The sequence below is a fragment of the Periplaneta americana genome, chromosome 1 (assembly GCF_040183065.1).
Source record: "Periplaneta americana isolate PAMFEO1 chromosome 1, P.americana_PAMFEO1_priV1, whole genome shotgun sequence".
Classification (NCBI taxonomy): Eukaryota; Metazoa; Arthropoda; class Insecta; order Blattodea; family Blattidae; genus Periplaneta; species Periplaneta americana.
Window position 1 is genome coordinate 229,069,314 of NC_091117.1, and position 60,948 is coordinate 229,130,261.

Sequence of the window (60,948 nt, forward strand, 5' to 3'; positions counted from 1 at the left end):
AACAATTTTGAAACGTGTAACTTATGAGTTAAGTCGAGAGAAAATTAGTGAAAAAAAGTGTATTCTTTCAAAAAATGCAATATCCTTCAAAATGTGTAAAATATGTAGGCCTAATATATACCAAAATATTTATTATACACCAAAATATACAAAAATATGTAAACACTGTTATTTTGTCTTAGGAATGACATTGAATCTGAAAGGGCCGTAAAGTTGCTATGTTTTAGGATGGATGGAAAACTGACGTGGAAATACCATACGCAGAAACTATGTGAAAAGTTATCTAAGGTTACATTTTTATTACGAAGGTTGAAACAGCTCATTCCTGCCGGTTCTCTTGTAAGTGCATATATTTTAGTCTGCTTCATACACATTTGAATTATAGTGTTTTTACTTTGGGGTAATAGTGCAGGTGCTCAAAAACTGTTATTCGAACTGTGAAAGGAAGTGGTCAACGTGAACATTGTAAACCATTTTTACAGAATTTAATGTAGTAACAGTGACATCACTTGATGTTTCAACAACTATTTTATTTATATATCAAAATAATTTTAAGCAGGTAAGTTATCTTTTACTGGTGTGCAATTACACAACACTAGAGGAGAACATAATTACGTTGTTCAGAGATGCAGGTTAGAAAAAAGTTTAAATAGTCATCATGTTAAGGAAATCAAGTTTTATAATAAATTACCTCTAGAATCCACCTTTGAATCTTGCGTACACTACTTTGAACACTTAAATATAAATGACTGGTTGATTGGCAAACTTACTGGTGTTAAATTACATAAGCAACTGTGGCTTACAGCTGTTTCAGTGCTTCTTCACACCATCCTCAGAGCCTACTAGATCTCGGCGTCATCTCAAACTTCGCTGCCTGTTGTGGAGGTGCGTTTGCGTGTTGAAAAGCGTTGTGTTCACACAAACATACGAAAACAAAAGCACACATAAGATCGCATCTTCATTCAGAAAGCAGAAATACAACATAGCATACAGAACAGAAAACACACTACAAAGACATCTCAACACACAAAGAAATAAATACAACCACACAGGCGTATACAAACTCACATGTAATAGTTGCGACAAGTTCTACATTGCACAGACAGGCAGATCATTCCAAACTCGATACAAAGAACACATTAAAGCAATAACCAGAGGACACAATACATCTACATATGCCGAACACATAACTAATGCTAACCACACATACAATAACATAAATACAGACATGGAAATCCTACACATAAAACCTAAAAACCAAAAACTCAACACACTAGGACAATATGAAACACACACACACACACACACACACACACACACACACACACACACACACACACACACACACACACACACACACACACTAAAATACACCCCGATTAATACACAGATCAATTTCAGAACACACACACTATTTGACTCCACTTTTCAACACGCAAACGCATCCCCACAACAGGCAGCGAAGTTTGAGATGACGCCGAGATCTAGTAGGCTCTGAGGATGGTGTGAAGAAGCACCGAAACAGCTGTAAGCCACAGTTGCTTATGTAATTTAACACGAGTAAGTTTGCCAATCAACCAGTCATTTATACCTCTAGAAATTATAAATATCAATAATAGGCCTTATAAGACATTTTAGACACAGGCTTGAGCAGTTATTATTGAAAAATAACTTTTACGATGTTCGTGACTACATGGAAAACAAGTTAATGTACCGTAGTGACAAATCCCATAGCATGTATAAGCTCGCTGGTGTAAATAAATGAACTAAGATAATGTTCTTCCGAATGTTTTTATTGCAGAGTACGATACTCCGGCGTTCATGGCAACCCTTTCCGATTATGTCTCGTGACCAGAATATTGTACGAAATGAAACTATAAAAATTGGAGATTTATCCTTCGAAGAGGTGGAAAAATTCAAATATCTTGGAGCAACAGTGACAAATATAAATGACACTCGACAGGAAATTAAACTCATGATAAATATGGGAAATGCCTGTTATTATTCGGTTGAGAAGCTTTGTCATTCAGTCTGCTGTCAAAAAATCTGAAAGTTAGAATTTATAAAACAGTTATATTACTAGTTGTTCTGGAGGGTTGTGAAACTTGGACTCTCACTTTGAGAGAGGAACAGAGATTAAGGGTGTTTGAGAATAAGGTTCTTAGGAAAATATTTGGGGCTAAGAGAGATGAAGTTACAGGAGAATGGAGGAAGTTACACAAGACAGAACTGCACGCATTGTATTCTTCACCTGACATAATTAGGAACATTAAATCCAGACGTTTGAGATGGGCAGGGCATGTAGCTCGTATGGGCGAATCCAGAATGCATATAGTGTTAGTTGGGAGGCCGGAGGGAAAAAGATCTTTGGGGAGGTCGAGATGTAGATGGGAGGATAATATTAAAATGGATTTGAGGGAGGTAGGATATGATGGTAGGGACTGGATTAATCTTGCTCAGGATAGGGACCCATGGCGGGCTTATGTGAGGGCGGAAATGAACCTCCGGGTTGCTTAAAAGCCATTTGTACTGTACGACCACACTAACAAAAATTACGGAAAGTATGCGAACTAACACAGACGACGGGAGGGAGGGTAAGAGGCCACTCCGCGTACGTTCAGTTGATACTCTCTTGATCCCAGATAAGCTAGTGGGTAAACGTAGTCTGTGCAGTGCGCTACTTACGTGATTGTGTAAGCGATGTCTTCGAAAGTGAAACCAACTATTCCCAGCGAGGGCCATGAGATCACCAGAAAAGTGATAGAGTATTGTGATGCAGGAAAGTCTTTCGGAACACTTCAACACCCACCGAAAATGCGACTAAACGCGCTGCTGCTCTTACTGGGAAATCCAAGCCCACCACAATATGTGAAATCAGAAGAGTCGAAATTAGCGGATATTGCTGGTCACAAACGACAATCCCCGGGTAAGAAACGAAAATGCAGTTCCAAGAAAATAGATTTCGATGACTTCGATTTGTGTGGAATCCGAGAAACAGTTCACAATTATTATGCGATAAAGGAGGAGGTTCCAACTTTAAAAAATGTGTTAGCCACTCTAAAAAGTGAACGTAACTTCCTTGGAGGACGAGAATTCTTGTGCAAATTGCTTCGAGATATTGGATTTAAATTTAAGAAATTCAAGAATAGAAGATTATTTCTAATGGAAAGGAATGATATTGTTGAATGGAGGGCAAAATATCTTAGAAGAATAAAGAACAATGATAATGCGGATGACAACAAGAAAACAATGATATTTCTGGATTGACCCTACTTACGCCGTGAGCAAATGTTGCAAGACAATACAACGGATGGTGTGAAGGGTTTGTTCCTGGAGCTCTTCAAATCGAAGACCAAGAGTGGCGATTACCACGATGAAATGAATTTTGAGAATTTTTCAAAGTGGATCCGAGAAATGCTCATCCCCAATCTCCCGCCAAACTGTCTCATTTGGATAATGCCCCACATCACTCCGTGCAGCAAGATAAACCTCCAACAATGGCGTCGAGAAAGCAGAAATTAAGCTTGGCTGGACAGACATAATGTTGCTTACGAAGCAGACGTGATGGAGGTAGCATTAGTGGACCTTGTGCGGGTTCGACGTCCACCACCGAAGTACCGCGTAGACTCTATTTTCCAAATGTACGGGCATGAAACTACAAGATTACTACCGTATCATTGCGACCTAAACGCCATTGAGTACATCTGGAGTATTATAAAACGGAGAATTGCGAATCGTAACGTGGATCAGAGTGTAGCTGAAATACGTAATCGCACAATACAAGCCATGTCAAGTGTAACAGCAGACGAGTAACTCATGTAAAACGTCTCGAAAGTGCTTATTGGGAACGTGATCACTTGATGGACGACGAAATCGAGCAACTTGTCATTAATCTTGGTGGGCTGGATTCTGATAGCGAATCAGCTGCTTCCAGTCCAGACGTACATTAACCTTAGTAGGGTATAAAATTATTATTACTGACATAAACAGCATTATTCATCACTCATGAGCAGCAGACGTAGTAGTAACTTGAAGGTAACTGTTTAGTTTTAGTAAATGCGTTGCGCTATTGCTACTCTACAGTACTGTACAGTCTCCTCTTCTTCATTCCTTGCCAACCACTCTGCTCGTGGCGCTCTTACCTCCCCTCCCGCGATTGAAAGTTAACGTGGTCGTGGTCATAATCGCTGTTTTTCTTCTGGAGAAAAAAGTGGTGGAACTTTATGTAGAATATATTATAAAGGCTGGAAGATTATTACTATCCAGTGCGCAGGAATTCTAGCATTTTTAACCTCCTTTTCACTAAACTTAAAGACTTTCAATGCCTAAGAAATACAACAAAAAGGTGCCAGAACACCATTCCAGCACGTTTCACAAAAAAAGCACTGATTATCATCATTATCATCAGGGCACAAAATTTCCTGTCGCCACTCTTAATCAGACACTGGAGAAGATTCACACAAACTTTTGCAGCAAGATTCCCGAATTTATTGCAGATCCTCATATTTTGTGCTGTTCTACCAGTAAACACAGATCATGTGAGAGGCTTCAGCTGTCAAAATAGACTCAAGACAGCTTACAGGAACTCGCTGGAAATGGAGACACTGCATGATCTATCAAGAGTTTCCCTCCGAGTTCGAACCAGCTGCCACGATTTGACTTCAGTGCAGAAAGACAGCGCTACACTAACCTGAAATGATTAGTTTTAAATCCCTTTTGTTTCCATTACAAACGCGTTTTCTTCAGCTCAAACTAAACCAGGGGGAGGAAGGTTTTTCATAATCGTGAATATTAAATTATTCGTGAAAATAGTGGCAACCAAAGTTCTTAGAGTGGCTACTGCTTGAATTCCAGCTCTGCTATTATTAGGTATCTACTGTAATGAATACACTACGATTATGATAATTCTTATTAAGATCATTATCTTGATGGCACTTAGCCATGCACCGTTTGCTTCGCTACCGTTACTGACACAGAGTGGACAATGCTATGCAGCAATTTTAAAACAAGTTGTATGCTGCTGCACACTGGTTAGAGACTACTCGGCATTGGAACGTAAACTGATCTTAAAAAAATCAGCACCCAAATTACACAAAGAGATGATGAAACTTCGTCTTCATTTTCCTAACTCTTTTGTTACCTAACTATGAAATATCAGTTTCCTCCTCCATCCCCACTATAGCACAGAGAATTTTTATTTTACAATATTTAGTGAGAAAGAAATGTTACAAGAAATTGAAATTATGTTTTAGAAGAGTTTTCTTTTAGGGGTGAGGGGAACGGGTAATTTATTTCCTTTGAAAAATGGAGGCAATATGTTGGGAGACCTTTAGTTCTTTTCTTCAAGGTATTTGAATATGTTTCGTACACTTCACCTTAATTTTCTTGGTTTAATATCAATAATTTTGTACTGTTCTGCTCAAAACTATAAGACATATTTCCTAGCAACGATGAAGTAGTATGTCTGGGTAATTTTTTTGGCTATAAGAAATGTCATACAAATTTTCTTTGATGAAGACTCAAAGCTGTTATCCAAAGTTCTCATCTTTTGCACTTCCTTTCTTCCAGGAAATTCATTTAGTAGATCAGAAATCATTTTGCAATTAGAAAAATTAACACCAAAGAATTATTCCTGAAGCCACTTTGAACTTTACAGGCCAACGGTGTGAACACACAGCTTCTACATTTAGTACAAGATGGTGGAGTTTGCTCATGCAGTGTAAGTATAGTATATCACTGTGAAACAATAAAGGCCATGTTACAGTCATTACAAAATGCTTTATTCAACAGAATGGATTGAATCTGTAGTCATAGGATCCTACAGTCAAATAACCAAACCAGAAACCCCATTTTTAAACATGAAATTTCAAAAGATATTGTTACAACACATTCACATACAAATGTACATTAGGTCACTGAATACAAGAATGCCTCAATATTATTAGTAATAATAATAATAATAATAATAATAATAATAATAAATCATACGGAGATGAACGTAACACAAACAAACAAAAAATCAATTATTATGTAATTGGATGCTTACAAAATGGAAAGTTAAAATAAATTATTAGGGAACTATGATACTAATATGAAATGAAAAATAAATATTTTACCATAAAAATTATATTTCACTGAAAATTTTCATAAAGCTAAAGTACAATATTCTACAACCAGACAATTAAAAGTACGAGTGAAAAAATAATGAATTCGAAACTTGTTGCTGCCTTCATGTAATGAACTTATTCATGAGAATGCACACCAACTACTACAGCCTACTCAAATGCACTCTTTAACAGTAACAAAATTATGTAACAAATTCTTTCTCCAGAAATGAAATGTTACTATCCATAAATATAATTATTATTACAATGTTTATTTATAAACAAAATAATTATATAATTTAAACTTATAAAACTTTAATTCATGCAAATGAACTTCATCTTGCCTAATTGTGCCATAAAAATAGTGATCATTAGGTAAGTGTCAAAATTCTGACAAAAAAAAAAAAACAGGAAAAGAAAAAGAAATTTTAGTAAGCGACGAAGATTTATTATGCATATAAACATTTTCAAATGTGAGATGTTACATCGAAAAATAAATATTTTGTAGTTCAGAAAGAGATTTGATGCATCAAAATCACAAAACTACTACTCCAGCTCCAGAACTTTTCCTCAGGGAAAGAGATTTCATTTCATGGAATTCTGCAATTATTACAGGAGAATTCTATGCAACCATGACGTTTTTCTAATACTTTCATTCATTGCAAAAAAAAAAATTTTTTTGCCACTGGTGGTGTTTAGATGCAAGGCATGGGGACATTAGAAGAACTGTTATGAACAGTATACCGATGAGATTTATATGCTAACAAAATGCCAGTCATTCACTCCTGGATCATAAATGGAATTCAGATAATGTCCAACAAATTTTATAATTAATTCAGAACTGAATACTAAATTGGAAAGCATATTCACAGTAATCAGTAACATGTCAAATAAAAAGAAAAATTTGGAATGATTCAAGAAATTATAACATAAAAAGAGTAATCATAATCTGGAAGTGTAATATTTAGGATGTGGAAAGTAACTTGCAGTCACCCCTTGGTTGGCAATTAACTGTGAATGTGCGCTAAGAGTAACAGCATTATCATGTACCGTACTGATTGTAATCCCTGTCACTCACTTTGTTATTGTTTAAGAACAGTTTTATTATTATTATTACTACAATGCACTTTTCTTACATTTAACGTAAGCTTTAATTCCGAGATATAATACTAATCCTTTAAACATGGTGGTTATTGTAGTGCCATGAACAGAATTAACTTTGGCTGTAACACGAGTACCTTGTTAATCTCCTTCACTCTTCTAAATTGCACGAATGTATGGCCAACCCACTCTTTCAAGTCGATGTTCCTTTACAAGAAAGTCAGCTTGTGAAATGTTCATTTTTGGCTTCTGACAGCTTTATCAGACAACATAATTTGCACTAACAATTTTCATAAACACATCTTTTCTCTATTTATTTACTGTATTATATATTTAGCCACTTTTGTTGAAATCCCTATCTATTGAATGTAAACATGCGTAAATGGAAATTATATAATGTTCATTTTGTTCACAAACAATGCAATACATCTCCTCCCTCTATGTTGTTAGTCTTTTGTGTGAAGAAGTACATCTGAATAGACTGAAGCAGAGCAAACAAACTTTCACATGATTACACTGAACGGTGTGTTCTGAACAAAGTTAATGCAGCACATAATAAATTCACTTCTCTGAACATAAAAACTCTGGGTAGAGAAAATGTAACATCACTCTTTCATGTTACGAAGTCCTGGTAACTTTGGCAGTACGGATCATCACGCTATGCAACAATCAAAACTATGTAACTAAATTATGAAATGAGCATTATGTTAAAACTTAAGAAGACTTTTTACCCTGGAGAATGGTTGGCACTGCCACCTGAATTGTTCTGTTTAAATAAATTGGTGCTTTTTTTATTTCGTTCACGGAACTGCTGAGATTTTCCAGAATTTGTCACAGCAAATGTATATCATCAATAGTTATGTTCACACATTATCTGCATTGAACCTTTTATGGTTCCAGTTGGTCCTGAAAAAAATTCAACACAAAATTTCCTTTTAAATAATTTTAAGCAACATGAACTCTAAGTGGGTCAAGGAGAAGAAAAGGTCTTAAAATGTCAGCATCAAATATAAAGAAATATTTTTTTAGTTGTCACATATATTATATTGTATATTCATACAGCTCTACTGCGTTCGAGTCTTCTGCATTCCACAAGCCACACGTCTCTTGGGTGGTGCTAAATGAACAACACTTAAAATGCAATGGAATTCATCAACTGGAAGTCAAAGAGATACTGAAAGACAAAGATATAGACTTTTAGTTATATTAATGAAGCAAGTACAACTGCAGACAATATCAAGTACTGCAGTGTACCGGGACAAACTTCAGGTATGATGGAGGAACCAAAACAAGTATTTTTTCTTAAATAAACCCAGGTACCAGAGGAGACCAAAACATGTGAAGAGTTCGCGGGAAAAATTATGAATGTCACATTTCTGTTAAGGATTAGATAATGATCTAATTTCGTAGTGATCCATGAATTAATGACATCAACCTTAACAAAACTGTGACATTCATCATTTTTCCTGTGATTCTGTTCAGAAAGCATGACACACGGCTTGTGCACTGTGCTCAGCTTCATCCTTTCAATCCCATGGACCAGCTACCACTTGGTACACCTTCTGTGCCGTTTACAGACGAGATCCACATGCTACAGTTATACGCAGTAAACATGTGGTCCACTAACTACTGAAGCTTTCCTGGTGACGTGATAATTCGAAATTTTCTCGGGCTTCCAGCCAGGTCATAAGTTGGTGATCCACCGACGTTTCGAGGATGTTCATCTTCCTCATCTTCAGGGTTAAGTGATATCTGAGGGTACCTAGCTCCTTAATTTATAGTGCCAGAGGGAGTCAGCCGAGGAGCTGTGCGCCGATTGGCTGTTATTAGTGCGGACCGCGGTGAGAACGTTGCCGACATATCATCTTGCTTTGTGCTTTCCGGCTGAATGACCTTGGGTCTCAAGGTGGGCTCGGCGGACGAGTTCTCCGCTGATGACGGCCCGTCGTCCGGGCGGTGAGAAATTTAATAGCCGGTGACCATGCCGCGCTTAGTTGGAGACCCGAGTCCCGGTTCAGGTTACCGCGATCCGCCGCTATGGCCAGGGTTTCTTTTACTCTTCTATCCCAATAGCCCGCACACTTTACCAGGACCTCGGTGTTATTGAAATTAGCCCTATGGCTTTTTTCAATGCAATGTTCAGCCAATCCGGATTTTTCGGGCTGCATTAATCTGATGCTTCTTTGATGTTCCGAAAGACGCGTCGCTATTGTGCGTCCAGTCTGTCCAATGTAAGCCGCATCACATTCACACGGGATGCGGTAGATCCCTGGTACTCTGAGGCCTAGATCGTCTTTTACTGATCTGACCTTGTTCCTGATTTTTGGCGGAGGTTTGTGGATTGTTTTTATTCCATGCTTGTGGAGCAGTTTGCTTATCTTTCCCGACAACTTCCCTGTGAATGGTAGACAGGCTGTGGCTGGTTTTTCCGCTTCTAGTGAGTCCGTGATGGGCTGCTGCTGCTCCTTCTTGTGTCTTGCTCTATTCAAAGAGGCCGCGATGTCTTTAGCCAAATATCCATTCTGCTGGAGGGTGAGCTTCAGGTGTTGAAATTCAGTGTCGGCTCACCCTCCAGCAGAATGGATATTTGGCTAAAGACATCGCGGCCTCTTTGAATAGAGCAAGACACAAGAAGGAGCAGCAGCAGCCCATCACGGACTCACTAGAAGCGGAAAAACCAGCCACAACCTGTCTACCATTCACAGGGAAGTTGTCGGGAAAGATAAGCAGACTGCTCCACAAGCATGGAATAAAAACAATCCACAAACCTCCGCCAAAAATCAGGAACAAGGTCAGATCAGTAAAAGATGATCTAGGCCTCAGAGTACCAGGGATCTTCCGTATCCCGTGTGAATGTGATGCGGCTTACATTGGACAGACTGGACGCACAATAGCGACGCGTCTTTCGGAACATCAAAGAAGCATCAGATTAATGCAGCCCGAAAAATCCGGATTGGCTGAACATTGCATTGAAAAAAGCCATAGGGCTAATTTCAATAACACCGAGGTCCTGGTAAAGTGTGCGGGCTATTGGGATAGAAGAGTAAAAGAAACCCTGGCCATAGCGGCGGAACGCGGTAACCTGAACTGGGACTCGGGTCTCGAACTAAGCGCGGCATGGTCACCGGCTATTAAATTTCTCACCGCCCGGACGACGGGCTGTCATCAGCAGAGAACTCGTCCGCCGAGCCCACCATGAGACCCAAAGTCATTCAGCCGGAAAGCACAAAGCAAGACGACACGTCGGCAACGTTCTCGCCACGGTCCGCACTAATAACAGCCAATCGGCGCACAGCTCCTCGGCTGACTCCCTCTGACACTATAAATTAAGGAGCTAGGTACCCTCAGATATCACTTAACCCTGAAGATGAGGAAGATGAACATCCTCGAAACGTCGGTGGATCACCAACTTATGACCTGGCTGGAAGCCCGAGAAAATTTCGAATTATGTGGTCCACTACTTCACAGGGCCTTGCCACCATTCTCTACATATCAGGGACAAGATGATGATGATGATGATGATGGACTCCAGCTCACTTTGCATAGCCAGTCACACACTATGGGCAAGGAGGACCTGTAAACTGGTCTGCCTCTCCCCACAGATAATCAGTCTAGCCAGAACACTTGTTATGTAGACAACTTACCTAACAAAAGAACAAAAAAAAAAAAAAATGAAAGCAGCTATATTATGCACAAAGAAATTCAAAGGTCTATGTAGACAGCTATAAAAATTTTTTATTACACAGGTATTGAAATTATTAGATATTAAATACAAAATAAAGTATAGTAACTTCATAAAACACAAATTATTAGAAACCTAAAGCATCTGCAATGTTTTTGGAAGCATTGTATTCACTTGAGCCTGGTCTTATGGTTGGGATTCAGGAATGCCGAGAACTGAAGTGGGCAAATACAATTTCCTTATACTATAATATGTCACATTTGTTTGCAATTATTGATCTAACTTGTGTCTCCACAATCTTTGTATCACTTTTTGAGCATCCTCAGACAATATTTCTTTTCACGAGATGGTGGACTCTACCATTTGTTGTTTAATTAGTTTTCTACAATAAAATATACCTCTTCACCAGGTAGGAATAGGTGCTGGATGGAGATATATGCCTCTTCACCTGGTAGGAACAGGTGCTGGATGGAGATATATGCCTCTTCACCTGGTAGGAACAGGTGCTGGATGGAGATATATGCCTCTTCACCTGGTAGGAACAGGTGCTGGATGGAGATATATGCCTCTTCACCTGGTAGGAACAGGTGCTGGATGGAGATATATGCCTCTTCACCTAGTAGGAACAGGTGCTGGATGGAGTTATATGCCTCTTCACCTGGTAGGGACAGGTGCTGGATGGAGATATATGCCTCTTCACCTGAAAGGAACAGGTGCTGGATGGAGATATATGCCTCTTCACCTGGTAGGAACAGGTGCTGGATGGAGATATATGCCTCTTCGCCTTGTAGGAACAGGTGTTGGATGGAGATATATGCCTCTTCACCTAGTAGGAACAGGTCCTGGATGGAGATATATGCCTCTTCACCTGGTAGGAACAGGTGCTGGATGGAGATATATGCCTCTTCACCTGGTAGGAACAGGTGCTGGATGGAGATATATGCCTCTTCACCTGTTAGGAACAGGTGCTGGATGGAGATATATGCCTCTTCACCTGGTAGGAACAGGTGCTGGATGGGGATATATGCCTCTTCACCTAGTAGGAACAGGTCCTGGATGGAGATATATGCCTCTTCACCTGGTAGGAACAGGTGCTGGATGGAGATATATGCCTCTTCACCTGGTAGGAACAGGTGCTGGATGAAGATATATGCCTCTTCACCTGGTAGGAACAGGTGCTGGATGGAGATATATGCCTCTTCGCCTTGTAGGAACAGGTGCTGGATGGAGATATATGCCTCTTCACCTAGTAGGAACAGGTCCTGGATGGAGATATATGCCTCTTCACCTAGTAGGAACAGGTGCTGGATGGAGATATATGTCTCTTCACCTAGTAGGAACAGGTTCTGGATGGAGATATATGCCTCTTCACCTTGTAGGAACAGGTGCTGGATGGAGATATATGCCTCTTCACCTAGTAGGAACAGGTCCTGGATGGAGATATATGCCTCTTCACCTGGTAGGAACAGGTGCTGGATGGAGATATATGCCTCTTCACCTAGTAGGAACAGGTCCTGGATGGAGATATATGCCTCTTCGCCTGGTAGGAACAGGTGCTGGATGGAGATATATGCCTCTTCACCTGAAAGGAACAGGTGCTGGATGGAGATATATGCTTCTTGGCCTGGTAGGAACAGGTGCTGGATGGAGATATATGCTTCTTGGCCTGGTAGGAACAGGTGCTGGATGGAGATATATGCCTCTTCGCCTTGTAGGAACAGGTGCTGGATGGAGATATATGCCTCTTTGCCTTGTAGGAACAGGTGCTGGATGGAGATATATGCCTCTTCAGCTAGTAGGAACAGGTCCTGGATGGAGATATATGCCTCTTCGCCTGGTAGGAACAGGTGCTGGATGGAGATATATGCCTCTTCACCTGAAAGGAACAGGTGCTGGATGGAGATATATGCCTCTTCACCTGGTAGGAACAGGTCCTGGATGGACATTTATGCCTCTTCGCCTGGTAGGAACAGGTGCTGGATGGAGATATATGCCTCTTCACCTGGTAGGAACAGGTGCTGGATAGAGATATATGCCTCTTCGCCTGGTAGGAACAGGTGCTGGATGGAGATATATGCCTCTTCACCTGGTAGGAACAGGTCCTGGATGGAGATATATGCCTCTTCGCCTGTAGGAACAGGTCCTGATGGAGATATATGCTTCTTCACCTGGTAGGAACAGGTCCTGATGGAGATATATGCCTCTTCACCTGGTAGGAACAGGTGCTGGATGGAGATATATGCCTCTTCACCTGGTAGGAACAGGTCCTGATGGAGATATATGCCTCTTCACCTGGTAGGAACAGGTGCTGGATGGAGATATATGCCTCTTCACCTGGTAGGAACAGGTCCTGGATGGAGATATATGCCTCTTCATCTGGTAGGAACATGTGCTGGATGGAGATATATGCCTCTTCACCTGGTAGGAACAGGTGCTGGATGGAGATATATGCCTCTTCACCTGGTAGGAACAGGTGCTGGATGGAGATATATGCTTCTTCACCTGGTAGGAACAGGTGCTGGATGGAGATATATGCCTCTTCACCTGGTAGGAACAGGTCCTGGATGGAGATATATGCCTCTTCACCTGGTAGGAACATGTGCTGGATGGAGATATATGCCTCTTCACCTGGTAGGAACAGGTGCTGGATGGAGATATATGCCTCTTCACCTGGTAGGAACAGGTGCTGTATGGAGATATATGCTTCTTGGCCTGGTAGAAACAGGTGCTGGATGGAGATATATGCTTCTTGGCCTAGTAGGAACAGGTGCTGGATGGAGATATATGCCTCTTCACCTGGTAGGAACAGGTCCTGGATGGACATATATGCCTCTTCGCCTTGTAGGAACATGTGCTGGATGGAGATATATGCTTCTTGGCCTGGTGCTGGATGGAGCTACTTGAATGCCGTTTTATTTTTGTTGCTCATTTCTGTCATGTCTCTCCTTCAAGATTTCCGCTGCAAGCATTTAGCTCTACAATGGATTCTATCTCATAGTGGGATAGTAGGGAATGAAACAGCAGACCAACTCGGATCCCCATGACTACCTTGCTCACCATCTCCACAAGCTAAAAATCACATGTTCTCCAACCTGCACTCTGTGATTCTCAAGATATCATGGACGGAGAACATTTTCATTTCTGTCCTGCTCTCTCATCGGAAAGCAACATTGTGTCCAAATATTGAAAGGTTCGACCACCACCACCAGGATATCTTGCAACTTACACAAAGCAGACTGAGAGAAATTCAGAAATTACATAAATTAACTTATCGACAAAATAAACATACAAGACATACCAAACACAACAACAAAACAGATTTATCCTTAGTTTTAAAATCAGCAAAAAAACAGTCCCAGACGGAAGCAAACAAAATACAAACCACTCTGGACTCCCCACATGACAAAAATGAAAAACATGGATTTAACTAGAGGAAGAAAGTAGACAGACAAACAATCAGACATAACTGGCTGAGTGCGCCAACACTCTACCGACTGAGCTACCCAGAAACTCTGCCAGATGCCAGCTCAATTATTCCCTTTTTACCTGCATACGTCAAGTGGATTGACAAGATATCAGAGACCCAACATAGAGTGCGCCTTTTCTGTGTGACTTAAATTTGTGGTTTTTTGTTAATGAACAGTAATGTTTATTATACAAATCTTGCCTTGAATTATTCAAGTCAGCTTTAAGGTAACTATACCTGAAAGCCAGATTTGTAAAATACATGTTCCTGTTCATTAACAGAAAACCACAAATTTAAGTCACACAGAAAGTGTGCACTCAATGTTGGATCTCTATCTTATCAATGCAATTGTGGAATGTGGCTGGGGTCTGGTCGAGTTTCTGGGTAGCTCAGTCGGTAGAGCGTTGGTGCGCTCAGCCAAAGGTCTCGGTTCGATCCCCGGCCCCAGAACAATTTTTCTTTTGAAATTACTTATGCTAAAATAGATAATTTACCATAAAAATATATTTTTCTCTGTTCCGTGTACTATAGGACCAATTTCTTAACATTATGATTTTAATGGTGTTTCTTTATGCATTTTGATGTTTCCCAGCAGTTATCTTTTTCTTTCCTAATTTCTTGAAAGTGATAAACGGTTTCTTTGCAATTGCAAATTCCCTGTCCATTAGAAGTAAATATTTATGCCACAAAAACTTACCTTTGTTCCATTACCAATCATTGAACATGAATTCGTAACAATCGGCATCATCATAGAAATCATCACAAAACTCAAGGTCATCTCCAAAAAATACAGAATGGCACTCCCACTCTGAAATTTACAAAATCATATAACTATAAATTACACAAAAACATAGTCTACTGAATTGTTGCACTGACAAGACGTGCTTTCTCATTACTCATATTAAGTAAAGAACTGTCAAATGGTCAATAATTAAAATAATTGCTACAGTATATCAATTAGATAACTGGACTGCAGACATGTTTTCACATGCGAAGTCACAACATCCCAATATCAAAATTCTTTCATCTCCCATAATTCCAGCAACTGGAACCTATAAAAAACAATAATTGTAAGCTCTTCAATGAAGTTAGGTTTCCTCACTGAAACTGTTCAAACAAGCATGTTGGTCAGGAAACTAGCAATCCTATCTACTAACCAGCATGTTCATCATCCATTCTCATGTCTCTGATTTTTTTTATTTTATTAGGTTATTTTACGACACTTTATCAACATCAAAGGTTATTTAGCATCTGAATGAGATGAAGGTGATAATGCCGGTGAAATGAATCCGGGGTCCAGCACTGAAAGTTACCCAGCATTTGCTCATATTGGGTTGAGGGAAAACCCCAGAAAAAACCTCAACCAGGTAACTTGCCCCGACCAGGAATCGAACCTGGGCCACCTGGTTTCACGGCCAGACGTGCTAACCGTTGCTCCACAGGTGTTGTCCCTGATTTATAGGAGTCATTTTTTTATATTCTGCATATGATTGTTTACGAGTTCCCTATTCTTTTAACAGCCTGTTTTTCCGATGTGACTTTCCTCTTCTTTTTCATATCGTGTTTTGCCCGATGACTTGACTCCTCTTTTTCATATCCTGTTTTGCCCATTATGAGTTTCCTCTTCTTTTCACATCCTGTTTTGCCTGATCTTTCCATTGTGTTCTAGGTCTCCCGAGAGTTCTTCATGCACTAACTTTTGTCAATGTCTTCTTAGGTAATCTTTCATATCATGTTGAGGAAGGTAGGAAAAAGAACACTGCTCTTCTCACTTCATTTCATGGCTTAAACCAACCTGTTTGCCCACTTGGTGCTCTCACACAACAGAGGCAATTCTCCCCAAAATATGTGATTGGTTCTCAGCCAATAAATTAATATTAAAGTGTAACAAAACTAATACAATCCAATTTAAATCCTGCCCAAATTCAATCTGCAAATTGCAAGCACAATAATTAACAACAGGTCCCTAATACAACAACAACCAAATTTCTTGGCTTACAAATCGATCATATGTTAAATTGGAACAATCATATTAAAGAAATTACCCCCAATCTAAATTCAGCATGTTTTGCTATTAGATCTACGCAAGAAATAGTAAATATCAATACCTTAAAAACAAATTACTTTGCATATTTCCACTCGGTAATGAGTTGTTGTTGAGTCAACTGTCTAAAGACAGATCTGAACCTCACAAGTGATACCAAGAAGGCACTACTTATGAGGCAACTAGGCCAGGAGATAATGGGATAGGTTGGCCACTTCCTTTCCTCCTCCATTGCATACATCACATACTAGCTACATATTACACTAGTCAGACTTCAGATGCATTTGGTAACGAATTCTGGAATAATATTCTGGGGAAATTCTACAGACAGTAACTACAAAAAAAAAAAAGTAATTAACACTTTGAGCCCTGAGCCATTTAAATACCCTCGTTACCGTGTGCCGGAAAGTTTTAAGGGTTCGAAAAAAAAATTAATAAAATTAATAAATTTAGAGATAAAAAATATGAAATTTTAACAGGTATTAAATAAAGATATATACTTTTGTGTATGATAGTTATATTGTACTTACATTCCATCCTGAGAGCGTCTTGTTGTTGCAGATTTTGGCACATTATTCCAAGATTCCATAGATAATTCACACTAATTATATGCATATAAAACACACTTTTGACACTAAATATTACACTCTTTCACATTCGGTTATCTTAGCATTAGTGTCTTTTCACTCTAAATCCCAATAGTTCGCTCTTGTATGGTAGATTTCGAAGCAATTCCCGATGCAAAGTCCCACATCACATCTCGCACAGTAGATGGTCGTGTGGCCTTGCCAGTGTGATGCTTGGCTCTATCTGCGTACGCTGTGTATGACCTTTTTGTTTCGATCCTGTACCAGGAATCCTGTGAGGAAAACTCTTCCAACAAGCCTACCGCCAGTACTTAGACGTGATTGTATCGTCATTTCCATCCCTACACTCGTAATGAGACTCTGCAACTTTTGCGATGAACTTGTGAAGTGTCAATTTCTTTACACATTTTTTGTGATGCAAAATATGCGCATTCACAAGTGCAAGATCAAAGAGGTGAAAAAATAACTTTTTCCACCACTTCAATGATTTCCTCTGAAGGGAATAATATGAGAGCATCTGGTTAGATTTATCTACTCCTATTTTGAATTTATTATAGTCCACAACTGCAATGGGTTTTATTTTTTGATGCTCTCCTTTCGATGTTGTTTCAACATTATGACTTTATGTGCAGTGCTTAGTAAATATACATCTCGTACATCACGCCATTTTATAGCTAGGAGATGATCTCTTTGTGCAGTCAGTTTTTCCCCTTTTTTTAGTTTTTCTGAAAATATATCTTTTGGCATTTCTTTGCGATTTGCCATAACGGTTCCTACTGCTTTTGTTTCAACAGTCCACAGGTGATCGAAAATATCTGTCCATATATACTGTGTGCCATTTGTTTGTTACTGGTTCACGTAATCTATTGACAACACTGAAAGCAGTATTATAATCTACCTCTGTTTCGTGCGCACCAGCATAAACTTCAAGACTGTAAACCAGTAGTGTCAGAGTTGTACGCTCCAATACCGGTTGTGGAGCTAGATCGGAGCTTGAACTTGCTTATGTCTGTGGAAACACCGGAGCACGCAACCAGTCTAGTGGAGCGCTCCGCTCCGTTTAGTCCCTGTCTGACATCGCTGCTGTAAACATATCCACTGATAGCCTCGCACAGTTCACAGATTTTTATTCCATATTTATGAGGCTTTCCTTTTATACAAACTCGAAAAAATAGATAGGGTTGGAAATGTGTTGCTGTGTGGTGTATCACTGTGGTAGGGTGTTATAGGATGAATAACAGGTAAGTCATGGCAGGAATGTAATTTTGAGAACTGGATAGTATAGTAAAGAAATCTGTAAACAGTGATGGTGAGTTCCTGAATACAGAAATGTAAAGGGCCATCACCACTTGGATGTCTGTTTGAAGACAACAAATCGTATCATATATCATATCGTACCCATAGTTATCTCCCCAAGGACAGGTCTTTCACTGCAAATTCAGCATTCTCCAATATGCCCTATTTTCCGCCTTCCTCTCAGCCTCTGCATATGATCCATATACCTTAATGTTGTCTATCATCTGATACGTCTTCTGCCCTGAGCCTTTTCCTGTTCACTATTCCTTCCAGTGCATCCTTCAGTAGGCAGTTTCTTCTCAGCCAGTGATCCTACCAATTCCTTTTTCTCTTCCTGTTCAGTTTCAGCATCATTCTTTCTTCACCCACTATTTCTAGCACAGCTTCATTTCTAATTCTCTCTGTCCACTCCACATGCTCCATTCTTCACAATATAGACATTTCAAATGCTTCTAATCGCTTTTCTTTACTTCGTCGTAATGTACACGTTTGTGCACCATATAGTACCACACCAGTCTCTCCCTTAGTTCTTTTTCCAGAGGTCTGCAGAAGATGCTCCTTTTTCTATTAAAAGCTTTCTTTGCCATTGTTTTTGACTTCCTGACAGCAGCTCATGTTACTATTTATAGCGCAAGCCAAGAATTTCAAGTCAATATAATCTCTTTGGAATTGCCATACTTTGATAATTTTCATAACTTATGTTCTCACGCGAGATAAAACTTTGAAATATTTCCTAAAATAAAACTTTTTAAAATTATTTAGTTTTAATCAGTCACTAACATTTTCTTCTGCAAAAAGTAAACAAGACCTGTCAAAAAGCAACTCTAAATCAAAGACCTAGGTTATACTGGCTTGGTTTACAGTCCATACTCTTTGCACAAATAGAAATTGAGCATTAAACAATTTTATCAAAACTAAAGTGTTCTAATTCCAGGATATTAAAGGGAACAGAAAGAATGTACTTTCAAATTCAAGAGAAAAGGAGAAGGATAATAAATCCTACTCATTATGGTCTTTGCAAGAGGCTAAACTCATGAACTCAATGAAAAATGAAAACTGGAGAAATATGATTCAGACTAATCCCAATTCTGTAAATGTATCAAATTATCCCATTCACATATATATCCATGTAATAATAATGTATCAAATTACCCCATTCACACATGTCATCCATGTAATAATCATAATCTTCTTCATTTTCTGATGACGGGAAATAAATATCATCTACAAAATCTGGTCGTAGATGAGCAACACAGAGATCTGAAGAATCCACTTCAAGCAATGAATTCTCTTCCAGTGTGGCAGATTCGCAGACGCTTGTGGCTGAAACAGAGTCACATTTATTAGATGACTAGTCTATCATGATAGCGACAGTTCAGAGAATACTACTGGCGCTGCTAGTTACAATAGTATTGTATACACACGTAAACCATTTTAAAGTATTATAATGCACATATTAAATCAGAAAGTCCTTGATTCTTAGGTTCAAATCTTTCATATCCGTATATTGTTACACAAATATTTCGATTTTCTTCTATTTTCTCATTGCAGTTAACAAAATATAAGAATTTGGTAAGACTGGGGGGGGGGGGGGGAACAATTTGCAAATACAACTTAAAGATTCTAATCCAGTAGTTGGAATCTATAAAATCGTAACTGTTCATTTCAATATTTATACCCTACAGAATCAAGAAAGACAATGATGTATCTTGCGAAAATGATAGTGATTAGCATTTTCTTGAGCTGTAGAGTTCTCAAATGGTGTAAAAATAGATGGAATACAGTTGTTTTTCGAAGCATACTAAGTGTGGCATGCATAAATAATTCTTAATATGTTATTTAATCATAGTAGTATAAAAAGCAATTGATTAATTAACAGTGATAGATATTTTATGAATATAATATGATTGGAAAATCAGCTTACAGTTATTCAGCTATCACAGTAGTACAACATGTGTCATATTATATTATATTAACATTATTTTCCAGAACAATAAAACTGATGTCAAGACAGCGCAGTCGTTTGTACACACAGGGTGCTCTTCTCTACCCCTCAAATGGGACATTTATAATCTGACAACAGAAGCTTGACCAAACACCAATAAAAAAAGTTGTTACAAACACATCCATTCGATGAACAGCAGATGCTATAGACATATTATGTCTTTAACTTGGCCAACAGATTTGTACGCAGTGTTCTTTTAACTACTGTCATTAATTTAAGTAATGGTGCATGTTGTACTTCTGTATGTTGATTTCAATCCTATTACATTCACAAGTCTCATGACGTGGTGTCGGCATCCTGCCAAGGACTCGTGTTACGGAATGCGTGCTGGTTCGAGTCATCATGGGGAAGAAATTCTCATGAAATTCGGCCAGTGTATGGGACCGGTGCCCACCCAGCATCGTGATGCACTTGGGGAACTACAATAGGTAGCAAAATCCAGTTATGAAAGCCAGCTATAATGGCTGGGGGGATCACTGTGCTAACCACGATACCTCCATTCTGGTTGGATGATCGTCCACCTCTGCTTCGGCATGTGGACGTGAGGCCAGCAGCCGGCTGGTCAGTCATGGTCCTTCATGGGCAAGTTGTTAATGTTCATTGTTAATTAATTAATTGGCTTTTATACTACGGTATTATGATCAAACAACATACTTTATTATTTTTTGTTTTCCCCAGTATTGTGTTTTCTCCGTTTATGGCGCTCCTTTCATCTACCATTTATAGCTTCAGTGATTTCTTCACCCCCCAGTGTTCTGTGGTAAATGTTCCTCTGCTGATTTTAACATTGTGCTTGTGATACCTTTTTATTCTATCAGCTGTAGTTTCATTATTTATTTATATGTTTTTGGTTTATTCTTTGAACTCTTCCCATGCAGTGGATATTATTTTTCCATTTGATGGATGGTGGTATGAGATGACGGGAATTTAATAACCAGAAATTTCGTCACACTTAATTTTGGTCATCATTTTATCATCACTTGATTTTGCTACCAGTCACATTTTATCACCACTTATTTTGTCACCAGTGACACTTCGTAACTATTCATTTGTCGACGATTATATTTTGTCATTAACCTGTTTTGATCATGGTTCAATTTGTCACTAATACACACTAGCAAAATATATACATAACCATATTTAAGACCCATTCACAATGAAAATTAAACATAAACATAACGAACACGAAAGTTTGCAGTTAGGTTACCAAATGGATCATTCACAATGATTCACATAAACTGACATTAACATTTCTATTATACGTTAAATTTGCAAACTCTAAACTTTCATGTTTATGTTTACGTGATTTGGAAACATTACATGGAGAGAGTATTTTGATTGTTCAATGCACTTTCTTTGCCTAAAAGTTAAATTTCGATCTACTGGCTATAATGATAGCTAGACGCATGCAATATGGAATGCTTTGACGAGAAACAGATTTTGTATAAAAGTACGCACGCACGCACGACATAAAACGTATAACGATAATAAATTAAAAGAGAAAGTAAGTATAAAAAAATCACACACAGGAAATTAATAATGAAGGTAAATCGGGAATTAACTGTGGATTATGATGCAGAGAGTTCCATTGTTTCCCTTGAGATTGTGTTATCAAATTTTGTTTGTTGAAGTCTAAGTATGTAGATTTAATAAATCTTTTCACAGAGTAATACATAGCAGAGTACTAGACTTACCTCCTACTACCAATGTGAGTTTGACGTTGTTGGTTCTCAGCTTTACAGACTCTAATGCTGCTTCTACAGTGGCATTCGTAACTTGATCACAGCCACTGAAGTCAAACAGTTCCAGTTCACTGCATGACGTCACCACACTGAAACAAGCAGAAATAAGACAGCAGTGTTGCAGTCACTGAGAGTGTAAGTAGCAACGGGAAAAATGTAAGTAAACTGAGAAGAACTGGAAGCAAACACCATAGCTAGCCATGTTTACATAACTCAGATATCCCATTCAAGAATATAAGATCCCAGAGAGCAAGCATGAGGAGTTTTGTAGCACCATGTCCATCATCCCTGCCGTGGTAGAAGCAGCAATAAGGGAGACAAAAATGCGCAGGCGATGACGGCATCTTCAAACTGGGGGCTAAGACCTAGTACCAATCATTACAAACCTGTTTAATGAGATCCTAAAATCAGTAGAAATACCCAATGAGTGCAAACAGAGCACGATAATCCTACTTCACAAGAAAGGAGGAAAAGATGAAATCAACAACTACAGGCCGATCAGCTTATTGCCAAACCTGTACAAACTGTTCACGAAGATCATAACTAAAAGAATGACAAAGATCTTGGATGAGAATCAGCCAATGGAACAAGCAGGTTTTAGATCGGAATTCAGTACTATTGACCACCTCCAAACAACTAACCAATTCTTTGAAAAAGTACAGGAATTTAATCTTAAAGTATTCATAGCGTTTGTAGACTACAGCAAGGCTTTCGGTTCTGTAGAACACAAATAAATCTGGCAGGCTCTCGCAAACCAGGGGATTCCAAGCATATACACCAGGCTCCTAGCAAAGCCGTACAGCAAGAATAGTGACGGAGAGAGAACTAGGCAGAGGAGTGAAACAGGGAGACCTGCGCTCTCCGAAGCTCTTCACATGCTTGCTTGAAAACCAATTCAGGATGCTGAATTGGGAAAGTAAATGGACTGAGAATGACCCACCTCCGGTTCGCAGACGACATAATATTGGTAGTGAAATCAGCAAAAGATCTAAAGCAGATGCTTGAAGAATTGGACAGGATCAGCAAAGAGGCAGGCTTATCCATGAACCCAGAAAAGACGAAACTAATGACTAACGCGTCTGAAGACCGGATCCACTTAAATGGCCAGCCACTAGAATATGTGGAAGATTATACCTACCTGGGCCAGAACCTGTCCTTCTCCAGCAATTCAGAGAAAGAAATAAAGAGACGAATCAGCATGGCATGGAAGAAGTTCTGGTCTCTAAAGGTCATACTTATAGACAAATTCCAGAAGCTAAGCTTAAAGGTTGAGACCCTGGAAAAATGTGTATTACCAAACCTGGTCTCTAACATCAAAACAGAGGCGTATGCTTCAAACCTGCCAACGCAGTATGGAAAGAAAAATCCTGTAACTTTCTCTGAGGAACAAAGTAAGGAACGAGGAGCTATGCAACCGTACCAGCATGAAAGAGTGAGATTTTATCTTAATAGGACAGTTGTGTTTGCAGTCGTGAGTGATAATTTATCTTAATAGGACAGTTGTGTTTGCAGTCGTGAGTGATAATTTATCTTAATAGGACAGTTGTGTTTGCAGTCGTGAGTGAGATTTTATCTTAATAGGACAGTTGTGTTTGCAGTCGTGAGTGATAATTTATCTTAATAGGACAGTTGTGTTTGCAGTCGTGAGTGATAATTTATCTTAATAGGACAGTTGTGTTTGCAGTCGTGAGTGATAATTTATCTTAATAGGACAGTTGTGTTTGCAGTCGTGAGTGAGATTTTATCTTAATAGGACAGTTGTGTTTGCAGTCGTGAGTGATAATTTATCTTAATAGGACAGTTGTGTTTGCAGTCGTGAGTGATAATTTATCTTAATAGGACAGTTGTGTTTGCAGTCGTGAGTGATAATTTATCTTAATAGGACAGTTGTGTTTGCAGTCGTGAGTGATAATTTATTTTAATAGGACAGTTGTGTTTGCAGTCGTGAGTGAGAGTTTATCTTAATAGGACAGTTGTGTTTGCAGTCGTGAGTGATAATTTATCTTAATAGGACAGTTGTGTTTGCAGTCGTGAGTGATAATTTATCTTAATAGGACAGTTGTGTTTGCAGTCGTGAGTGATAATTTATCTTAATAGAACAGTTGTGTTTGCAGTCGTGAGTGATAATTTATCTTAATAGGACAGTTGTGTTTGCAGTCGTGAGTGATAATTTATCTTAATAGGACAGTTGTGTTTGCAGTCGTGAGTGATAATTTATCTTAATAGGACAGTTGTGTTTGCAGTCGTGAGTGATAATTTATCTTAATAGGACAGTTGTGTTTGCAGTCGTGAGTGAGATTTTATCTTAATAGGACAGTTGTGTTTGCAGTCGTGAGTGATAATTTATCTTAATAGGACAGTTGTGTTTGCAGTCGTGAGTGATAATTTATCTTAATAGGACAGTTGTGTTTGCAGTCGTGAGTGATAATTTATTTTAATAGGACAGTTGTGTTTGCAGTCGTGAGTGAGATTTTATCTTAATAGGACAGTTGTGTTTGCAGTCGTGAGTGATAATTTATCTTAATAGGACAGTTGTGTTTGCAGTCGTGAGTGATAATTTATCTTAATAGGACAGTTGTGTTTGCAGTCGTGAGTGATAATTTATTTTAATAGGACAGTTGTGTTTGCAGTCGTGAGTGAGATTTTATCTTAATAGGACAGTTGTGTTTGCAGTCGTGAGTGATAATTTATCTTAATAGGACAGTTGTGTTTGCAGTCGTGAGTGATAATTTATCTTAATAGTACAGTTGTGTTTGCAGTCGTGAGTGATAATTTATTTTAATAGGACAGTTGTGTTTGCAGTCATGAGTCCTAAAGACTTCTACGATGGTGTTAAAACTTGCAGAAAGGAACAGATCTAGATTAAAGAGAATATTAATAAGCAGCTTAGAACTATTCCATCTCTCTTCCACTGGGCTGGGATTTCAGAGGTATTACGATGGACAAATTTTCTTTAATCACTGTAGTTTCCCATGCCTTCAATACCATGAAGTGGTGATTTCTGACAACTATGTAGCTGGATAATTTCGTAATCATAATGTTATAGATTTACAAAACATGTAACAGTTCCGGAACTGAGAGGACTCTAGACAAAATACACAAGCAATTATTATTTCTGTGTCTGCATGTAGTATAGTAGATTGTTGAGGTCTCTGAGGCTCAAATACCGTAAAAAATAAAGGAGATCATTGCAGTGCAGCACGAATTCTTGAAATTTCTACATGCTTTTCAAACTTAACAGTGGTTAATAATAGTATCCAGGACATTCAGAAACCAAGAGGCTGAAGTTCACATAAGCTTATTTCCATCCCAAATGACAATTTAAATTTTGTTATTGTACACAAAGATTTAATATCAATAAATTCTAACTTATTTTATCTATATCTAGGTACCTGATGCAGCCAACATCTGTGAAGGTTGGACATCCTCGGCAAACCAGCTTACGAAGCTTGCCTTTGCATGCAATTGCTTTCAATGCTTCATCAGACACATTCGCCAAGTAGCTCATCGAGAGATCAACCAGATTGGGTAATTCTGCCAGGCACTTCAAGCCAGCATCTGTCAGGTTTGTTGGTTCAAAGGAATTGATGCTGCATCCTGGAAGAAAGAAACACAACATAGAATTGTCATTTACACAACTTAAGACAATGTGGCTTGTTCCTTTACATTTGTATCCTCACAGGTTGTTAAAAGCCGTCCTTGAAAACTTCTATGTTTCATCTTAAAGAATATATATGTTTCAATTATATTTCCTTAGTTATTTGTGAGTTTAGTGAATATAATCCTACAAGCTCCTTCACCTGCTTAAATGTCTACAAAACAATACCTTGCCCATATAGGAAATGTAAGCAGCTACTTTAAATGGATCATTCTGTACACATAGATATCCACGAGCTTCTTCGCAAGATTATCTCAAGTAAAAAGGATCCTGTTAAATAATTATATTAAGTATCCCCACAATAGAAATAGTAATTATATGAAGTACGTATGAGATCAAATAAAAACAAATTCTCTGAATAATTGCAAAAGTATAAATTCAATGCCTACAAGTAGGGTGTCTTGTGTGGGTTATGTGCCATTAAAACGTGACTGCATAAGAAGCTGCCTGCCAGTCGTGGTCTTGAGCTCTCAGTTTCAGTACCTGCTTTGATACAGAGGGCGTGTTGTTCATTTTGCTCCACGTGGCAACACTGTGCATAATATTGTTAATAAATTTAAAACAATGGATTCTGTTCTCGATAAGTCACAAATAAATCATGTGTGCTTATCAAGGAGGAACTACAAAATCGGAGAAACAAAGTTCTAAGAAATCTCTGTGATGACATGTACAGAAAACATTAATTTTCTAAGTTTCAGCTTCGAAACCTACCAAACTTTTAAAATTTAAACCATATGAGATGACTACAGTTCAGGAATTGCAGCGTCATTTTCTGTACCTGGGTTTTAAATAATGTCAGTGATGGCACAATTGAGCCAAGACAAGGTTCCATTCATATGGTATGTGACTGATGACACAGAATAACAGGTACAGAAGTGCAGAAAAACCCGAACTTTTACACGAAATGTCATTGCATGACCAGAAAATTTAGAGCATGATGTGCTGTAAAGACAGACAGAATAATGGGCCTATATTTTAGAAAATATCATCAATGCACAGAGGTACAGGGATAACATATATCTTTCTTCAAACAATTATCCGACATAGAATGTCAATCCGCCTTTTCTCTACAACATTTTGCCACAGTGCTGATGACTCGTTAACTTAATTGAGGAAGTTTTTTGAAAATAAGGCCATTGCAACAAAGAATACAGATGTGAAGGTCATGCACAGCCAGTGCGATGTTGTACAGTTGGGGTGATTCTCTCTTTTTTCGCTCTACTGTAACAGGTGTATGTGTACGTCTTAAAAGTAAACCGGTGCTTAACAGGAAGTTATTAATATCCTCTTTAACTTTTTTAAAATGTGTTTTTCTTGTTTCTTCTGTTATGAACATTACATAAGTAGATAGCCTAGATTTAAGAATTTGAAAGCATTGATCTTAAGTTATGGCCTTCAATTATATATAGAAGGAAAACAATTTTGAATACAGTCACATTTATTCTCTCTTACTTCTATTATATACATACAAAATTAAAAATTACTTACTCACGGCTTTTAAGGAACCTGGAGGTTCACTGTCGCCCTCACATAAGCCCACCATCGGTCCCTATCCTGAACCAGATTAATCCAGTCTCAATAATCATACCCCACCTCTCTCAAATCCATTTTAATATTATCCTCCCATCTACATCTCGGTCTCCTTAAAGGTCTTTTTCCATCCAGCCTCGCAATTAATACTCTCTATGCATTTCCGGATTCGCCCATACATGCTACATGCCCTGCCCATCCCAAACATCTGGATTTAATGTTCCTAATTATGTCAGGTGAGGAATACAATGTGACAATTTCTGCATTGTGTAACTTTCTCCATTCTCCTGTAACTTCATCCCTCTTAGCCACAAATATTTTTCTAAGCACCTTATTCTCAAACACCTTTAACTTCTGCTCCTCTCTCAAAGTGAGAGTCCAAGTTTCACAACCATACAGAACAACCGGTAATATAACTGTTTCATAAATTCTAACTTTCAGCTTTTTTGAGAGCAGACTGGATGACAAAAGCTTCTCAACTGAACAAAATTAATAATACGAATATTAATACTTCGTAACATAAACAATTAAAAACAAACAATAAGCACAACATAGAGTATGAGTATTTTACTTCTGATCTGAATTATCTTCTGTCACTCATAGTAATACGTCACAACTTCATTAAATCACCAATTACAAAGACGTAATACTCATAGTAATACGAGTACAATGTAAAACAGTCAGTACACCGAAATTTCTTTACAATAACACAAAAGATTATGAGGCATTAATTTTCAAAGCACCCTCGCAGATGCAGGCGATTTACAGAATATTCACACTAATGTGCTTCTCACAAATGGAAATAATAGCCCAACAAACTTATCCGAAATCCAATTAAGGACGCATCCATGTAAATTAAATCTTGTTCTTATGAACTTTTACATTCAAAATGACCTCAGCTATAAGCTCAGTATGCCCCCATATAAATTAGATCATTTTCATGTGACCTCAGCAATAAGTCAGTACGTGTAGATCACCCTAAATAATACAAAATGCAGCAAACCTGTGATGTTGAGTTCCTCAATGCTGTGGCAACTTCTGGTAATGGTGCCCATCAGCTGGTCGTTTACAGCAGGATTAAGTTGAAGATTCAAGCTAATAAGATCGTGTAATTGGTCCAACGGTTTTAATGCTGTGTTGCTAAATAACGGAAAGTACTGTGTCATTGACAACGACTGCAGGTTGGGGAGAGCACCAATTATACCCGCCACATCACTACTAGTCAAGTTGATGCATGAATTAAGACTAAGACTTCTAAGACTCTTCAGAACATGAAGTCCGTTCACAAGGCTTCGCGATCGCAGATTGTTGCACTCATCCAGCACTAATTCCTTGAGAGGTGCATGCGACAGACCATTGAGGCATTTTCCAGTAAGGCTGTTATTGTGAGATAACGTCACAGACTCCAGATTTCTACTATTTTGAAAGAGGATCTGAAGATCTTTGTCAAGAGCTCCCGAACATCCATCAAGATTCAAGACTCGCAACTCGGCGCTGACGTTGGATAAGAGTTTGAGACCAACTCCAGCCACCGGCAATCCAGCCAAATTAAGGCAGCGCAGGTTTTTACAGAAGGTAGCTGAAATGAAAGAGAAAAATTGTATTACCAAGTGGCACATGCTTGCTGGATCTACAGCCAAGAAAATCAGCTTCTTTACTCTATCATTCACTTTCAATAATCTGTTCGAACTTGTTGGTAACCTTAACAGGACATTTCGGTTGCGTTTCAGAACCTGTCTGTCGAGATTCTAACAGGACAGCAGTAGATGATTTTAGCAGTGTATTAGATTTTCTATGCTGTAGTGTACCACAACATGTTTTCAGGAGTCTGACAGGACTTTGTCTAGTGCATGTGTAGAAAGGATCCTAAGTTAAAAGGAAGGTGTTAGGTTTCTTTTTCTGAATTAAAAATGCGTCACACTGATTTAAAAGTAAATACAGGATATGTGCAAATGTGTAGACACCCATGTGCAATCACAATATTAGAAAGCAACAAAGCTATTACTTTCACCACACAGTAATTGTAAGTACCTATGCTTCTTTTGTTTCCTTGCTATTTTTATTTAAATTTCTAGTCCAATGCAGTCCATTCTTTTTTTGTTTTTTGTCTCTACCATCTTCTTAATAATAATGATGATATTGGTGACTGAGGCAATGATAAATCATGGCATTTAAATTTCCAATCCGGCATTTGCCTTTGTGACTAAGGGAAATCCAGTCAGATTGGTCAGCCATGGCGTTTGAACCCAGGATCTTCCGAATACAAGTCTCAAACACTACTGTCTGAGCCGAGTCCCTCAGTTCTTCAATTATTATTACAATCATAATTATCATTACTACGGATATTACTAATATTATCATTCAAATACTTGGGGTATACTATAGGCCTAAGCAGTAACATGAGCTGCTGCCAGGAAGTCAAGAGGAGAATAGCAATAGCCAAGGAACCTTTTAATAAAAAAGGAGCATCTTCTGTGGACCTCTGGTAAAAGAACTAAGCAAGAGACTAGTGAAGTACTTTGTATGGAGTGTGGCATTGTATGGGGCAGAAACACGAACATTATGACGAAGTGAAGAGAAGCAAATAGAAGCATTTGAAATGTGGATATGCAGAAGAAAGGAATGTGAGAAGTGGACAGAATAAGAACTAAAGCTGTGTTGGGAAAGAGTGGGTGAAGAAAGAATGATGCTGAAACTGATCAGGAAGAGGAAAAGGAATTGGTTGGGTCACTGGCTGAGAAGAAACTGCCTACTAAAGGATGTACTGGAAGAAATGGTGAACGGGAGAAGAGTTCGGGGCAGAAGAAGATATCAGATGATAGACGACATTAAGATATATGGATTATATGTAGAGACAAAGAGGAAGGTAGAAATAGGAAAGATTGGAGTAAGCTGGGTTTGCAGTGAAAGACCTGCCCTTGGGCAGAACATTAAATGAATGAATGAATGGATGAATGAATGCATCATCATCATCATCATTATCATCATAGGTGACTCTGGAGGGACAACAGGAGCTAAGGGTATTGCCCCGTGCCTATTTTGGTATGGGACAAACAATTCCTTTAGTCTGGTGAATTTTTTTATAACATCAACAACTTCCTTGAAGATTCTGTTACGATGTTCCTTTGGAGTTGAACTGTAACAACCAGCTAAACCATAATCTTACATTCACAGTAACTTTCATTTCCCTTGTACTTGAGATTTGTTTAGTCCTAGATGTTTAAGTTCATTCTTAACGCTAGTTTATTTGTGACTAAAACTGAAGACCTCTTTGTGTTAAAAGTGTATAGAGTGGCCTTCGATTGAGTGTGGTAGCTGAGTAGCAGTACTGGTACATACACCACCCGATAATTCATGCCCCTGTGCTTAAAATCAAACCGCTGCTGCCGCTACCACTACCACTACTATTATTAATTTACCATCACAGCCAGCCTCTTAAATGCTGCTGAGTTCACACATGCTCTACCTGCAAGATTTGTTCCTCATGGACCAACTGACTGTCCCAGCAAAATAGTAATTCTGTATAACTTAACTCACCAACAATCCTGAGTACTCCAGGACTTAATTCATGAGGTTTATGGGAGAGATCCAAACTGTGAAGATTCCTTCCACATCGCTTTAAAAACATTGTAAGTATAGGCATGTCGAGGTACATGTTGGACGATGCAGGAAAAAGTGAGGTGAAGTCCAGATGTTTCTGACACACCCACATATCTAAGCATACCATCTGCCAGCGCTTGCAAACTGTAAAAACAATGTGGTGAACAAAAATTAACGAACATAGAGCACACATATGGATAAGTCCAACTGAAAGCAAAAGATTAAGCATGATACAAACCTTTTCACAGCTTGAAATCCAAACTAAAGGTGACAAATGATAAAAATTACTAGTTACTTACTTACAAATGGCTTTTAAGGAACCCGCAGGTTCATTGCCGCCCTTACATAAGCCCGCCATCGATCCCTATCTTGAGCAAGATTAATCCAGTCTCTATCATATCCCACCTCTCTCAAATCTATTTTAATATTATCCTCCCATCTACATCTCGGCCTCCCCAAAGGTCTCCCAACTAACACTCTATACGCATTTCTGAATTCGCTCATACGTGCTACATGCCCTGCCCATCTCAAACATCTGGATTTAATGTTCCTAATATTCCAAAGAATACAATGCGTGCAGTTCTGCATTGTGTAACTTTCTCCATTCTCCTGTAACTTCATCCCTCTTAGCCCCAAATATTGTTCTAAGAACCTTATTCTCAAACACCCTTAACCTATGTTCCTCTCTCAAAGTGAGTGTCCAAGTTTCACAACCATACAGAACAACCAGTAATATAACTGTTTTATAAATTCTACCTTTCAGATTTTTTGATAGCCTAGATGACAAAAGCTTCTCAACTGAATAATATCACATATTTCCCATATTTATTCTGCATTTAATTTGTTACTGTTGCTCCAAGATACTTGAATTTTTCCACCTCTTCGAAGGATAAATCACCAATTTTTATATTTCCATTTCGTACAATATTCTGGGCATGAGACATAATCATATACTTTGTCTTTTCGGGATTTAGTTCCAAACCTACCACTTTACTTGCTTCAAGTAAAATTCCCATGTTTTCCCTAATCATTTGTGGATTTTCTCCTAACATATTCACGTCATCCGCATAGACAAGAAGTTGATGTAACTGTTCAATTCCAAACCCTGTCTGTTATCCTGGACTTTCTTAATGGCATATTCTAGAGCAAAGTTAAAAAGTAAAGGTGATAGTGCATCTCCCTGCTTTAGCCCGCAGTGAATTGGAAAAGCATTAGATAGAAACTGGCCTATATGGACTCTGTTCTAAGTTTCACTGAGACACATTTTAATTAATCGAACTAGTTTCTTGGGAATACCAAATCAATAAGAATATTATATAAAACTTCTCTCTTAACCGAGTCATATGCCTTTTTGAAATCTATGAATAACTGATGTACTGTACCCTTATAATCCCATTTTTTTCTCCAATATCTGTTGAATGGATTTGAGGGAGGTGGGGTATGATGATAGAGACTGGCTTAATCTTGCACAGGATAGGGACCGATGGCGGGCTTATGTGAGGGCGGCAATGAACCTTCGGGTTCCTTAAAAGCCATTTGTAAGTAAGTAAGTAAGTAAGTAAATTTGTTGAATACAAAAAATCTGATCAATAGTCGATCTATTACGCCTAAAACTGCACTGATGATCCCCAATAATTTCATTTATGTACGAAGTTAATCTTCTCAAAAGAATATTGGACAACATTTTGTATGACGTCAACAAAAGTGATATTCCTCGAAAGTTACCACAGTTGGTCTTGTCCCCCTTCTTAAAAATAGGTACAAAATCACTAGTATGGCTTCATAAAGAAAGGCTTTCGACATTGCAAACCCAGGCTAAAAGCATGTCTCTCCATTTCCTGCTTTCATCTTGTGCCATTCCATTTATTTGAAGCAACAGTAACAGGTATGCCAACCACATCTACCAACACACAGTCCATAACCAATGTCGCCAACATCCCTAAAGCAAACTTCAATTGATACTCCTGCTGCACATAGTGATCCTTGGCAGACTTTCATCTGAGCCAACCAAATATGTAAAATGCATTGAGAAAGTATGTGTTATCTATAAAGTCCAATTCTTCAGGGCATGGCTGTATTCAGAGTTGACTCCATTTCTGTGCTATAAGACAAAATTCATTACCACAGATAAGACAACAGGGAGGGAGGAGGACTTTCTGCCTACAGAGCCGTTGCGAGTAGGAACTAAATCATATGAACTTATCACAATGCGGGCTTCACGAGCTTTACTCTTCCATCCACGTCACACAGCTGAAGGCAAGCACAATCATCACTAGGCTAACTGCAACTGAGAAGAAGAGACAATGTGGAAGTCATGCTGGTTCAATTCTGGAAGTCTGTCCACTGTCAAAGTGCTGTATTTTCTTTAAGTCCGTACTATGTTCAACCCAAGTTCTGTGTCTGTGTAATGTGAACTTGGAGGGGGGGGGGGGGGAACGAAGCAAATTACTCTAGGGAGGAACTCTATGGCTTTCAAATAAACCTACGACAGATAAGACGAAATGTTTTTTTTTTTTTCACTGTCTTAACATGCAGTCAACGAAGAGCTCCCTGTACCTTTATGATTCGCAATGTTGATGAAATTAGTAGGTTAGGAAATCTGTTAAAAGGAATTCATTATGTAAAAAGGACAGTGTAACAGAGCAGAACTGAATTCTAACATAGGCTTAAAGCACACCCTCTCCTTAAAAACAGGCCTGACAGTTGAGTTAGGATGAAGTGAAAAGCAAATTCTGGACGGAGATGGAGCCAGTAACAATATACTAATTCCGGAACATGTATACATTATACCATTTCAACATTTCCATTCATTCTAATTGTGTGGAAATAATATTTCGTAATATTTACTGCAGAACGATATCTGTTGTGGCATACCAAACCATTAGACACACATTTAAGTAGAAACGCACCATTCATACTTCTAGCATTATTGAAGAAGCAGAGTTTAACTCATGCATACAGCATCCCTAACTGTAGGCCTACTCTCCTTCCAAAACAAGTTATGTCAAGGACATTCATTGCCAAGCAATTAATAGAAATTATGGTAACCAATCTATTACCAAAAATAACAAATATTAAACAAAATACAAAATATTCATACCTCTTTCAATTCTAATCCTTTCCCTTTTACTGAGGAAAGAGAATATGTGCATAAGGCAGTCATCATTGAGAATATGAATTTTGCACTCTGGCTCATCAATTTCTGTTTCTTTTTCTCCAGTCTCCAGTTTATTTCCAACATGGGATGCTTCACAAGATGGTTCACTCCCACCAACTGCTCCAATTAGTTGATCATCTTCTGAAGTGGTTTGTTCAGAGTCTGAATTATGTCGACGTCGTTTCCCTTCATTAGATTTCCACAGTACTGTTCCATCTGGGAGTTCTACCGGCTGGTGCCAGCTGTCAGCTGGGGCTACATGCAAGGTACGCAGATGAAGCCTCAGCTCTCCTTGTTTCAACTTCAAGACACTAGAAGTAACAGTGACAAGATAAGTGTAACAGTGACAAGATAAGAAATTACAATTCATAACAATTCTTGTTGCCAATGATTTGGAGGCAGTACAAACATAGGTTAAATTTAGAACAGGCAGGAAAATAACTGTCAATAAAACCAACATCCACTGTGAGATCACAAGAGCTACCATGAAATTTTACAGGAATGAGAAATCACACTCATTTAAATAAGTGTAATCAACTTTGTCTTTATCTAGAATCAGTAGAATCATTCGTTTTCAACTGCAACATGGAGTACCTACTACCCTATTAAACTAGAGCTCTAGTCTCCGCGAAAAGGGCTATAAAGTTAGAAAACACACAGAAAGGATTGGACTAACATGATATATGATGATTCTGGTTGTAAGGCAAAGAATACTGTTTCCAAGCTTGTAAACTCCATCCATTTGCTGTTGCATCTCTGGGTCCATTCTACCTACGCCCCTACTACATTATGTTCAGCCAAGCAATGACACTTGTCATGGGTAAGTGGACAAATAGTACAATAAGGATAGAATATGGGAGTACCAACATCGCCCTTTCTTCCCTTTGTAGCCTATGGCCACGCAAACTACTGTCCACTCCGCCATGTGGTCCACCTTAGTACTTATAAAAAACCTGAAATTAGAATGTTAAATTGCTAGAGATTTTATCTAGCAGTGTGTACTGTTCCAGTGCGACAGCTGGCCTAGCCTTCCTGCAAACGAAACGAATGTCCATTCTTACCATTGTTATAATAACCTGAAGTATTTTAGCACTCAACTTTAAGGAATATGGGGTGAGGCTGCTTGCATTCATCTCTTGCATACGGTTATCAACACACTTTGTCCTCCTTCCTCCTGCCACAACAGTTCTGTTGAGTTCTGACAATGGCACAAAGGTAAATGTACGAAGTTTAATAAATTTTGTGAAGAAGCATGCAAACAAAATGATTTTGGCAGTTTCTCATTGGTGCTGACTCGAATAGAAGCTTTTACACACACCTCCTCCTTAGTACTAGACACTAAAGTGTTTATTTCTGTTATTTTGTTGAGCCCAAGCACAATACAAAGTAAAAGGACACAGATGTGGATAAATCTGACATAGCCAGACACATATTAAAGATCACAGCATCTGCAAGTAGAAGACGTTACCTTCTCGTGCTTACAATAACCTTGAGCGTAACAAAACATGTGACAGTGAAAGAATTAGTTTTCTCGCTATAGTTTCATATACCACAGTCAAAATGACACTGTGTTTCAGATTATCTCAGATTTCTTTAAATGTCGAATGATAGCAGTCCTCCAAATGTCTTGACTGCAGTGTTGTCAAGGAAGCTGCACGGCTAGGGAATGCCATGGAATATCTGCAGTCATTAGAAAGGCTTGCAGCAGTAAAATTTCTACTTCAGAGTCTTGTCTGCGTTTAGCCACAAAATTGTGGTACTGCATTAATTGGAACTTTTTCCTTCACATGCAACAGCTTTACAGCACAGTTCATTCTTACCAAAAGAAACGTCATTTGTGTATCATATGTGCCATAAAACATAAAATATGCAAATATATGCACTAGCAAGGTTAAAATATGGATAAAATGTAAAGCACACTTCAGTTCCAGTTTCCATGTAATATATAAAAGCAATCTAAAAATGCACTTGCATGTAAATCCAATGTATACTTCATTTAGACTTCAAAAGCAGCACTGAAGTTACATTACTCCACAATCGTCCACTGTACTGTGAGTGGGGAAGCAGAAGGACGAACATTTAGGGAAACTTGTGACAAATTACACGCTCCAGGCAATGTATTAAACACTGATCAAGAAACTTTTAATGGCAATAAATCTCAAGTTAGAATTTCAAGCATATCAGCAGGAATAGATCAAAACGAAGAATAACAGCAATGTTGTGTGAGAACTCCACGGATACAGAAAAACTGAAAAAATATGCATTCAAATGTTTTAAAGGAATACTTTCCTGCCATGTTACTGCCTTCGTAACTGGAAGGCATAAATGCCTGCTGGCTTCTTGCATTGGAAAAAAGAATGAAAAGCTTTCAAACCAAATTTCTGCTTGTAACAGACCGTAAGAATATTCCAAGGTTCATGGAATTCATTAAAGTGACAGAATCGAATTGCAGAAATTAATCTCCTTGCAATGTTTTGTCATATGGATCATGAATACATACTTCACTAACTGTCTTTTTACTATTTGTTGACCATTTCTTCTAGTAGAAACACAATAGTTTACTCAACTTGTGCATGTGAAGTTCTTCAATGATAACAGATTGTGGAATTTTGTCTGGGTGCTTTTTAGCTCTACGTCTTTTTCTTTCAATTAGTTGTTTCACATTCAGTTCAGCAATGCTAGCAACATCTACATATCTATTTGTGACACATCATGTATGGCATACATCCCTCTTTTCACACTTCGTGTACTTTTTCCGGCCATTTTTACAATAGGAATTATGATAGAAACAAAAAAATGTTGATTATATAATACATTTTTGCCTTTTTTTTTAATTATCACTGCTTCCTCCCCCATAATGAAAGCTGTGAATCAAAATAGAAATGGGCTTAATGTAAGAGCGCTTTAAAAAATGTGCAGACATGACTGTGATCACATGACACATTCTAACCTATTCCTCAGTCAGGAGATAATCCAAACAGTTGAAGTGATTTACCATTAATTCAACTACTTCCTGCAAGAATCGTCATAGGTGGGAATATGAACATAATAATCTTAAAAACCATGGAAATGTTCACTTTCAATAGTGAAGTTCGGAATTTTGCCTGTGATCGAGGAAAGAGCCTGCCAGTGTTAAAGAACTGGACCTCGCAACATATTGTGAAGACAGTGCACATAGTAGGATGCAGAAGGCACTGAAAGAAAAAAATCTGTCTTTTACCGAGGCTCTAAATGTCAATGAATTATTGCATCTTTAGTTAAACAAAAAAATGTTCCTGATAATATGGCAGAAAGTGCAAGTTAATCATAAACTACATTATCTCGAAGAAATTAAATGAAAAAATTTATTTACACTACAATATGAACACTCAATACGAAATTCGAGACTGCTGACAAAGTATGGCTACTGTACTGTTAATAAAAAACTACTGTACATATTGCAATGTTTTATTGTTAGGCTATGATGAATCTGTTCTGTTTAATGAAATTTCAATATACAATAAAATCCCTCGTAACCGGCACTCAAATAACCGACGATACCAAAACAACGGCACTTTTGGCTCAGCCAAAAAATAAATAAAAAAAGTTTAAATCTGCCACATTCTGGGCCTTTGCCACATTAGGAAGTTCATCTCCAATGATTATTCGAACCTAAAATTAATGTATTACTTGTGTTGTGTGATGTGTTTAATAAAGAAAATCCACACAGTTGTTATGTTTATTTAGTTACATGTATGTTCGGGCCGTCAGTGACGCCACATTAGGAAGTTCGCATGAACATTCATTTTCAGTGAATATTCGAACCTAGAACTAGAACCTTATAGGGATCAATGGCAGGCTTATGTGAGGGTGGCAATAAACCTGCGGGTTCCTTAAAAGCCATTTGTAAGTACGTAAGTAAGAATTAGTGTATTTGTGTTGTGTGATATGTTTTAATAAGAAAAAAACCACACAGCTTTTATTTATTCAGTTATGAGCAAGTGATAGAGAAAAAAGCTTCACATGACTACAATTCCAATATTTGGCACCATGAAACATGAACATTTTTCTGTATACACGGGTATTTATTCAATGATCCAGCAAAATCTCGCATCCGGAACTAGCCTGGTCCCTTTGGTGCAAGTTAAGAGGGATTCTGCTGTATTGAAAATAATTTCACCGTCCCCAGAATTTCGTTATACCAACTTTCAACTGAATCAGCATGTATTTTCACAGTAATTCCAATTTGTGTGTGATTTATAACTAAGAGTCTGTATAAAACAGGTAACCTTAGTTTGATCAACCCTTTGTAAAATGCTCATGTTGCAGCAATAAAGTAGAGCCTACAAAACATGTGACATACCTTTCACTAATGAAACATCCTGCAAAATATGCGGCATACATTTCAAAAAAAGAAACATCTGTATTGTACTACTTACGAAAACGAGTGTATTGATCATTTAAGTTCAGATAAACAATGTTTTGTCACTGATCAGTTCCCAACAATCAAGCACAGATAATACACATGTGAACAGAGAACAAAAATATTTTATAAGAAATTCTACGATACTGCCATATCCAACAGGATTATGATATACAAAGTTGTAAATACAGTAAACGAAACAGAATGGAAAGATGAGATTGAAAACCACTCTCTCAAGCTCTCACCATCCCATTTTTACTTGTGGATCAATTTAAAGGAATTATATTAGTACAATCCTCATATACTTAAAACTGGAAGGCATTACTGTAAGAGAAATTTATTTCATTAGCCTCCAAAAATTGCTTCATAAATTCGAAACATTTTCAAAAGATGTGAATTGTGCCTAAATGTCAACAGAGGGCATTGCAGCCACTGCTGTGATAAGGACCAATAAGGTTTTTGATGTATTAATACAAAACTACTCTCGCCTGCTCTTCTGCCACATGTTTTGCGAGGGAAGTGAAGGTTACTGTCATAGTCTTAAAATAACAAATACTTATCGATTAAGATGCTTTTTATGTCTACCTGATGTACAAAGCACCATATTAAGATCACAGTTTTATTTACCTTGATGCATCTTCTGGATACTTGAAAGTTACAAAACCGAATCTCTTTTTTGCCTGAGTAATTCTGTCTCTTGAGACATGTGCATCTACAACTTTTCCATACCGACGGAAAAGACGGCGTAAATCACAATACGTAGTCTAAAAATAAACAAAAACAATTATGATTAATACTAAGACGGTACAAATCCATCTCATGTTTCCAAATATATGATTCGCACGCACGCACACACACACACACACACATACACACACACACACACACACACACACACAGCTCAGCTTTATCATTGATAGCCTAACCAAAATGCATAATCATCTGACTGCCCATGTATCTTTCAATGCCATCTAGGTGAGCAAATCATATATGTATAGTCAGGTGCTTTGAAACAGAAGTATTGTTTTAAACTGCAAGGAGAACAAAATGTACTACATACACACATACCATTCAAGAAGCAATGATTATTTACTTGTGCTCTGTAAAATAAAATAAGAAACAAAAACTTAAACTAAAATACACGAAAATGTGGTGAAGCTGCACTGAGAAAGTTTGCAAAACTTCCATTTGAGCACATACTTGTCATTTAATTATGCTCTTTCCTTTTCTTCTACAGTTAACAACGACTAGTACAGAGCAGTTAGTACCGTTCAGAGCGCTGAGAACGGGCATAATCCCAAATTGACCCAGATCCTGAGAGTCAGCTGACATGTTAATACTCAGTTCTGTGTTAACTTGTTAGTTAGGCCACAACCACAGTTGCCAGATGTCCTGGATTTCCCAGCATTTTTTTTTCAGTTATTTATACTCGCTTTAACATCTTTGGTCATATCGCGAGTTAATCTTTGGTTGAAATCTGAAGGCCTTTGTACTATTGTTGAGACTGGTTCTACTGTTGTGAACGAGATGGCGATTGTATATGTATTACTGATTTGTTATGAATATGATTTCGATGATGAATGAAGCCGGTGATATTCAGGCATTTTCCTTATGGTTGAGGGAAAACCCTGAAACCCTCAACCAGGAAATTCAACCCGACCGGGAGTCGAACCCGGGCCCTCTGCGTAAGAGACCAGCATGCTGACCCCTACACCACAGAGGTGGTCAAGATTTCCCAGGATTGTTTTGGATTTTAATGGTGTGTCCTGTGTCCTGGAATGTCAAATAATCGGAAAAATACAATTTTTTCCTCATTTCCATAAAATTATGTTTAAAATTCCTTATTCATTTTTTCAAGATCCTGTCCAACTATGTTTAACGTTGTCAATGGCACCTGGCACCTCCCATCAGGCTGTATTAAAATAAAAATAATAATACTGTAGTATGTGTTAGGTACAGAATTATACAGATCTTTTTTATTCTTTAGTCTCTTTGGAAGTTGATTTATTATCGATATGATTTAAACACTGTACCATGCACTTTTCTGTAGAGATCAGGCTGTAATATAACAATATTTTTTCCAGACTTTGTCAGTAATTCAAAGGAAATTTCATAATCTAGCAAAAATGTAACAAAATTAAAAGTTTAGTCCCTATGTAATCAGTTGAAATACATAAAACGAATAAGATCAGTTATATTGCAAATTGAATTAATTCAAATGTGTAGTCACGTTAAGTTAGAAATGCAGTATTATCACCTGTCCTGGATTCCTGATGAGAGAAAATGGCAACCCTGGCCACAACATAAGTATAATCAAGAACAGAGAGTGTTTATGTAAGAACGAACTCGTGGTGAAGTGATTCGCAATATGTTCTAGGTAGAAAATTGTTCATCAAATTGTTTATCTTGACAAAAAAAAAACCTGTTACTAGCTGTAGTTGTTACAGAAGAGAAATTAGATGTCAGTCCATGTAGGGGAACTTCAAAGATGAAGTTTATATGAGTAACTCTCACACAATAGAGGAACTAAAAGAAGACATCAGCTTTGATCACGACTAAGCAACTCACACATTAATGCAGATGTCAAGAATAAGATGGACAGGTTAGTGCTCATTATTATTAGTGGCGGTTGTAGTGTGAAGCACAGCATGGACTCTGATGCTACTAACCACTCTGCACTGTGATTGGTACATTCTGTTGTTAACCGTTATAAATGTTGTGGACTATGCACCACACAAACAGTAACAAAACTGAAATTATCGCTCATGTTTTTAGTAGGAACCAACTATTTGTTTATCTACCAGAACATTTACATGTAGGCTACTGTAGATTCAGTGCTTGGCTTAGTGCTGCAATTATGGTTCTCACAAAAGAGTAAGAAGTCTGAATATTATTTTCGTTCATACAGACTTGGATATGCATAGATTCCAAATTAGAAACACATTTCAGATTGTTTTCGTAAAATACCAAGTTGCCACTGAATAACACAGTTATGTTACGAGCTGTTGACAGGACCATAAACACACCTGCTTTGTTTGCTCCAGGAACACTTTGCATTCACCTGACCTATACCACTCGATGCCTATATCTTGAACAATAATTCACCAACAACAATTATGGAATTACAGGAAAAGATAGTGGCTTTCTTCCACGAACTGCAGCAATCTCTATTCGCAAACATGTCTAAGAATTTGTACAAACATTATGAATGTTGTATACAAAATAATGGAAAGCATTCTTTATTTATTTTTATTTTATTAGGTTATTTTACGACGCTTTATTAACAGCTTAGGTTATTTAGCGTCTGAATGAGATGAAGGTGATAATGCCGGTGAAATGAGTCCGGGGTCCAGCACCGAAAGTTACCCAGCATTTGCTCATCTTGGGTTGAGGGAAAACCCCGGAAAAAACCTCAACCAAGTAACTTGCCCCGACCGGGAATCAAACCCGGGCCACCTGGTTTCGCGTCCAGACGCGCTGACTATGGAAAGCATTCTGAACATGTGATTTATAAGAAAAGGCGTCAGTGAACAAAGAATTTTGTTTTGCAAAGATATGTTTATAAAGCACTCTAGTTTATAGAGAACTAATTACATAAAAGTGCAATATCCATTTTCAGTGCTGTTTGTTTTGGCGCATACTCTACTTCATAAATGTACAATCTAAACCAAAGTTCTGTAAACATGTGTAACTTTCCAGTGTCTCCAAGTTAGTTCCAACAACTATCTTTTAGAGAAAACAAAGTGATCTCTCCCCTTGCGGGTTCACAGAACTTGTCTCTTGATCAGAAGTTTCCAGATTCACTAGCAGTATGGAATAAACAACAGCTTACAAGACCTGAATGGTAATAATCAGAAAATGTCTCTATCCACAGACATGTTGCCGTAACTACTTGATATTCGAGTCAATTTGATCAATTTTCCAAAACCACGAAGTACATTTAATTTAATAAGTTTATCAAGATAGTGAACAGAATTAACACCATGGAATGTTTAAATAAACTATGAGCAAAGGAGTGAAAGATATGTTTTTACTTCACTATAAAACACTTCAGTTTTCAATGACAAAATAATCCATAACTTGGCTCATATTTCAAACATATTATGAAGGCCTATAACAAAATTTAAAAAATCTTCACTTGAACATGTTCATAAAATACAAAAAGTTATCAATTGTTGTCATGCTTGTCCCTAGATTCAAACCAAATTAAGGGCATTGGGTTTTAAGGGCTGATAAAAATTCTCAGCATGGCTCCCTTAAGCTGGGGGTAATACTCCATATGCTGCACATTCACAGCACGTGAGAGAACAGCCCCCAGGCATGGGGATTTAGTTAGCTGTTCCTCACACATAAACAAATATCTTTGCAGCACATATTTCAACTGAGACTGCAGATTACTTTACAATAGTCCCACGAGGTCACAGACAATGTAACTAGAAACAGACTGCTGTACATGGCTAGTGATGCTGGCAGCTGAGACTAACTTAATGTCGCATAGCAGTACTATAAGTAAGAATTTAACAATTTCAAAAGCTTCTTTATCTCGAAGAGATACATGCACATCTTACTTTCTTTCAAAAGATATGGTCCCTTCTTAAGCACAGTTTACCTGAAATAAAAAGGCACGCATACAAGCACGTGCACTGTAATACTCACTCTATCACTCAAGTTTCCAACAAATAGCTTCCTTATCGGTGGACCTTCGTTGTTTACTGAGTTAGGCTGACTAGATTCATCATCATCTGTAAAGAACCATTTAATAAGTTTGTTTCTATACTATTTAATTTAATAAAAATATTACACTAAATCTGTTGAGAAAATTCAATCACATGATTCTCAAAGAACTTACCATATACTACTTAAAATTTAATAAGCATATTACACTAAATCTGTTGAAAAAATTCAATCACATGATTCTCAAAGAACTTACCACCATCCATCTTCCATTTGCTGATTTTGTAATCCACTAATTGTACTACTAAATCATTTATTGAAACATCCACCATATTGTTTGATTGTAAGATAAATCTGTGAAAATAAGAAAAAACATTAATTTCATAATTCAACACGCAATCACTTCTCACATATCTGAACTACTGCAGTTTCTTAGTTATATACAATATAAAATTCTCATATTTATAAGTAAACAGCTTAAAGTACCTAGCATTCCCAGTATTTTCTTTTTTGCTTCCATTTTTTACCAAAATTATTTTTAAACTTTACGGACCTCAACAATGCAGACAGATACATATGTTTAAAGATAGGATAGGGTGATAATCCTCTAACACTAAAACCTTAAAGATCTACTATATTAGGTAGGTCTCTATCCTATCTTCATTGGTTCTAGTTGAACAGATCTTTACCCCATATTAGGTTCACTAGATTCTTTTCAGAAAGATCCTACTCAGGTTAATAATTCCCAGGAGTGCAAACCTCCTCCATGTGGTGATAAATGATCCTGGTGGTGCACAAGTATTATTATTATTATTATTATTATTATTATTATTATTATTATTATTTTATAGTACTAACTATTAACTTATGTTATAGACACAATATTTTGTTAGTCAAGAAATTACAGTTAATCAGTTTCCTATTGTAGTTGTAAACCCTTGGTAGAGACTAAGAGAAGGCCTGATGGCCTTATCTCTACCAGGTTAAATAAGTAAATACTAACTATTATGTAGGTCAATTTCACTTGTAGCACACTGTAAATAATATTGTTCTCGCAATAATGTGTTTCACAACAAAGTTCACACGCTTTTGTACAAAGTTTCAGTTTCACTTGTAGCACATTATAAAATAAAATATTGTTCTGGCAATATTATGTTTTATATAAAATTCACATGCTTTGTACGAATAAATCTGTTCTCTCTTTCGATTTCACAAATTTGTCTATGATCTTGTTGCTGAAATCTGAAATTTCAGAAATACATTTCCTTTCTATGGATAACAGAGATTGCTCTGTCTCTGATGTCATCAGAATTGTAACCATAATCTTCAGAAGTTTTAAACATTGTCCAAACGTTTAAATTAAGTTGCTCTCATGTATGAAAGCGTAGAGTGTCATGGCTCCCAATGTGTGTCCGAACTTGTTCCTGCAATATCACTCCCAATTCTGTATTCGAATCCAAGACTGGCAAGGTCTGAACTATTAAGTTGAGGTATTTGTCAGAGAATCACTGCACAAAGCATTCTGGTAGAAACAAGTTAGCAGCTACAAGATGTCCTGTCCTATCATGGGCACCTTATTTTGCTTGGCAGATAATTATTACATCACAGACTTCTTTGGCTTCCATGATCCTCATGAACTTACCTTCTTGCCTCCACATTGCTGGACACTCTTCTTCTGGACTATTTTCATTTGTGTCTATACCATTTCTATTTCTTTTTTAATTTCACATATGAATTGCTCTATGTTTTCTTTGGCGACAACTGGGTCTAATTCTCACATTTCCATCTGTTTGAAAAGTATGTAAACGTGAGGAATGATTTCAGAAAAAATGAGCCAGAACACAAAATCAATATCTTTTAGAGTTTTTTTTCAGCCCAGTTGCCTGTTCTATTGTGGCTTTGTGTTTGGTGTCCATACATTCCAGGATTTCTTCTCTGTACTTGTAAACAACCTTTATGGTGCAACAGTGAAAATTCTATCGCATTGGTACAGCGTTGGTTCTCTGTGGCGTATTAGAAAACAATGTAGCAAAAAACACTGACATGTTGATTGAATGAGGCTGCATTTGCCATGATGAAGTTTACCTGAGGGCGTGGCAGTGTACAGATACAAAAACAAAATTTCGAGCTCCCTTAGTACAAGTTTTGCTTAAAACACACTGCACATGTGCAGTAACCAAGAGCCCCTGTATATATGCTACTTGAGAACAGTTGTGCAAAATTGTTGCCTACATTCATGGACTCCCATCAAGACTCACTCCAAATTTTAATTTCTTATCTGTATATATTTAACATTTGCACAGAACTATTTAATTCTTTTTTGCACTCCATTACTACCCCCACTCATGACCCAAATTTATGATAAGTTTGAGTAATTTACTGGGATCTTCTGCGACATATCTGCTAAAGATGTTCGGTAACGGCTAAAGATGTTCGGAACAGAATAAAAAGACTACAAAACCGAAAATCACGCGGTCCAGACGATATTCCCACAGAAATTATAAAGTTAGGAGGTGAAGCCATGATCCCGTACTTAATGCGAATTTTTAATATATCAATAAATAATTGTAGTATCCCATATATAAAGCAGGAGACAAATGCGATGCGAACAATTACAAACCTGAATAATTTCGAGGGAAAAATTGTTCCGGGGCCGGGAATCGAACCCGGGACCTTTGGTTTAACGTTAACGTTAGCATTCGATTCCCAGCCCCGGAACAATTTTTCCCTCGAAATTATTCAAATCAACTTTACAGGGAGTTATACCTGAAATCTTGATTTGCAATTACAGACCTGTCAGTCTCACATCAGTTATGTGCAAAATAATGGAACATCTAATAACACAATATATTCGCAACATTTTAGAAAATAACGAGCGGCTGAACAAAAATCAACGCGCCTTCAGACCAGGATACTCTTGCGAAAGTCAAATCACATCCTTAATACAAGATTTATCCAATGAAGTTGATAGTGGGGAAAGAATAGATGGAATTATGATCAATTAATTTTTTTATTTTATTGGGTTGTTTTACGACGCTGTATCAACATCTAGTTATTCAGCGTCTGAATGGAATGAAGGTGATAATGCCAGTGAAATGAGTCCGGGTTCCAGCACCAAAAGTTACCCAGCATTTGCTCGTATAATTGTGATCGATTTCGCTAAAGCTTTCAACGTAGTGTCTCACGAAAAACTTTTAGAGAAACTAAGCAGGCTTCCAATAGATAATCGAGTAGTAAGATGGATAAATAAATTCTTAGAGAACAGGACCCAAAAGGTCAGACTAGGAAAAGAAATATCGGGACTAGGAAATGTAACATCAGGCGTGCCTCAAGGGACAGTTCTTGCACCTTCATTGTTTCTCGCACGCACGCACGCACACACACAAATTTTCAACATATTAATTAGAGTCAATTTATTTTTTTTTTAATGAGAACCAACTACAGTATGTTTTGTATTGCAAATGTAGCGTTAGCTCTGTCTAACAGCAACTGACTACTTTAGAGACTGAATGTCACCGGTAAGAGTAAACATAAACAATGTCTGACGCACCCTTCTTTATGTCTAGTTCATAATGTTGACGTAATTAAAGATCGAAAAAACCCACAGTACTGTACACTACCCAATACAACCCTTATTTTTTCAGTTCTGTACTGGACAACTGAACAATAAGACATTGGCGAGAAATCTGATTGTATGCTGAAGATTTTGTGTTTTGTTTTTTGAGAATAATTGTTTATTTGGGAAAATTTCAGTATATGGATACCTCACTGACAACAATTATCTTAAAATACCAAGACAGCAAATTTGTGTTTGTCGAATGCACACCATACTTAAGTAAAGGCACTTTTCAGTGCACAATAATTTATTTTGTGTGCACAATGTTGGAATTTTGGAATAAGAGGGTACGGAAAGTATCCGTGTTCTGGAATGTCTTTTCTTTAATTTCACCTATTGACTGGAAATGTCTTCTCTTGTATAAGTACTCTTTCAAATTTATTCTAAAAACAAAGAAATGTACATCATGCATTCCACGAGTGACAGACGTGACATCTGGTAGTAAATTAATAGTGTCTCATTTACTTTAATCCTTCATTTCTATTTGGTGTTACTTTTTACGCATGAGGAAAATAAAACATGATAGCAGTTGTAAACATTTACTTTCATTTTTATCTGTAATTTACAAATGCAATGATGTGACGGATGTGACAGTGGTTGAGTCTCGGGTATGAGCAGTACAAGTATAGGTAATTATTTCTGCGAATTTTCGATAGTCACCGGTACCAAAATATCTATAATTTATACATAATGTGTAAGCACTGAAGATTACACTCACCTTACTTTCATGCTGAATTATTAATAAATGAAGTTTTAAAAATTTTAAGAACTGTGTGACGGATGTGACAGGTAATGTGACGGATGTGACACGTCTAAAAAAAGTAGGCCTTGTTAATATCATAATTGAGTTTAACACATCTGAAAAAACGACACCAAGTAAAAACGGTATTCTAAGACAATATTCGAACTCCACTGTTAAAAATATTGTTAAAGTAGTCAGTATACAGACAAATTAGTAATACATTAAAAAGTAATTAAAAAATACGAAGTCTTATTTAAAAGTCATTCAACTTCAAAACTCTCGTGCTATTCACAACAGGATGAGACATAATTTTGAACACTTCAGATTTGTTGTAGCATATGCTGTCCATAGACTGAGGCCATTCGGACACCAGTACCAACCATCACCAAAATTTTTAATTCATTTGGAGAAATGACCCTTACTACTTCACCAGGATACTTTCTTCCTTCATGTCACAACAATCCAATATCCGTATGTTACATTTATCAACAGTTCTACACAGCTTTCCATCTAATAACATCCTTGTTCATTTGAAATGGCACTTTCCAAATCATGAGACTCATTCGAAGAATGAACATCTTGGTACTGATATCTTAAATGTTTTGGCTTGATGTCTTTTTTTTATATCGCACACAATCCATTTCGGTTAAACGAGCGTTGAGTAGCTTCCACCGATTTTGGAATAGACACCGACGCACTTAGGTTAGGTTAGTTTAGGCTTTTATTATCCCGTCAAGATGAAGGTGAAAGCGATTGAGTGTGATTTTTTGTTTTCTATGTTGGCAGTTCAAGTGCGTCGGTGTCTATTCCAAAATCGGCGGAAGTCGCTCAACGCTCGTTTCACCATCATTTCTAATGCACCTCTTTTCCTTTCAACAAATTGTGTGTGTTGTATGGTCAGAAAAAGTGGCTAGATTATATCTTTAGTACATCTGACATAGTGGACCACCACTCAGAGAATATTTGTTGATTTTCCAATATTGATTCTTTATTGATAAAAATAACAGATTCCTTTAATGTCTTTCTTTGCACAGTCAAATTGGGATGATACTGCCGCAAACATACATTGTGAAACATGCAGCACATATTTTTGACGAAGTTGGTTAAAATAAGACTTTTCTTAGTTACGTTTCCCTGTTACATGATTCTTTATTGATTTAACGACTTAAAACAGCTTGTTTGCCTGCTGACTGAACACTGATGTGTGTCAGATATAAATCATAGATTTGTTTTGTTTCTTCAGTGATCCTGGCCTTGCTGTATGCAGTGTCACGTCCATCACAAATAAACATATCACATCCGTTACATTCATTTTCAGAATATAAACAATGTCAACTAAAATATGAAAAGCACCATTAGATAGCCTCTGTCAGTGATACAATGAATCTGAAGTATTTATTATTTAACTATCTTCAAAATAATGCTCATAAACGAAACTAATGCATGATTTTTAGTGATGTGCGTGACAGCTGAGATAGCCAAACACAAATCTAATTTAAAGTATCTAAGAAATGCGTATGTTTTCAGATTTTTTTGAGATCTTATGAAGACACTGTCTTTCCATAATTAAGGGTTTCTGTCAGGTGATTCCTTAGTAATCATGAAATATTCATGGGTAACCCAGCAATCAAAAATTTACTTGGTGCAAACAAAGAGAAAGATGACGCATTAAGATGGCGAAAAATAGCAAAAATGCAAATCTAAAAAATATATTTTTTGCTCTTTATGAAATTTTGGCTAAATCTGAAAGAATAGATCGTCAGTAATGCAAGTGATCGCCACTCTCGACGCACGGCAGCTGCTCTCTGTCTACCCTCCGTTCTGGTGGCCTACTCCCAAGCCCACCATAATGAAATGTGCATTCGATACTCACGCATTTAGCATAACAACATACAACAGCTTCTACGATCTGTTCTTTCAGATTTTCCCGAAATTTTAATACTTTATTAAGGAACTGAAGTTGTTTATAGCAGTGATTTTCCAGTTTCAAAATTTTACCCACAGGCTCACTTCCTCCTGGAATGCATGATATCTAAAGATGACTCAATCGAGTCGAAAACGTTCATATTTTAATTAAAACATGTACAAATAACTCTTATAGACAAGCATTGACGGATCCTTATATTTGATTTATTAAGATTACAGCTTATCGGACATCCACTATGGTTTTTAAATTTACTTCTTTCAAAATTAACGTTGAATTGTTTTTAAATAATACTTCATAACAGAAGATATCTTTATCTTTAAATGCAAATGAAGAACGGTAAAATTTAGAAGTCAAAACCTTACCTGGCAATGACCACCAAATTTTGGCGCAATGAAAACTTACGCCACTACATTATAGGCTACGTTACGGAAAACTTAGAAGTAGGTTAACCTGGAAAAAAATCTGCTGATATACGATCGACTGTCTTTTCTTAATTAGATAACAAAATAATGTCCAATTTCAGTTCAAAGTGACAGCACAAAATGGATTTAATTTAGGGCATTTGATTACCTGCAAGCAGTAGCTATTCTCTTTTATATGGAATTAATTTTTACAAGCTGTGATGCACATTTCAATTCGTTGTTCAATATGAACTAAAAACGATAATAGTAATCTTCTAAAGCAATTTCTAATGGCACTACCAAAATACCAGTAAAATCCTCCACAACGCTCTACAATATCCTTTCTTTGCACCACTAATAATTTTCACCGTTCCTCTCCCCGTGCTTTGCATGTGTTCTACGCTGCTCAGGTCGAGCGCTATCAGCAATCACCGAATCACCATTTCACTTCACGTCCCGTTTAACGACACTGTCGCCAACTAAAGCCCGGTTCAGACGGTGCGTGTTTCTGTGATGGATTCCAAGGTGGCTGCGCGGATGGGTCGCCTGCGTGGTCACTCAACGGAAGTAATGCGCTCTGGTGGCTTCGTGGATGGCTAGCTTGCTGGATTTCGAGGGTAGGTTCCTTGCTATTTTTCGTGATGGATTGCAGGCTGGAAACCAAAGATGATCATATAATATCACCACTGAAACCATGTCGCCATGTTCGTTGTTTTCCAACTAAACATGTTTTTTTCTATATTCTTTAGTTTCTGAGAAACAACAATTAAATATCGGACTTTAGCTGTATTGAACATATGGCTTAATTACTTTATTACGACATTTACTACTGTTAATGTAGGACTTTAGTTGTTTTCCACTCACGGTTTAGTTTCTTTTTGACCATGAGTGTTGGCAACAGATGAAGCAGCAGATGATTTTCCAATTTGACTGTGAAAAGAGCCAGCTCCGTGCGAACAACTACCATCACCGTAGGCAACACGGGAGCCAGCCAGTCAGCACGCAGGCTTAAGACAACCAAGTTGAACACTTGTGCTGCAGTATCAAAGAGTCTAGTTCGGCTTCGTATGACACTTGCGAAGCTCCATACATAATCAATATGCAAACATAGCATAGATAGTTGCTGACCACCAGGGTCGCTACTATCGCTCAGCACGGACACTTTCCGAGCAGACGATAATGTATGTTCGGGTTTTCTATTTCAATGTATGGAGCTCAGTGAAATATTTTATTATAACTTTATTGCGTATCATTACTAAGTTTTATTTAGTGTAATGTGTCCATAAGTTCCGTTTACTTCTTATTGCATAATTTGTTTCAGAAATAATTACAGAACTGTGTTATTTTATTGTGAAGAGAATTTTACATGTTAACATAATCTATTCGCGTGAACATTTTAGGTTTAGAATGGAAGCTATTTTGATTAAAAAAAAAAAAAGAATTTATGTTGTGACTTTAATTTAGCACATCTACCTTCCTTAATTGTAGATAGAAAATTTACCACACCACTACTATGAAATTAGTGTACGTACAATTGTGTTACTTCGTCTCTTAAGTAGTAGATAAATACAATAATTTAGTACTCAATTGTAGTATTGAAATACAGACAAATTGAATGTGCGGCGTATCATACCTGACATTATGCTTAATTATAATGTATAAATGCGGATATTGAAATAACGGTACAGTAAACATAACCTATAATTTCAACATATCTAAATATCCGCGCGGTGCAACTGAAAATTATTGAATCGTGCATAAATGAATGTACAAGAATTTCGCAATATTTAATTCAAATAAAGGGAGGTATAACACATACGAACGTAATTTTCAAATCAAAAATATTTCACCTTAACTCGCAAGTGAATTATGTCTGAAGTGTCCATAATCATTGTTTTAAATTTTATTACTGCAATTACACTACATTTTAGAGAAATATATGTTATTCTTTATGCATTCCAACAAATTTATATGATTTAAAAGCCACCCTTCATGATCGGGTTAAGCGATTCACATCACAGTCCAGTATATACAGTCACGAAGCTCAATACTTACTAAATATGCAAACATAGACAGTTGAAATATACATCTATAGATAGTTGCTAACCACCAGGATCGCTACTATCGCCTCATCACAGACCTTTTCCCCAGCAGACGATAAAATGGATTGTACCGGTACTTTCGATATCGTAGTCTTTTGAAAAAATTAACACCTTCCTTCCACTATTGAAATGTAAAAAAATAAGGTTTATATATTATTTTCATAAAGTATATATTATATTTTATAAACTCACCTTCCTGGATCTTTCGGAAGAAGGATAACTGACTTCTTTTTCTTACAATATTTATAGTACAACAAACGTCTCCTTGTCCCATATTATTACTCAAATTATTGCATTTTAGCCATTTACAGTTATTACAACCGATAACGAACATTTCACAGTTTACACAACTTTTCACAACAATACGAAATACGGCACAGTCAATGCCTTTTCGATCTATACCAGGGTGTAATGTATGTTGGGGGTTTCTATTTCAGTGCATGTAGCTCAGTGAAATATTATATTATAACCCTATTGCGTATTATTGCAAAGTTTTATTTAGTGTAATGTGTCCATAAGTCCCGTTTACTTCTTGTTGCATAATATGTTTCAGAAATAATTACAAAACTGTGTTATTTTAATGTGAAGAGAATTTTACGTGTTAACATGATCTGTTCGCATCGACATTTTAAGTTTAGAATGGAGGCTATTTTGAGGTTCAATAAAAACGAATTTGTATTGTAATTTTAATTTAGCACTTCTACCTTCCTTAATTGTAGACAGAAAATTTACCACCACTCCTATGAAATTAGTGTACGTACGATCTTAAGCCTGGTTTAGACGGTGCGTGTTTCTGTGGTGCATTCCAAGGTGGCTGCGGGATGGGTAGCCTGCGTGCTGACTGGCTGGCTCCCGTGTTGCCTACGGTGATGGTAGTTGTTCACACGGAGCTGGCTCTTTTTCATAGTTCAAATTGGAAAATCATCTGCTGCTTCATCTGTTGCCAACACTCATGATCAGAAAGAAACTAAACCGTGAGTGGAAAACAACTAATGTCCCACATTAACAGTAGTAAATGTCGTAATAAAGTAATTAAAGCCCGGTTCAGACGGTGCGTGTTTCTGTGATGGATTCCAAGGTGGGTGCGCGGATGGATCGCCTGCGTGGTCACTCACCGGAAGTAATGCGCTCTGGTGGCTCCGTGGATGGCTAGCTTGCTGGATTTCGAGGGTAGGTTCCTTGCAAGAGGAGTAGAATAGAAGAGAGGGGCTCAAGAGGCGGATTAAGTGTAATCTGTCAAGAAGCTTCTTTTTACCAGCAGTGGAGCGCCACATGCACAAAAATGGCGGTATTTTCAAACGACTTCCTGCACCGGAAATAGAGTCTATTTCTACTCCTCTTGGTTCCTTGCAACGAGTTAGATACTATAGAGAGGCTAAAGACCTCTGATAAGCGCTCCCTGCGGAGGCCAACAGTACTATGGATCGTTCCCTAAAAAACATGGCGTCTATAGTACCGCCAGCCTCCGCAAGGAGTGCTTATCATAGGCACACTGTAACGAGTTGGTACATGTATTATATTTTTCAGATACATCAATATTTAATTTAAACATTTCGCTATAGGTTTTGTAAAAAGCTGATTTATAAATGAATAATTAAGACTTTAAAATTTCCAAAAATGTCTCATTCCCTCGGATTTAAATGAAATGTACCGTAAATCATAATATTCGTTGCTGGATAATTAAACCCTCTCAATACAGGTACCATTGCCGCAGAGAATTATAAGATAAGACAGACAGCATAAGCGAAATATCTGTATTAATAAGTTTGTACCATGAAGAGTTTAGTATTTATTGTGTTTATAGGGCCTACTCCAACTTTCTTTTTATTAATGCGTTAGGGCTCTTTTTGTTATCAAAGAGTAAAGATAGCACTTGCATCACACACAATTTGTCATTATTGTTCAAAATAATGTAAGAACAGTTTTATTCTGCAAAAGCCTCTGCTTAGTTGCGAGACACGTATGAGATCAATGCTTGTTTCAAATTATATTAGACTACACGATGTCTCCATCACGCGACAATATTTGTTTCAAACTATATTAGACTACATGATGTCTCCATCACGCGAAAAGAAGTGTACCTAGCTGTGGGTCCTGTTGTTTCTGATAACAATGTTAATCGTAAGTATCTTATCGTTTCAATAAATGTGGTGAGATATGATCGTGAGTAACTTTCTATTAGTGTCATTCTTTAATTATTATGTTGCATGCTAAGAGATTATTTGTAGTTTTAATAATTTCAGTTTTCAAAAGTTCTCTGTGTTAATTCCAATTTCAAATGAATTTTTCTCAATAACTTAATTACTGGATATTTTTTTTTAATTTTCGCCACTACCTTTACTATATTTTACTCCTATTAATTACATACGTCGTCTCTCTTGAAATCACCTGGTGAGCACTGAACTACATGATTTCATATTAGGTTAGACTAGCTGTAAGGTAATTAAATTTGTGACGAAGTCAAAAAATTATTTATTTTTCTTCTGCCGATTAAATTCATCCGTCTTTAGGTGCTTTGCTTTGGTTGCATCGAGTATAGCTTGTCATTTAATATCTGGGCTATATTTAGTGAAAGTAATAAAACATAGGCCTACAGCTGTTATAAAACGTAAAGTTTTGTGTGTATTTTACTTTTTACTTATTAACATAGTCTTAATATGTAACTCAATTCACAATAATACTAACTTCATCACAGTCATTTCCTACAACATCCGAGCCACGCCCCTTTGTTTTGACTAACCGAAACATGGCGGACCAATGTTCAATTTTCTTCAACTTTCTGAGATCTTTGTCCTCTCTATAGTATCTAACTCGTTGGTTCCTTGCTATTTTTCGTGATGGTTTGCAGGCTGGAAACCAAAGATGATCATATAATATCACCACTGAAACCCAACGAGTTAGAAAGAGAAGACTATAGAGTGGCCATGTTGTCCTGTACAGCGCTCTTTGCGGTGCCACCGCGAAACACGGCAGATCTGAGCTAAGCGTCCACCTTTGTAAAAATTCGTCTGCTTACAATGTTGTATAACGGAGGTAAGAAGTACAAAAAAACGAAGAAAAAAACATGCCTGTTCTGTGTGCTGCATATAACTGCAATGTCAAAAGGAAAAAGACAACTGATATATCATATTTCATGTAAATTTTATGAAGTTAAATCCATAGTTTTGTTAATTAGCAGCATTTTTTTTCATGCATAAATGTGTAACAACGCCCGGCATAAACAAAATAAATGGTTCACTGGTAATGTACTTAAACTAAATACGGATAAACCGTTTCAGACCCAGTGAAAAACAATAGCAATACAATATTAAAATTGTATTTCGACACCGGCATCCTTTATTTCTGCTCCTTCTGTCCTTACTGCTTATACAAGAAGACGATGAGCTGTAGCTTATAAGAAGTAGGCCTATTTCGAAGACAAACGATTAATCAAATAAATGGTTCACCCAGTGAAAAACAATAGCAATACAATATTAAAACTGTATTTCGACACCGGCATCCTTTATTTCTGCTCTTTCTGTCCTTACTGCTTATAGAAGAAGACGATGAGCTGTAGCTTATAAGAAGTAGGCCTATTTCGAAGACAAACGATTAATCAAATAAATGGTTCGCTAAACTAAATACGGATAAAACCGCTACAATTCCGTTTCAAGCATAGTAATAGCAATCAAATATTGAAATTGTATTTCGACACTCGCATCCAAAATAACGCAAAACTCTGGGGTAGGTCGTATTGTTGTTAGTATTTTGACTGGAAGGACATGAAAGAACATAATTGAGCACCCACGTGCAATAATGGGGTAAGTATGAATATATTTCGTAACTACTTACCCCATTATTGTACGTGGGTGCTCAGTTATACACTAATAATTATCTGTGGTGCCACAGCCCTTGAAAGGCTCAGACAGACAAGCCGGCTGTTGGCCTCACGTTCACATTTCGATAATAATTATACTTTACTGTAACAAAAAAACTGAAAGCGTGTTTTGTCATGTTTCACCCACGTTACAAGCTTGGAGGTAAAGGTTGTTTACTACAGATAGGGCCTACTTTCATTCTATACCTTATGGTATAGTAAATAGTTTTGCAACGTGTAGAGACTGGGAAAACAATTTAATAAAATCATCCGAATCATACTCGTTCATTTTATAGGCAATCTTGCAGGTCGCATTTAAAAGAACCTAGGAATATTAACATTTTCTTCGGTATATTTGCTAGGACTTCTTGTCATACTACATGACAATTTTGCTTAAGCTACGGTTTCACTACGACGATCTTCGTCGAACGAACTTCGCTGACGATTGATATCGCCAGCGGTCATCGTCAGAGAGTGGTTTCTTTACCGGCGAACTTCGTAGGTGGATAGTTTATTGTTTTATATAGTTGACCATGTCTGATCAGCTGATATGTGGATGACAATATGATGTTATAATATAAGTTTTGCCTTGAAAAACAAGTACGGATCTTTTAAGTAGTTAATGTCATGTTTATAAATAGATATACAGAGGGGTCTTTTAATTAATTGATATTAAGACATCTTGAAAATGAACCCACCAATTTTAAGGAATATTTCAGACTTTCTCCCGAACAATTTCGTTTTAAGTTCAATTGAAAATGATGTAAAATTACCCACAAAATTTATTCACAAACCAATCAGCCCAGCTGAAAGATAAGCATAACTTTAAGGTAAAAACCAATTATATAAAAACTTTATTTTTACTTTTTACAATGTTATTTTTTTTTTTTTCATTTAGGAGCATTTATTTAGGAAATAATGTTACAAATAAAAAAAAAAATGTGAGAAGGAGGTTGTTGCACTTCTCTTCTTTGCTCGGAATTCCACTTCACTTACTATTTCACACTCAAACTTTGGTTAAGAAGCTAAATCTGCCGCATCGTGTGTCCTTCAATTATGAATCACTTTACTCAATTGTATTAACAGTTCTGGTTATTGCAAAATATAGATTTGTTATTGTTTACATTGATTCTTCTTTTTGGCTCATGTCGAACAGGGATTTGTGTTTAATCAATTAATATATCGTCCTCATTAGTGAAGAAATTGCACAAAGATTTCTGTTTTACCGCCATTGTGGTATGTATGATGTATAAATCACATGTTATTAAATGATTTAATTCATAACCTACTGTAATTTTACAATTGGTTACTCGGCGATGATCGACAGGTTTTTGCCTCCAAGGCAAACGCCGACGATGTTCGTCGAGCCCAGCGACGTTCGTTGACATTCATCGCCGTAAAGAAACCATGCACATTCAAATCAACGGGACAGAATCCCAGCGAAGATCGCCAGCGATGATCGTCGGCGAAGATCGCCGTAGCCAAACCGTACCTTTAGGCATGATCTAGGCTTTAGGTTATTCTTTTCAGCATTAATTCTAGGAATAGCTCAAGTGTTTTAAATTTAGCGTACATAAGTTTAGATTAAGTTCCTAGCACGTATTTGACGAAATACTAGGTTTTTCCACTTCAGTTTAACTGATTTATGCAAACGAAATTAAGACAGCTGACGATTCTACTGTCAGTTATCACCACGCCCACTTTGTTTTGGGCGCATAAGTTCATTACCATGCCAGACGCAAGCAACCAAGAAACCATGACGAAGACCAACGAATGTGAGACGAGAGACAATCAAGACACTTGCCCCATCTGCGAGCGGAGGGTAGAGGATGAATCAGTCATCACTTGCGACGGACTGTGCCAGAGATGGCACCACCTATCATGCACTGAGTTACAGCAAGGCCAATTCAATGCATTAAGATCAACCAATAAAAAGAAATCCAAGCTGATGTGGTTATGCTACAACTGTGAGCAAGACTACATGACGTACAAAGCAGGAAAGAGCATGCAAAAAGAAATGGAAACCTTAAGAATGGATATGAACATGAAGCTAGACGCAATGGCAGAAGCCATATATAAGCTGAAAGACGAAAGACCACTCCGTGCAACTCGTGAAGAACGGCCTCCGCAGCCCGCACGCAGTTCGGTAATCAAAAGCCCAGCAGAGAAACTTACAAATGAAAAGAAAACACAACGCTCGGAGAACGACAAGTTTAGTGAAGCAAAAGGCAGAAAGGCAGCACAACCAACAAACAGCGACGACAACGCTGCAGAAGACGAGCCAAAACACACGGAACCAGAAACCGAAAACACTAACATCGCAGCGGAAGAGGAGGAGGAGGAACAATTCACCGAGGTGATCTACAGGAAGAGACGACGACAACAACAGCGATCGCACACAATTGGTACAGGAGACACTGAAGACAACCTGATAGAAGCTGGAGTGGCAAGAGCATGGCTTTACCTGGGGCGCCTCTCACAGCATACAACTACAGAGAAAATAAAGAGCTTCCTCAGCAGAAAAGGGATACAGCAAGACGTAGTATGTGAGGAACTAAGAACAATGGGAATGAACAAAGCATTCAAAATAGGAATACCAATGCAGAACTTAGAAGAAACTGAGAAGCCCGAATATTGGCCTAAGGGGATTCTCGTAAGGCGATTTCGCTTCTCACGCAGAACAACGGGCACGCAATACCCCACAACAGAATTTGATGCGTAACAGCCACCAAAGAAGAATCAAGACAGCCGACAGGACCCGCCTGATGACAACCCGGAGTAGGGACAAATCAATAAGTACACTTTTATGGAACTGCGAGGGACTAATAAATGCAACATCAATGCTTACACAAGACATATTTCAAAAATACGACGCAGTTGTGTTAACAGAAACATATCTAATGCAAGAGTGGCACAGTCAGAATTTCTACGCTATCCACAATTTCGCAACACAGGGAAGCAGAGGCAGACCCAGAGGCGGGATATCGCTGCTACTAAAACCAAAGCTGACACCCTTTCAGACACTTCATAAAACGGAGAACATATTACTTGTGAAATGTGGACCCATATGGATAATGTGTGGATACTTCCAGCCATATCTCAAGGAAGAGGAAATTATAGATGAAATTGAAGAAGCAATAGTTAAAGTGCCAAGGTACGAGCCCCTGCTTATAGCAGGCGATCTAAATTGCCGTCTGGATACCCCACTAGCTAAAACGGAAAACGTACTCTCCTATATAAATAGTGAAGGGCTCTCTGTTGTGAATAACAAAACAGAGAAAACTTACTATAGCCCAAATGGCAGCAGCACCATCGACCTGGTCTTTGTAAATGAAGGAACCAAAGTAATATCTCACAAGGTTATCACTAATGTTGCTGTGAGGAAACACTTACCCGTAGAAACCATTATACAGCTTGGAAACACCTTCGGAACCACGGAAACTTCTAGAGCCAAAATCCCAAGGAAACTAGATGTGGGAAAGATTAAGGAAAAGGACTTGGAAAATGTAATTAGCATCATCCAAGAAGGAGACGTGGATACCGCACTGGAGACTATCGAAAAACGCATGAAAGAAGCCATCCCTCACCATAAAGACAACACCTGTACAAGGAAAGCTAAACCATGGTTCAATGCTGAATGCTATAGTCAGAGGAAAGCCACACTCAACGCACTACACTCAGCTAGGGAGTTGAAGACAGAAGCAGCCTACAGGAATTACGCCGACAAAAGGCGAGAATACAAAGAGACTGTAAGAGAGGCAAAAACAACATACCATCTGAGCAAAGAAAAGAAGTTAATAGAAGAAGCAGAATCGGATCCATACAAAGCATTACGCCAAAAGAATCCCAGATTCCCGAAGACAATACCAATACAGACGTGGACGCAACACCTAAGTAGCATCGTAGGTGCGAAAGATACACGCCCCAAGATCGACTCATCACCAGCTGTAGGCTTCGAACCCATTAATGAAGAGGTAACATATACCATAAAAATGAGCAGACCAAATAGAGCACCAGGTCCTAACCACATCACAAATGAACACTTGAAGCTCGCGGGTCCAATCATGGTGCCGGCATGGACAGCACTCATGAATGAATGCCTGCGCACAGGGCAAATCCCTGCACAGTGGAGAACAGCAATTATCAAAATGCTATATAAAGGAAAGGGAGACCCCAAGAACCCAGACGCCTACAGAGGTATTGCTTTGGAAGATGTGCTGTTGAAAACTTTCACGAAAATAATAACAGGTCGCTTGGCAGAAATGATAGACCCGAGTATCCCAGTGGAACAATTTGGATTCAGGGAAGGAAGATCGACCATTCAAGCTGTCCGATGCCTCCAAGAAGACATACAAGATGCACTGCGACATCCAAAAGGAAAGCTGTATACAGTGTTCGTGGATTACAGCAAAGCGTTTGACACCATCAACAGAAACATGATAATAAAGAAACTGGGCTCGATGATTGGAACAGGTCATTACGTCACCAGAATAGTAAACAACATATTGCACAAAAACAGCTTAGTAATCGACGACAGCGTCACATACTCAGAACCTATAGAGCAAAGTATCGGGGTGTTGCAAGGCGACCCACTAAGCCCCACGTTATTCAATGTAGCAACAGCTGATATTGTGAACAGTGTCAAGCTAGATGGAGTCAGCATGTATATATATGCCGACGACATGGCCCTAGCGTCCACATCGCGGCAAAAGCTTCAGTCCTCGCTAGAGCAATTATCAATATGGGCCCGAGAGAACGAATTAGCCATCAATGTAGACAAAACCGTATCCATGATCTTCCGCCGAGGAGGAAGAATAGCAGCTGAAGATACATTCCGTCTGGAGCACAGGGAGCTACAAAATGTAACCCAATTCAAGTACTTAGGAATCACCCTCCAAACGCATGGGGATACGTATACACAACATGTAAATGAAAGAACCATACATGCTATAAAAGCAATGCATGAAGTACAGCATGTAAGCAAATTATCGCTAGAGACAGCCATGACATTATTCAAAGTCAAAATCAGCCCTATATTGCAATATGGTCTGAACATCATATGGGAGAACCTTACAAAGAGCAATTTAAAACGCATAGAACGAGTGAAGGCAACATTTATTAAAAGAGCCCTATCCATATCAAAATATGCTCCATCACGACTATGCTACGAAATGTCAAGGGAACCCTTCTATTTCGAAGATTTGAGACACCAACTACTGCTCCCGTCCACTGCCCAGTACGAGAATCTCCTACAGG

At 37.8% G+C, this 60,948-nt stretch overlaps 1 protein-coding gene across 3 annotated transcripts; it reads right to left on the minus strand.

Annotated features, from left to right (window-relative positions):
- Window positions 1-5,758: 5,758 nt before the first annotated feature.
- Window positions 5,759-50,193, minus strand: LOC138708707 (F-box/LRR-repeat protein 2-like). Of its 3 annotated transcripts, XM_069838813.1 has the most exons (13): window positions 49,904-50,192; window positions 49,696-49,783; window positions 43,305-43,402; window positions 43,031-43,116; window positions 39,002-39,138; window positions 33,916-34,283; window positions 30,753-30,959; window positions 28,219-28,794; window positions 25,420-25,624; window positions 21,980-22,116; window positions 19,433-19,603; window positions 15,051-15,161; window positions 5,759-8,111 (listed from the first exon to the last, which is right to left on the minus strand). In XM_069838813.1, exons 3-12 carry the CDS (start codon window positions 43,378-43,380, stop codon window positions 15,061-15,063), a joined length of 2,064 nt encoding a protein of 687 aa, XP_069694914.1. In that variant the 5' UTR covers window positions 43,381-43,402; window positions 49,696-49,783; window positions 49,904-50,192; the 3' UTR covers window positions 5,759-8,111; window positions 15,051-15,060. The 3 variants fall into 3 exon arrangements, with proteins under 3 accessions (XP_069694914.1, XP_069694930.1, XP_069694921.1); XM_069838829.1 differs by lacking the exon at window positions 49,696-49,783 and having other exon boundaries at window positions 49,904-50,193; XM_069838820.1 differs by lacking the exons at window positions 5,759-8,111; window positions 49,696-49,783 and adding an exon at window positions 13,784-14,123 and having other exon boundaries at window positions 49,904-50,193.
- Window positions 50,194-60,948: the final 10,755 nt, after the last annotated feature.

Bases quoted from the DNA above. Each gene is read 5' to 3' on its own strand.
- LOC138708707 (XM_069838829.1), bottom strand. From the start codon at position 43,380: ATGGTGGATGTTTCAATAAATGATTTAGTAGTACAATTAGTGGATTAC. The intron at 25,625-28,218 runs GTTTGCTGCATT...TCTTTCTTCCAG, and splicing joins TGAGGAACTCAACATCACAG to GATGCAGCATCAATTCCTTT. The intron at 19,604-21,979 runs GTAAGTCTAGTA...ACTCTGTTTCAG, and splicing joins ACTCACATTGGTAGTAGGAG to CCACAAGCGTCTGCGAATCT.